The following is a 72,089-nucleotide window of genomic DNA, read 5'->3' as shown; positions in this document are numbered from 1 at the left end:
CGCTAGAAAGGATTACTGCACCTACCCATAATTCTTGACATCCAAAGCTGTAATCTTGGAAAACAATGAATAGGGAACTTGTGGACACTTTGCTGAAAGTGTTTTTCACTACGCAAGGAAACAAGCCATAAACCAAAGGCGATTGTCATGTGCTGGATGACGAGAGCTGTTGTACAAAAAAAATAAAAATCACGACCAAACAGGAAGTCTTCTCATGCCGTAAGTGGCCTGGAATTCTGCGAGCGGTTACCGCAGGTGACCCGAGGAATTAGGACTTCCACAGTTACGCACATCTAGAATTAGACTAAGAAGGGCTTTACAGAAAATGTTCTGAACTACAGTATTTCAAATAATTAGGTCTGACAAGTTTCTCCAGTTCGACTGTTCCAGGCTATCTGCAAAAGTATTTTAACATCTTAAGGTATTGATTCCATTTGAAGTTAGTTTCCACTGCCGTCTCACGTACAGAAAATAGAGTTACTGCATGAACGAATACGGATGGTGCCCGGGTAGAAATGTTTTTCTGTAAAGTGTTTCAACATCTGCAACATAAATAAGGTCCTTTGTTTACTGGTGCCTAGTTTAGGGGAATACATGGTAGACATCGGTCTTGAGTGATTGACGGTGGAACCCACTTCCTGTTTGTACTCTTCCTGGTGTTTAATTGGTCCTTCACCGTCTCCACGCTTAGCTTTTCTACAAAAAGTTTTTTTGCAACATGGAAATATGGTAGTACCCTTCTGCTAGGCAAGAGATGCACTAAAAAAGTACCCAATTTATACCGTATTTTTTAAATACTGTATAAAACTCTCACTTATGGTATTTTAAAACTCTCACTCTGCGAAATCAAACCTATCAGCCCGAGCTAGCGCTGCCTTCTTGGATTCTGGGACTGATGCATGCAAGCAGAAATCTAGGTGCACCAACCCAAGTATTTCAGTGTAAAGTTACTGGAGAAGACCTCTCACTGACCCTCACCGGTTTTGCATGCGTAGATTTAGGGGCCCATTTATCATTCAATATTTGCGGTTAAATCCTCAAAAAACCTGTTTTAGCCGCAAATATTAAATATCACCCATAATATTAAGTATCCCCGATCCCTGCTGTGATCCCTTCTGCACTTCCGCCGGCTAACTCCCCCATAGGTTTCTATGGGGGATCAGAAGCTGCCTTAAGTATCAACATCAGGCAGCTTTGGATCCCCCATAGAAACCTATGAGGGATCCACGGGCTACCGGCATTCTGAGATGGTAATGGCCCATTGTAGCCTACACACCACACTGCTGCTGGGGCAGTGCGGTCAGCGGTGGTCAGCAGGGGGGGGGGTCAGCGCTAACCGTCCCTGTCCCTGCAAACAGGGGATGATGCATTCCGCCATTAGGATCTCATTTTACAATGCAATCCTGGGCGGTAATATTCCAAAAGTTCGACATGGCTTAGGTTGACACAGCCATGGTCGACAGGGTTGGAGAGTCGACACACGCATTCGGTCGACAATGGCAAGGTCATTAGGTCCCAGTCAAAAGGTTGACATGAGTTCTTCACATTTTTTTCCCGAATGTCGACATAGTCATCACGGACACTGTTGCATTTGCCATGCTTTACGCATGATGCCTCGCTGCCCTCAGCACACTATTCTATTCGCCCTCCGCACCCTAGTGGATGGTAGGGCATGAAATACCGCCTGTCGGCACATGTCGGCTCAAACAAACCTGTGAAAAACTCATGTCGAATTTTTGACTCGACCTTGCCATTGTTGACCTAATGCTTCTGCCGACCTTCATGTAGAAACCATACATGGGTAAGCATTACATACATGTAGTCTGCTATGGCTCCTCCTATTATTCTTGCCAACGGTCACGGCTCTGTCTGTTTTTACCGTTAAAATCTCGTGCGCTCTCTTGGCATTTGTCCTCCTCATATGGTTTCTTTTTTTCTGCAACCCAAATAGAAATAAATAAAAAAAGGCTTAGGAAGTGGATACTGCGAACACTAGCCACATTAGATACCAATAGGAACTGTTCTCAGTGCTGCTCCACCCCCCTGCTAGGTGAAACGGCAACCCACGGGACACTAACCACTCCCCCTACACTTGCTACATGGACCTTCCGCTCTGGTTCCCCGGAATTAGAAATAAACACGAGAACGGTTTCTTACATGTCATGGTTGATAATAGCTGATCCGTTTGCAGTGTATGGAACGCCTTTGTAATATCTGTCCATGCAGCACTTATGAAGTACGGGGTCGGAGCGGTGTCATGGCATTTCTTATAATCTCCCTTAAATTCACTGTAAAATAAACAGAACGGGATCTGTAAAAATCTAATTCCTACCAGCAGGAACATATCTCAGAACAGTGGAAATTATTTCAGTCTCGTCCTTTTTTCCCCCCCTTCAATTAAATGTCAGTGCTCTTGGTAATAATTATTTCAAAAATTAAAACCATGACGATGGAATAAACATGAGCTTTATAGAAATCTGCTCTGTTTTAAATCAAACATAACAGTTACGCAGGCATACCGTACTGCAACAGATGATCACACCGTAAGGGAAGCGGGGCGGGGGCATGTATTGCCTGATAATAGGAGGATACCATGTAACACCAATAACAGGTTATGGAGAGTTGAAGCACTGTATAAGCATTGACCTGGAATGTTACCCTCTATATTCCCTACCATTTGGACATACACACACACCACAGTTACAATTATTTTTTTTAAACCACAATTTTTCTAGAGCGTGGGAGAATACTTATGAACAGTTAATTATATAGCGCACACATATTCCGCAGCACTGTACAGAGTATATTTGAACGTTCACATCCGTCCCTGCCCCAGTGGAGGGTACACTATATATTCCCTACCACATGTACACGCACATACATTCTATGATTTATTTTTGTTCAGAGCCCTTTAATCTACCAGTATATTTTTGGATTGTGGGAGGAAACCAGAATACCCGGAGAAAACCCACGCAAGTACGGGGAGAATATACAAACTCCACACTATTAGACCAAGTACAGAATACCACTGGCACTGAAGGATAATAATTATAGACTACCGCTGGCACTGAAGGCCAAGTACAGACTACCACTGGTACTGAAGACTAATAAAAAAAAATGATTTAAAAAGTAGATAAAATGCTAATTCAAATTGAATTAAGGAATCAATTTTTGACCGCCGGGATTCAGACCGCAGGCATACTGACTGCATCCCATACAGACTACCACTGAAGGCCAAGTACAGACTACCACTGGTACTGAAAGATAAGTACAGACTACCACTGGTACTGATGACCAAGTACAGACTACCACTGGTACTGAAGCCCAAGTACAGACTACCACTGTTACTGATGATCAAGTACAGACTACAAAAGAAAAAGCAAATGTGAACAGTGCACATGTGATGAAAATCGATGAAATAAAAATGTATTAAACAATGAGAAGTCTACATATAAGATCAATGTACCTACATGAGAATTAAAAACATTTAGGGCTAAAAATGAATTTAGCATGAATGATTGGCATAGAAAACAATGTGGGGTTCCCCCGATGGGATGGAAAAGTTACTGGAGAGTCCGTTCCTATGTTACCCCTAGACGAATGTATGATATTTACCACCCTTCGTAGGGTATAGATGTCCTCCTAGATGTCCATGGTGTCCACGGGTCGGCCCAAAGTTGGCTCAAATCACCGACGGTTTGTGGTTTTTATAATGCTCGGGTATGCCCAAAAGGGTAAATTGTAGATGGTGGATTACCAAAGGGCTGTTCTTGAGACGGAGGTACATAGAAGTAATGTCCTTGATGGAAAGGGCAGGTTTGTAACTCCAGGGGTTGGTTCGGACTTCAATCCAGATGTGTGTGATCAATCAAGAGGGGGTCCCCAATAGCTCCCTGACGCGTTTCGCCACTCCTGGTGGCTTTATCAAGCCACTCTTGACAAGCGCCCCCAAGTTTCGACCCTTAGGGGAAGGTCCTATTACCATTTTTTCTTTGTCCAAGTACAGACTACGACTGGTACTGATAACCAAGTACAGACTACCACTGGTACTGAAGGCCAAGTACAGACTACCACTGGTACTGGTACTGAAGATGAAGTACAGACTACCAATGGCACTGAAGGATAAGTACAGACTACCACTGGTACTGAAGGCCAAGTACAGACTACCACTGGTACAGAATGCCAAGTACAGACTACCACTGGTACTGAAGACAAAGTACAGACTAACACTAGTACTGGAGGCCAAGTACAGACTACCTCTGGTACTGATGACCAAGTACAGACTACCACTGGTACTGAAGACCAAGTACAGACTAACACTAAAACTGGAGGCCAAGTACAGACTACCAATGGCACTGAAGGCTAAGTACAAACTACCACTGATAATGAAGGCTAAGTACAGACTACCACTGGTGCTGGAGGCCACGTACAGACTACCACTGGTGCTGGAGGTCATTACAGACTACCACTGGTGCTGGAGGCCATGTACAGACTACCACTGGTACTGAAGGATAAGTACAGACTACCACTGGTACTGAAGGCCAAGTACAGACTACCACTGGTACTGGTACTGAAGACGAAGTACAGACTACCAATGGCACTGAAGGATAAGTACAGATTACCACTGGTACTGAAGGCCAAGTACAGACTACCAATGGTACTGAAGGCCAAGTACAGACTACCACTGGTACTGAAGACGAAGTACAGACTACCACTAGTACTGGAGGCCAAGTACAGACTACCTCTGGTACTGATGACCAAGTACAGACTACCACTGGTACTGAAGGCCAAGTACAGACTACCACTGGTACGGAAGGCCAAGTACAGACTAACACTAGTACTGGAGGGCAAGTACAGACTACCAATGGCACTGAAGGCTAAGTACAGACTACCACTGGTGCTGGAGGCCATTACAGACTACCACTGGTGCTGGAGGCCATGTACAGACTACCACTGGTACTGAAGGATAAGTACAGACTACCACTGGTACTGAAGGCCATAAACAGACTTCATGCATGTGCCAGGGAAGATTGGTTGGCAGAATGGTTGGAGTATTCTTACCAGTGCCAACCAGTATCTCTGGAGATCTAGCACCATTCAGGTGCCCAGGAAAACTTTTATTGGTAAATAGCAATAGAGCAGCCATATGCATATTACAAGCCATGAGCTGATTTACAGGGATAACGTTGCCTACTCTCAGGTTCCATATGGCACGAGAGAAAGGAGATAAACACATCATGGGCCAGATGCACTAAGCTTCAAAAGTGATAAAATGGAGAGTGGTAAACAGCCAGCCAATTAGTCTGAGACATGGCAGGTAGGAGCTGATTGGCTGGTTGTTTATCACTCTCCATTTTATCACTTTTGAAGCTTAGTGCATCTGGCCCCATGTCTGTTATGAGGCTTTCTCCGTGAGCCTGGCGGATTTATTTGGATCTGTGAGTTACTTATTTCCTTTCTGTACCATCCGCAAAGCTGAAAGAAATTCCACGCCATCGTTCCTACAGGACATGAAACATGAGATAGGCCATGTCAAAGTCATCCACACTGTAGTTCGTCATTTGTCAAAGCAATCAGCCTCTCTCGGGAAACACAAAGCATCCACGAGTCGATACCTCTTATCGGCATTCAGTTACAATTTATTTAGCTGGCACCTTGCCACCCACTTGTGTGCAAACCACTGCGGGCTGATTACAATACAGCAATGCTTTGAAGAGTCAGCGTACAAGAGCGCTGCAATCATTTGGCCAGGACAGATTCGCCCTGCCCTGGGCCGCAGGTGGGGAACATGCTAAATTTATGCACCAGATTACGAATGGAACGAAGTACCATGAAATATGTATCAACATAACACTCCTTGATGTTCCAGAGGCTGCGTGCTCAGCCGGCCACCCAGGTTCTCTTGTCAGGTGTAAGACTTGTACAAAAAAAAATTGAATTTAATTGATGGTCGTTAATGATTCTTTGAAAAATAATCTCTGTTTGCTGGGGCCTTAGTTGCCAATAAATGTATAGTTTTCCTGCACGTGTTTTTCCTGGCATAAGGCTTTGGCCAAATTTGTTTCTGTTGAAAGACGGCTTTACATCCCACTGCGATTAATGCTTCTCGGGACGCACAAGTAAGAGAAGGTTCTGTATTATTATTGGAGGGCGACTGAAAGGTATGGCAAAGAATATACGTTTACAGTGAAGGTGACGGGTCCATGGGAGAAATATCTGTGCACTTAGAAAGAATATAAAATGAGATCTAAATTATGTAACTATCTGTACCAAAAAAAAAAAAAAATGATAATAATAATAATAATAGTATAACAATTTTTTTTTAAATTAATTGACCTGCATGTGGCTAACAATTCTCCGGTGTTGCTACACGCGAATATGGAGAGTGGCGCATTTCCTCTCTACGTCACCTTGGTGCAGTCCAGCGGTGGCCATCGGTTACTGATGATGCGTAACCATTGGCGGTTTCAGCGCCACCCTCACCCGCACCATTCGCACTGTGTTTTTGTGACATTTGGTGATGTCACTTCTGTTATGTGCTCAAGTAGAAACTTCTGAGTCAGTGGCTTTGCTCATTTGAGCAAGATACATAGCTCCATTTATATCCATTGAATATTGAACTTTTGATGTTCTTCTCTAGTGTAACAGTTAATATAGGGTAATATGCCTGGATTAGAGGTAGGGCATGTATTCAGTAATGAGGTCAATCATTAACATGCGTTATGTGCGATTCTCTCTTCTCCCCTTCTGTGTTATACAAAAGACGCTAAAGACGTTGGGCGACTCAGAATCAGCTCCTAAGGCCACACTTACGGACACCGCTTTCCAGGCGGTTGAAGGTGAAACTTTGAAGTGGCACTGACATTAAGGGGCCCATTTATCATTTATAATTTGCGATGAAATGCCGCAACTATTAAGTATCACCAGAATGTAAAGTATGTAGGAGGGACAGCAGCAGGAATCTCCAATTCCCGCTGCGATCCCTCCTGTACTGCTGCCGGCCACATCCCCCATAGGTTACATCCGGCTCAGCGCATCACAGGGACGAGCTCCTTTCGGAGCCCTGTCCCTGCGTGTGCAGGATCATACATCCCTGCGATAGGATTGCAATGGGCCAAGATCGCATTGTAAATGCGATCCTTAATAAATGGGCCCCTAAGACTGAAGTACACCACGTTAAGTGTTCAGCTCAAACCCGCTGAGGTGAGGCTGTTTCTGTTGTTGCATCATTATCATTTCAGAAATATTGTTCTGTGTGTGCACATCTCATTTATTGCATATTACAAAGTTTTGCACTGGATCAGAATCTGAACTGCTGGCATCCCATTCATAAGTATGCGGTACAGGTTAGGGGCAAGTCGGGGGAAGGGGGTTTGGTTAGGCACCAGCAAGGGATGTAGGGTTAGGTTGCAGAGAGGGAGGGTTAGGCATGCGATACCATTAATCCTTAATCATCATATTAATATATATATAATATTTTTTGATCAATGGCTTTGCAGCCAAGTGGTAGCTTGGGGGAGCCGGCGTTATGGGGGAACATGTTCTCTGCAGATTTCAATGGGTCTGGCTGTTCATATGGAGTCTACTGAAAATATCCCTCCAAAAATGTCCACCGCCTTGGAGGAGACAGTTGCTAGTGGTCCTACTGGACAAATGGCTACTAGCATATAACCCCTGTCCATAGAAAAATCCATAGAAACAAGCATGTAACCCCTGGCAGCTAGCATGAAACCCTTGGCAACGAGCATGTAACTCCTGTCAATAAGCTTTCCAATGAGCATTTAGGAAAAAATATTATATATATATATTAATATGATGATTAAGGATTAATGGTATTGCATGCCTCCCTCGCATGCGATGCCCCTCCAATTGGCCACCGGGAGACACAGACTCCCAATCAGTAGAATTGCATGCAATGTATCATATGTGGTCCTTTTGCATGCGACATATCGTATGCGTTCCCAGCAAGGCTGCGGGATCCAACAAATCCTACAGGCAGCCATTGCCATCTCCAATTCCTAGCCAATGTGCCTGGGACCACGCAATCAAAATCGGAGGTCACTGCATGTTTGCCCATATCAGCAAATAACCTGAAAGTATTATAAAGTCATAGGACAGATAATCTGTACAATATGATTAAACTCCAGCGATAGTCATACATCCCATGATCCCTTCCTCTCGTATGCTCTGACTATCCGAGGAATTCATTGGCTTGGAAGAGGATCTGAGTTATGCCTTAAAACAAATAACACTAATAGTAGCACTCATCGTTAATCTGACAAAACAATGCATGTCCCCGTGTACATTCCACAGAGTGCAAACAAGCAGGAAAATGCTGAGGCCGGGCGAAAAGATGGAAATATGTTTTACTCAGATATCACGCAAAAATCTTCCGCTCTTCATTCTTGGCCAAAAATAATCAGCGTTTAGGACAGGCTGTATTTTCCTTTCCATCGCCGCATACCGTAGGCTTCTAAAGACAAAAAAGTGAGCGTAGCCTTGTCGCGGCGTACACATTACTCAGCTCCTGACAGGGAATGTGTTTATAGTTGGGGCTCTCGGCATCTCTGCGTTCACTTGAGTTATGAGTCCCAAAAAATGTCAGGGCCATTGCGTAACTTACTGTACGTGACACAACTTAGTCACTTCGCATTTTTTTTTTTTTGTGGGCTGGGAGGGGGGAAGCCCACACTGTGCAGCATATGTTTTAAGTCTGATAAAGTAGTGATAATGTGGAAGGTGATAACGCACCAGCTAATCAACTTCTATCTGTCATTTTTCAAACACAGCTGATTGGCTTGTGTGTTATCTCCTTCCACTTTATCACTGCTTTATCACTTCACCAGGTTTAATACATCTGCCCACTGTCTCTCTACAGCCCCAGACCACACAGTGTCTCTTTCCAGCACCAGACCACACAGTTTCTCTACAACCCCAAAAAAGGAAATGGTCTTATGATGGACCATGGAGCAATGGAAGAAGGTGGCCTGGTCTGATGATGGACCATGGAGCAATGGCAGAAGGAAGCCTGGTCTGATGATGGACCTTGGAGCAATTGAAGAGAATGGCCTGGTTTGATGATGGTCCGTGGATCAATGGAAGAAAATGGCCTGGTCTGATGACGGACCATGGAGCAATGAAAGGAGTTGGTCTGGTCTGATGATAAACCATGGAGCAATGGCAGAAGGTGGACTGGCTTGATGATGGATTATGGAGCAATGGAAGAATGTGGCCTGGCCTGATGATGGACCATGGAGCAATGGAGGAAGGTGGCTTGGTCTGATGATGGACCATGGAAAGAGGGCTGATTATTCAATTTTTGTTTTACATCGTGTTGAGTAACGGGTGTATGTGCGTCGTTGACCTGGGTAAGAGATGACACCAGGATGCACTATGTGAAGTGACAATGTTCTATTGGGAAAAGTTGGGTCCTGGCGGCATTCACGGGGATGATACTTTGCACATACCAGCTCCCTATACATTGTTTCAGGTGCTGTTAGTGCACAGAGACGCAAGGCTGAACATTCGTTCCTAAGCCAAGTTACACCAAAATCTTTCCTTAGGCCAGTTTGGCCTGCTGAGGGAGGATCATCTTCTGTTCATGGTACCAAGAGATCCCCCATGCTCCATACAATACTTTCCGTGTTCCTGACAGCCTGTTCCTCCTGCTTGGCTAAGAACTGTCCCATTCCCTTAGCAGTAGCAGCACGCATATGCTGGGGACCAGGAAAACCTTACACAGTTTTTTATAGATTCTAAAAAAAAGATATATATATTTATATATACAGATGAAGCCCCTCTCATTCACTGTGCCAGCGCTCGCCATAGTGTCCCCGCTGGCGGCTGGGCGGTGGGACCCTGCAGAGATGGGCAGGGTTAGGTGGGGGGGGGGTGCAGCAGCGACCAACGGGGACCGGCAGCGAGGACCAACGGGGAGCACAAGTAATGCTTCCATGGCTATAAGTTTTTCATTTGTGAACACATTTGAACACTTTTTTTGTACATGATAACTCAGTTTATCCTCTATTCCCTTTTCAACATAGTCCCCATCCCTTTCCATGCATGTACTCCAACGCTTGACGAGTCGGGCAAACCTGTTGGAGAAGAAAGCTGGTGGTTATTGTTGACACCAGGACCGAACGGCAGCTTTCACCTCATCGTCAGAGTTGAAGTGTTGACCCTTATTAATGCTCTTTCATCTTTTTCATTTTACATTTCAATCCAGCCTCGAATAAGCATTTATAACACTCATCCCTCAAAGCACCTTAACAGTCCATATTTTACGTATATCAGTGCTTAAGCACAGGTGCAGTGGTGTCACAAGGGGGGTGCAAGTCGCACCCAGGTGTCTCTTTGGAAGAGACAAGGTGCTGCAGTGTGACAGTGACATGCCCTCTCCGAGGTCCCGGCAGTACTTTAAGAGTCTCCAGGAGCGGCCCAAACACCCTGCAAAACCACTCCCTCTTTTGTGATTTCACAAGGGCTCCATGATGTCATTACAGGAAGCCTCGCCCCTTTCAAGAAGTGGGTTTCTTGGCCGCACCATATGTTATATAATGCTCTCTTACAAATCTAAGAAAACATTTGTGACTTTGGATGTGAAAGAAGTGCTTTACCTGCATTGTGGAGGTTCGGTGCTGGAAATGTGGACAGACAGGTCCAGCGTCCACTAACATCATTAGCGCCGATGACGGCGGAAAGTCGAGTTTACAGAGAAGTATTTTTGTGTTTCTTATTTAAATCATTTGTTATTTTAAACACAGCTAAGAAGCTTCACGAAGAATGTGACGGGGTTGCCAATAAGGCTTTTTTTTTTATAACTGCAGCTGTGGTCGCTGTGGTTTTTGTATGGGTGGATCAGAAATAAAATTTAGTCTTCCTTCCTGAGGGACAGCAGAAAATAAGGGCCCAGATGAGTGTCATGTCTAGCCGCCTTTTTTTTTTTTTAGTGTCAGACCTGGCCTTAAGTCAGTCAAGTTCCATACTCGTATGGAAAATGCACAGCTTCTCTACCCTATCTCGTGTTCTGGGAGCGGGCATGTAAGAATCACACTGTAAATTCACGCTGCCTCATAGTCCGCCGATGTCACCACACCCAAATGTTTTTCTTGTTTTATTGTCTGAATCACTTTACGCCGCGTGCAGTACAGAAAAACGCTCCAGATGAGTCATTCGAGTGCATTGGATTAAAGGTGGGTCAACGCGTAGAGGCCGCAGGAGAAAGAAATGTCCGGAACATACATTTGTTAGAGGATAAGTGTAGCTTACAGACAGATACATTTTTTTTTTTTTGGGGGGGGGGGGGGTGAGAAGAATCATATCTATGTAATTGAGGCAGGCTGGCATCTGCAAGGGCTGCTCCCTCCCTCTGTATGGCTCCCTTTGATGGTATGGCAGCTGAAAAGAGAACCTGCCTGGCGTAGCAACAGTCACATCAGACCCTGGAGGCGCTGGGTGGCTTGTGGATGCTGTAGTTACTGTTTGGACAGCTGTCACAGGCCGCTACACTGCTGTCAGTGCAGTAGAGAGGAGGCTTTGTGAGAGAGATGTCCCTCCCAAAATGGCCGCTGCCTCAGAGGAGACAGTTATTAAGGGGCCCATTTATCATAGTATAGTGGTGGCTATATCCCGGAAAACACCCATTTTAAATATCCCCCATATGTATGACAGATGGACTGGTGCAGGTATCTCGGATCCCTCTGATCTCTCCATTCCCGCCCCCCTCCCCCCAAAGCTAAGCTTGAAAATGGAGGTAGCCCCTGGTAAACCACGGGCTACACACTACATTGCCGGGCAGAGGGTTCCCCCAGAAATCTCCCTGGAAGTGGTCGCTGTGCAGTATGGTCATTGCTGACCGCCCATACACAGATCCCCGGTGCCGATTCATGCATCCCGCCAATGGGATCGCATATCGCAATGGGATCCTGGGTGGTAAGATCCCGCCCATATGGCATTAAATATACTATCCATAATAATTGGGCCCCTAAGGACGATAGAGGAAGTGCCGGCCATTTTGGGAAGGACATTTTCAATAGTATGGAGGGTGCAGGCATAAGCAGTGCACCCCATCAGGACTACAGACCTCCGGCGGTGGTCAATCCCCTGACAACGTGGAGTTACTTCAAGGTAGCTTCAGAGGGGCGCAAAAGTTTTAGTTACGCCACGTACGTAAGATGGGTCCAAAATTGTGAGTGTATATATATCATACATTCTTACAACGGTTTGGGAGGCTACAGAATCTCAGGCGGCTATCACACTTCTTATGAACACACAGAAGAGTGGAAAAGTCTCCCACAGGCCACATTCCAACTGCCCTCTTCTTAACTTATGTTGGTGATCCGTCCTGCGCTCTCTAATGCTAGGAGGAGGGGCCTGTCCTCTGCAGTCCATTGTCTGATGCTAGGAGGAAAGGCCTGTCCTGCACAGACCATCTCTCTGATGCTGGGAGGAGGGGCCTGTCCTGTGCAGTCCATTGTCTGATGCTAGGAGGAAAGGCCTGTCCTGCACAGACCATCTCTCTGATGCTGGGAGGAGAGGCCCGTCCTGCACAGTCCGCATCACTGATGCTGGGGGGAGGAGCCAGTTCTGTGCAGTCCATCTCTCTGATGCTGGGAGGAGGGGCCCATCCTGCACAGTCTGCATCACTGATGCTGGGGGGAGGAGCCTGTCCTGTGCAGTCCATCTCTCTGATGCTGGGAGGAGGGGCCCATCCTGCACGGTCCATCTCTGATGCTGGGAGGAGGGGCCTGTCCTGCACAGTCCGTCTCTCTAATGCTGGGAAGAGAGGGCCCATCCTGCACAGTCCATCTCTCTGATGCTGGGAGGAGGGGGCCTGTCATGCGCAGTCTGTCTCTCTGATGCTGGGAGGATAGGGCCCATCCTGTGCAGGCTCTGATACTAGGAAGAGGGGGTGTTACGTACATTTCACCTGGAATTACTCAATGTACAGATGTATAATTGTGTCAGCCTGGGGGCCCCTTGGTGTAAAAATAAGAAAATAATATTACATACTAAATAATTTTACAATGCATACCTCCCAACATTGAACTGATATGAAGATGGAAACGTTGCAACATTTTGGCGTAGCCTATTCCCGTGATGCCCTGCCCCTGTTTTCGCCACTGTGGGGGTAATGGCTACTGGCTCTGTGAGCTGCTGGCTATGTCCCCAGCCCGTCAGGCTGCAGGCCACTTGCGCACAAAGTCTATTTATGGGTGACAGGAAGGGACTCCCAACTGCTCCCCGCGTAGGTTTACCACCCGTCCGGTCTTACTCCGGACAGTCCAGTAATTAAGCTGCGTGTCTGGAGTCCAGACGGGTGGCGTTCCCGGACTATACAATGTCAGGAACCACAGTGCCAATAGGGGAAGGTGAGGTTATGCACCGGTACTGGAGTCAGGACACGGGAGGCAACAAGCATTAATTAAACTCCCCCTTGGCAAAAAAGCATGTATTAAATTCTCCCTTAACGAGTCTTGATTACACTCCCCCTTGGCAGGTCATGGCATCAAGCATGAAGGCCCTGGCATCAAGCAAGAAACCACTATCAATGAAGGTAAGCAGCACTTATATGGCATAATATTAAATATGCATTAGGGTGTGTGGTATATGTAATGGGCATTACATTGAGTGGCATAATGTGCATTACTGTGTTTGGTATAACGTGTACTTGGCATTACAGTGTGTAGCATAATGTTTAATGGGCCTTATGATGTTTGTGATAACGTGTATTGGGCATTACAGTGTTTGGTATAACGTGAAATGGCATTACAGTGTGTGGCATAACGTGTAATGGGCATTACAGTGGGTGGCATAATGTGTAATGGGCATTATGGCATGTGGTATAATATGTACTGGGTGTGTGACGTGTAATAGGCATTATGGTGTAAATTTTTGCTGTGCCTTTGGTGCACACTGTATCTATTGTCCCTATTTGGAAACAAAAATGTAGAGCTCTGGCATAAGATGTAATGTGCATTATGGCATGTAGTATAATGGGTTTGCAATGTGGCATTACTGTGTAAATTTTGGAGCGCACCTTCGGTGTGCACTGTCCATGTTATCCCTTTAAAAAAAAAATTGTACAGTGCTGTCATAACGTGTAATGGGCATCACGTTGTGTGGCATAATGTGTAATGGGCATCATGGTGTGTGGCATAATGCATAATGGGCATTGCAGCGTGTGGCATAACATATGGAGGGTTATTATGATTGATTCACTGGGATGCAAATTTGCATCCTTGCGAGTCAACCAGACCCGGCCTTGCAAATTGTGGTACACCGGCCGACCATTCACATGGCAAGTATGTTTGCTCGGCATGTGAATGGATGTTTTACATAAACATCCATTCACAGCCTGTGGGGGAACACCCACATCATTCCATTGCCTCCGACCATCCATGGGTGTAGGGGAACACCCACATCATTCAATGGCCTCCACCATGATGTGGAACGTGTACGCATATCTAAGGTTGCTCAGTGCACATTCTGAGGGGAGTGGGTGACCAGCTGACATCCGATAAGGTCAGCTGCTCACCCCCCTGCACGCGCGTCATCGGCCCATTAGCATGAGAACGCCAATGAAATGCTGGGCATTCCCATATGCTAATGCATCAAACACACACACACACACACCCCCGCCCTCTGCTTGCAAGGATGGATGTGTGCACCTAGTGAAAAGTTTGTTCACTGTGGGTGCACGCATCGTGCGTCTGCACATGCACATAAATGACCCTGCACAAGCAAAACATTGGACCCCTTGCGAACAAAGAGGTCCATATGAACGGACCTGAATAAGGTCCGTAATGGGCATTGCGGTGTGTGGCGTAACATGTAATGGGCATTACAGTGTGTGGCATAACATAGCATAAAGTGGCATAAAGTGGCATTACGGTGTGCAAAATCAAGAATACAATTGAGGCTAAGGTTAAAAAACCATAAGAAGACGGGTCAAGGGGCGGAGTCGGGGACGGGTCAGTGGGTGGACTGTGGGTGTGTCAAGGGGCAGGCCACTGTCCGGGAATCCCTACTCCCTCTGCAAGACACTGACAGCCCCATACGGGACGCGGGAATGTCCCCCCCAAAAAACGGACGTTCCCGCAAAAAGCTGGACATAAATCGTGTCCCTTTTACCTCCACTGCTGCCTTAACCCCCGACATGCCTTCCCTTATTTAGAAGATGATTTGTCACTGGATATAAATGCACAATGCACCTGTTATTACAGGAATTGCCCCTGAGTGACAATACACAGGAATATGAGGCTGTTCCCCAGAGATCCACACAGCAGTGAGTGGCCCATTGTGAGCAGACTAATAAGGAAGCATCCTATATTTCAGCAATATTTTCTCTTTAAAGTTGACCTAGCCCTCATTTGGCAAGTAGCATAATTTTCGATCCTATTAGGCAACCACGCTACCATAACACTGCAGTGGGTGGCCCTCAGCTGACACTAAACTATGCCTTATGTAATCATCAAAAGCCCTGAAGATTGTGTTTAACTACTGATTTATTGTCCATGTGGTTGGTTGCCCAGGAAACGATTCAAAATACTTTAATTACGAAGAGTACTAACAACTGTCACTTTCAGTACTTTGGAAAGCTATTACATTAAACATGGTTTTGTGTCTCATCAGTTGCTGCAGACCACTGTCGCTGTAAACAGAACGCCTGTATTCAGCTACGACTCGGAACTACCCTCCTCTAACAGCTACTCCATTCCCAGGATTCTTGGGGGGTACAAGAGAAGTTGTTTAATAGTGTTCAGTAACTTGTGGAGTCTCTCTGAGCGTTTCCAGAAAACGTTTTGCGGTCTCCTAACATATTCACGGTTACACACAATTTAGGCAGAGACTTCTGTTCCTGCACAGATTTATGTGGCTTCATTATTTGCAATGCATACACATTTTATTTAAATAACCATTTAGTAAATATCCGACGGCGGACGTTTCACTTTGTAGCCAGACTGTCATTGTATTACCCTGAGGAAAGCGCAATCAGTCTGACTAAATGTTTATTCTCAGTCCAAACCTTGTCCTAGTGACTTTTATTCCACCATTATATTTTACCCTTGTTTCGCTCTGTTCATTTCTTTTTATTTTGCTTTATATTTGTTAATTATCTGGGTGCTACTTGATAAGGCAGAAGAGCTGGTTGCGGTGTAGCAAAATTTTTGCGGGCACATCATAGAGAGGGGCCCGGTGAGCGTGGCGGCCTTGCTCTGTATCGGCGCTACCCGGCACCTTAGCGCCGGTAGTTGCCGTTTTGCAAAACTGCAACTGCATCTGAATACATCCCATAATTGCGCTTTTGCAATCCAACCTGAATTAGCCCAATTGTCCTCTGTGCCCACATTTCTGACCACAAATTCAGTCTCCATAGGTTACCATGAGGGCTGCAGGCTGCCGAACTAAAGCAGGCCATACATTTGTGTAATTTTGCCACTTTTCACCCAATTTCGATGGATTGGATTGAGAAATCAGGGGGAAAAGTGTCCAAATCGCAGGTGTTTGACATCCGATCCAAACCCGTATGCATCAGACTGGAGTTGGAGGTCGGACCTGCTACACGAAGGATCTGTCAGATTGGACAGCCTTCGGCAGCAGTTAAAGTGTTTGGATGCGATATATCACATGCAAACGGACTGAATGCGATATATCGCCAGGCGATATATAGCATGCAATCCTGCCTTCCTTTAAAGCTCCCGGGAGGTTCAAGGGAAATCTTATGCAACTTCTCCCATCAAGAAGTCGCATAAGTGTATATTGGCCTTCATAAAGCTTTGACCTGATAGCGAACATCTGTCTGTATTGGCCTAAGGGCTGTCATATTGAGGAATTGATTGGAGAGGAATCCCTCTCTATGTGGCAGATGTATTAAGCCTGGTGAAAAGATAAAGTGGAGTTAATGTGCAAAGAGATAATGGACCAGCTAATCAACTCCCAACTGTCATTTTTCAAACACAGTTGATTGGCCGGTGCGTTATGTCCTTCCACTTTACCTCTCCACCAGGCTTAATACATTTGGCTCAATGTCTCTTCACTAATGCATGTGGAGATTTTTTTGTAATAACTTTGTGAATTTAGTCATTATTATCCTAATCGCACCACTTTTAAAATGGTCGTATGATAAGTCGTCCCCATAGACAGTAGCAACGTCCTTACATTGTATCATCCTACTATGATTGCTCATCCACAGGCCCTCCTGGTCTACACAAACACTCTGCATTCTAGCTGCACACCGACCATGCATGCCCCAGAGGTTCTGGAGGGAGGCATTGTGCAAGAAGTTTGCTCCGGGCATAATGGCTCCTGTGTTATTCACCCTTACCAGTGGTTATGGAAGTAGCACCTATAGAATAATAAGCAATCAGAAGGCATCTCAGCTCCCTGTGCCTCATAAGGCCCTACGCTACAGACCCCACTTCCTTTATGACTGGGTTTTAAACAGAACACAGAATAAGATGTCTAGCCAGTAGAAAACTAGATTAGATGCTGTCCATTTTGAGTTTGGGTTCCTCATTGCCACGCCATATTTTCTCACCATCCAGTCTCTCCATGACCATTTGGTGAATAATGGACCTGATCTTGGCGATGCCTAAGGACATTTTACTCCAGCTCCCTGATCTTTGACCTCTGCGTCTTTCGGCACAGTTGCCTATCCTCTCCTCCTTTGCACCTGTCACTCCAATGACCTTTGTGACATCTCTTTCAAGGTTCTGTCTCTTCCAATGGTGTCTACTCCCTTCCTTTCTGTCGGGATCCTCAATGCTCTATTCTTGCCACAATGTTTCTCTTTTTATCTCTCTAATCCAATCCTTTGGCTACCAAATCCCACCTAAGTGGGTGGCACTATAATATACTGTCCGATGACCTCTCCTCTACCATATGCCTGACTACCTCTTTACCTCCATGTCCCCTCCTACTACCTCGCTTATTCCTGATGACATTGCCTCTCACCAGTTCCCGCGCTCGCTGACTGGGGAATCTGCCCTAAATTCACTCCCCACATCCACGGACTATCACCAAAACCAACATCCAAGCTCGTATCCCCGTTCACCTTGATTATTGCAGTCTGCTGCTCCATCCACTGGCTGTCCATTTCCCTAGAACACATTTCATGCTGCTTACCCTGACCTATGAAGCTCTATTTAATGGATTTTGGACCTTGTTAATCATCACCACTCTGTTCTATGATGAAACCATAACCACTCCTATAACGTAACGACCTCAGGCCCCCAACCTTGTTTTTAATTTTTTAAACCCCCCCCCCCCCATTTTGTTCTGTCAATGACCCCAGGATTTAAAATGATCCTGGAGAGGTGGGGGAACTCATTTCGCCCTGCCTCCTAATTATCTCCCTCCCCTCCCTCCATTAGGCAAAGCCAGGGCCAGTGGTTGGGTTTTTGGTGCTAACTATAATGCTTTTCTGTTAGAATTACTGGTACTTATGTAGTATCTGGGCGTCCGATTTAGAAATCGGATCGGATCGCATCGCATCGTATCGCATCGCATGCGACCAAATCGTATGCGATGCGATGGTCAAGATTTTTCCATAGGATTCAATGTTAAAATGGTCTGAGTCCATTTTAACATAGAATTCAATGGGAAAAAGGGGTCCTGTTCCTTGCCCCACTATCCAAGTGGGCATGGAGTTGGATATAAACCTGTGGCGAGCGTAGCGAGCCACCGAGCCCGAAGCGTGGCGAGCGTAGCGAGCCCCGCGAGGGGACACAGAATACTTTTTAAGAAATATGCGTTCGCTCGCCACGCTTCGGGCTCGGTGGCTCGCTGCGCTCGCCACGCTATATAAAATCAACTCTATGCCCACTTGGATAGTGGGGAAATGAACAGGACCTTCTTAACATTGAATCCTATGCAAAATCGCATCGAATCGCATCGAATCGCATCGCATCGCATCTGATTGTATGCCTTAAGGTAAGGCATACAATCACAAAATCGGCAGCCCAGATACTACATAAGTACCGAATTACTATATAGAGACCAGGTTAAGTGGAAATAGCTCCACCTCAACATAACAGGGGTGGAGCTCAGTTCCACCCCGTTCTCCCTCCTTGGCCACATCTATCACCACCTCATACTCCTACCTTCAGGACATTACCCATATCACTCCCAACCTATGGAACTAACTGCCCTGTTCGTCCATACACTCTTCCAACTTTCAAATGCTCCTTCACTGTGGAATAACTGGGTCTGGAGGAAGTGGTTTCCCTGGTGGCAACTCAGGTCAGCAATGGAAAAACAGGCGTGTCTCGTAACCGAATTGAATTGGTTTCCTTTGTTCTAGTACTTCTTCCCTACTGTGGTTAGTTCATTAGTCTTTTATTCACTGATATGTACTTCTGTTTATATTGTGCTGATTGTACAGCAATGCAGAATGTATGGAGCCATATAGTGTAACTAAACAATGACAATTATGCTAAAACCAGCATATTACAATTGAGGTCACTATTTGCACAAGGTATTTATTAGACAGGAGACAGGTATTTATCTAATTTAGAGATGCGTCTGCTCACATTCAATTAAAAGTAGAAAAAATGGTGCAAAGTCCCCTTTGGGTTGGCATAGTGATGGATAATTTACCGTCTGAGACACATAATAAATTTGTTTTAATGGCTGTATTTACCACTGATCATATGTAAAAGGATGGAAACATTTATTCTCTTTAGGATGTAAGCTGTCACGAGCAGGGCTCTCTCCTCGTGCTTTTTTTTAGAATATATTTATCTCTGCCACCCTGATAATAGTTTCAGTGGGCAGTATTCAATGAAAAAAATTTGCGGTGCATGGCGAGAGATTTTTTCTCTCGCCATGCACTCGCCCTGTTCCGGAGGGCTCGCTGCCTCTCCTGCTCGCTCTATTCAATGTGGTTAAGACTCGCCGCCACTCCCGGCGAGTCTTAACCCCTGCAGCGGATGAGCGTCTGCGGCAGGGAGCTGACAGGGAGCCGTGGGACGGTGGCATCCAGGGAGATTAAAGTCTCCCTGGATGCCCCAGAACATATGTGGAGGGGAGGGGGCTCCCCAGGACCCAGGCAGCACAAGCTGCCCCCCCCCCTATAGCCAGCGGGGGACCCAGTATTCACTGCACCCGATCGTGCATATGTAATGATCGGATGCAGTGAATATATGAATATCTAATGAGCGGCTCGAGCGCTCCGGCCCCCTGCTGGCTGCTTTTTTTTTATTTTTATTAAATATATATTCATGTGCTATAAGCACATGAATAAAAATAACATGCCCCTTCACAGGAAAAAAAACCTGAATTTTTTACACCAAAATTAAAAAAAACCTTTTAGTTTAAAAGTTCACATTCCAGCTCTCCATGAAAAGATGGAGAATTGCTACACGGCGAGAGACGGTGAAAATCACTTAGAAAGACGGCAAATATTTCACATTGAATAGGCTTGCTCGCTTTTGGAGAGCAAAATGCTCCGTCCAAGGCGAAAAAAGCACAAATTTGCCATAAAACAGGGCAAATTTTTCTCATTGAATACTGCCCAGTGTCCTGTACCTTTATTTACCATGTACTTGTCCTAATTTGCCTTGTACTGTAAATCATTATTTTCTTGTTCTTGCTCATCTATGTATTGTCAGGCGCTGCGGCGATATATAAATAAACGATGATAATAATAATGTTACAGAAGGTATTACTGTCTTAGAACTCAAGAAGTCACATAGGGCCTTCTTCTAGTTCACTCTTTCTGACAAAATCCTTTTAGATGGACAAAACCATGTGCACTGCAGGGGGGCAGATGTAAAATATGCAGAGAAAATTAGATTTGGGTGAGTTATTTTGTTTCTGTGCAGGGAAAATACTGGCTTTTTACACTGCAATATAGATCTCACTTTGAAGTAAAACCCCACCCAAATCTAATTCTCTCTGCACAAGTAACATCTGCCCCACCTGCAGTGCACATGGTTTTGCCCATCTAAGAAGGAATTTGTCAGAAAGAGTGAACCAAAATAACCCCCATAGAGAGGGTGTGGTATAGCTCAAGGACAATAGAGTTTATTTACTAAGATAGGAGTTCTTTTGAAGATGGCGGGTGACATTAAGTGGCATGCGATCTTTAGTCAATTTCCAAAATCGCACATTATTGCATTTTTTTCAAATCGCATTTTTTTTCCAGAATCTGATTATTTTTAATGGGATGCAAATTTGTGACCAAAAAGTGCAACAAAGTGCGAAGAGATGCAATGTGATGCGATATTTAGACCCAGAAAAGTGTGATTTCCAGCACATGTCATGTACGATTTTTTGACCAACCGGATAGCGAATTACTGCACTGCCTTTGCATAGCAAACAACCCCCTATCCTATTGGCCCACCTAAGTCCCCTACAATATGCATCACACCCCCTATATAAAGGGGCACAGGCACCATTTTGACTTTTGAAAGGTAGTGAGGAGAGGAGAGGAGCGAGGAGAGGAGGAATGTCAGGGAGCGGAGGTATGTCTGGGAGTGCAGGTGGCAAAGACAGCAGGGGCCAGTCAAAGCCAGCACTAGCAGAGGTGCCAGGGGGAGAGACAGCAGAGGCACACCAACACCCAGCAGTGTAAGAGGGAGAGGCAGCACTGTGCCGGGCAGCATGGCCACAGAAAGGCCTGGGCCAGGGAGGAGCAGGCACAGCAGGAGGAGGTGGAGGACCCTCTTGCCTCCCCATCTTATCCCCTTACACAGGAGGACCTGTTCACCACACAGTCGGAGGAAGAGATGCAGGAGCGGCCACATCTGAGAGGTAGACTGGCCTGTGGAGGGAGATGGAGCTGAGGAGGAGGAGGAGGGTGATCCTGCACAGAAGGAGGAGGGAGACATGGGCGCTCAGGAGGGTGAGGATGACCCTGAAAGTGGCCGCACCCAAAGTGGCCGCAAGGTGTGTTTTTCCTATAAAGAAAATGCGGCCCGTGTTCGTGCCATAGTGCCCGTATTTGACAGAGTGCTGGGCAAACACAATAACAGGACCACTGTGCAGTGGAAGAGGGCCAAGTGGGACTCCATCACTGGCGCAGTCAATGCTGTTAGCAGCCACAAAAGAAGAGTCAGAAATGTAAAAAAAAAAAAAAAAAACATTTTAATGACCTTAAAAGATTAATCAAAGCCAAGATGGCAACAGAAATAAAAGAGGCCAGATGCACTGGGGGAGGTACCAGCAATGTTTACATAACAATAGTGCTGCTGTGGCACTACACATCCCAGCAAGGTCAACACATGTAAATGTACTGTTCACAAAGGTCAATTGTTGGCTATGCTGGGTCATGTAGTTCCACAACTGCTACCATTGTTCAAATGGCTAGCAAATTAGGTTACATGCACATATTGCTGAGGGACAAAACATTTTTTATATACACTAGAAGCATTAACGGCTCCATTGTGGATTTCTACAGTCAATCATAGGCTTCTATAGGGTATCGCCACCCAAAGGTAGCAATACCCTTCAGTGCGGTATCATTTTTAAAACATTGGAAAATGCGGTAAAACCGGGGTTTTACCGCATTTTCCATTTGATACATCTCGCCCTATGAAAGAGATGAGTTTGAAAAAACTCAGGAGCCCGAGGTGTGCTCCCTACCACCAGTGCTGTGCCTAAACACGTGCAAAAGTGGCCGTGCGATCGAGTGGGCTTATCTCCCGAAGGAGACGGGCCCCGTTTTTCCCCTAACCCCTCTCAACCATAAGGCCGAAGAGGGGAAAATAGGGAACGGTGGGTCCTCTTCGCCGAAGCTTAGAGAGACCCTCATTCCTCAACCCCCGGAAGGGTTAGGACGGTGGGTCCTCCGCACCCGAAGCTTTGGAGAGACCCTCAGTGGACTTCCCTCCGCCTTGCGGCTCGGGGTCGTCCTCGCGGGGACCGCAGCTCTCCCCAAAAGGCGAGAGCTTTGGCACGTTGGGGAAATGGAAGGCCCGTAAGGGACGACCACACAACCCAAAAAAACGTGACACACTCGCCCTATGTAAGAGATATTTGATTGAAAAAGCAGGTCTTTATTGTACATAAAGAATGCAAAAAACAGACGATAACAAATATCACACATATACCGTGTCGCAGCACAGCCAAAACACAGTACACATGCATACAGTATAGTACATATTATAAAATACAGTACAAGATAAACTCACACTATAGACTATACTATGCACTATGCATTCTAACGGTAACATTTACACAACAGTATACAAGACTATGGGTGTGGAGGGTAGGGGGTGAGGGAGGAGGAATCACATGCCCGAAGCTTTATTGACCAGACAGACACATATAAGGGGAGGGCAATAAATAGAAATACATCAACAAAACAACAGACATTGTGAAGTGAGGGGGAAGGGGCCACGGTCCCAAAGTCTTATAAAGCAGTCCAAACAAGGGGAAAGGACCAGAAGAAAAGGGGTTTAGTCCTCTTCTTCCTCAGGGCTATCCCGAATGGAATAGTCTCTGAGCAGGCTGTGAACCAGCCTGCGGCAGTCCTGAACGGACATTCTCTCCCTCCGCAATATGAGACTATTTCTGGCAAACCACAAAGCGTCCTGTGGAAGTCGAGTTGCACACACGCCATTTTAGGATAGTATGGCCGCCATTTTGGTTCGCAGAGTTGCGCTAATAAAGTTTCCATACCCGATTCTGTGTGACAAAGTGGACCAGAAGAGTAGCCATACTATCACACATAAATTCATAAATACATACTGACACTAAGTAAAATGTAGTTAAAGGTTTAGAAAGCCACACATAGCTTAGTTAGCCCTGCATACATCTGTCTGTATCATGTTTAGTACCGTTCCGTTCCGTTTCTTATGCGTAGTATTCCGGTCATTGCGAATATTTCGCAATAGACACGGCCCGATAGTTATGGACATAATTCCATATTCTCAAGACAGTTTCGGTTGAAAGTATATAACAAAGGAATCTAGATGTAACCGGTTTCTACAGCTGTTTACAATCCCTGCCGACGATACTAACGAACAAAGGACTCCTAAAGTTCACTCCCCTGCACCTAGTCAAACCAGGTGTATCATCTTACCCCCCAATCACAGCGGACCTGACATACGATCTCTGACCAATAGGAATGGCCTTTGACCTCCCCTTTCTGACCCTATAAGATAGGAGACCCAGGGCTGCCTTGGTCACTTCGGCACATCTTTCTTTCCCTGACCATTGACCGGACTATGTTCAAACCTGAACATAGTGAGCTCCGACCGGACTGCGCTTGCTATTTCCCCTGAAGGTAAACATTCGTATTCCCCTTTTATGTAATGTGGCTGATTATGATTGTGTCTTGTATCTGTTTCCTTTCCCCTAGCAGAGCCTGATTATAGTATTTTATTGTTAGTCTATTGCATTACCTGTTAAACCTGTATTTTCTATTCCTGTAACCCCCTTTTGTCCATTAGGGACTTAAATACAACCTTTTTGAGGAGTTCTTATCTCCTTACATTTATACTGTGGTTTGTGTCTGTTATTCGCATTTAGCGATAAAGGTATATTACGGACACTGTCCTTAAAGGTATATTCGCAGATTAGAGACAAAGTACTGCGAAGGGATCTCTTATTAAGGTATTGGTTCTTGGTGTATAATATACAATAAAGGTACGCTACGCTGCGCTACGTTTTGTTCGCACGTAGTTAGGTATAAAGGGTACGCAGGTTACGGACACAATACGTAACCTGCGCTTTTCACTTATTGTTTCTTTGGTCATATTTAATCGCCATTAACAATTGAGGGCTCGTCCGTCCGCGTCACATTCCAGAACTCAGTACCAGGCGTGCGACCCGACCTATACCAGCAAAAGGGTGGAAGTATTTATTATCCATTGCTGGATAGGCCAGGTCCGCGGCGGTGCGGGGTTTGGGAAGTGCTAGCGTTGAACTCGAAGCACAATAAGTGAAAGCCAAGTGTTTTAAAGCATATCATATCTAAGTGTTTAGTAAACTGTACTTCTGCCTGCCACAAGTAGTTTAACGGGGTATAGTGTCTTGAGTTGCTTGTTTATTACAGTATATGTGCCATGTGCGATAAGGTTCGCACACGTGGAGTCTGTGTTTATTATAGTACATAGAGGATCCCCTCTGTGCAAAACTATAACTTTTATTGTTAGTTACTGAAAAAAAAAAACAGGGACTCCGCCACGTGGCGACAAGTCCTGGGCCTTTTGCAGTAACGTAAAGCGTCTATTGTGTATTACGCAAGGTGCGCGCGCACGTGCCCATATCGGGAAATTTTCGCATCTTTGTACGTGATTTACGGATTAAGTGCAGGATTTATTTCGCATCTTGATACGTAACTTTCGGACGGAGTTAAGGGATTTATTCCACATTTAGGCGCAATTACTGCGTATAGCGAAACCCGAGCGCAACCTTGCAAATACCCTATAGAACACGTGGGTGGCCGATTCATCGGCGGCCTGTGAACAACGCACGTACACACGTGGCTGTTCATTGGTACTGCACATGCAGCACACATAGGAACCCAAAGGTGAACAGTATTAAACTACTAGCTTTATTTAAACAGTATAGTAATATACTGCAAATGAGGCGGTGATTAATAAAAGAAAATAAGTTTTTTTCTTTTTTTGTTCATTTTTTTTTTTTTTAAACAAGCAACTCAAGCATTATTTTAATAGATTCCTATAGCGTATTATAAGGGATTTATACCTGCATAAGTATCTAGTGAAAAGCTACCAGCCTGGGAAGATTTTCTGTACAGAAATATTTCAAATATAAGCATAAGACCAAGGTGTAACTAGCGCCCAGTGTGAAAAATAACTGAGGCGAACGGGTGTGTGACGGCACGACTCAAGCGCAGTGTAGTCCAGTGTAGGACAGTCCAGGTAGGACAGGGTTCACGTGACGACGTGCCCATAGGAACTGCCCCTTCCGTGGAACTACCTATTTTGATCCACTGGGAGGGTACAAGAGATACATCGGAACCCAGTGATCCGATTAGCTACTTTAGAAATACCAGTTTTTGGGGGTACAGGAAAAACAAGTTTTGCTGTGCCCTGGAAAAACTGCCGCACCTTGCAAGTTGGCTAGCAGTTCGCTACTAGTTGAAAGACTTGGTGATTGAGTACATTACCTCGCATAGTGGGCTTCACGCTTGATTGCGGAATAGTGCCATTTTGTGGAGGAGGAGTGATTTGGGAGTGACTCACTGATAAACGGCCCTCCGGTTTCTGCTAGCTGTGAACGTTTATTCCTGTAATTATGGGTAATAACGGGTCACACAGGGATACCGAGTCAGTTAGGGAGGAATCTAGTCGACCCAAAGGGTCGGCGGCTTTCATAATGTGCTGTAAGCACGGTGAACGCGCAGTTGTTTACCAAAATAAATGGAGAAGAATGACACAAGGCAGCAAGTTAGAATTTCCCAGCGTTGGTAGCTTTGATCCAGAAATCTTATCAGCAGTAAAAGATGAAATATGTCTACTCTCCAGTCGTAAGGAGAGAGAGAAGCACATAGAAATTTTTAAATTGTGGCAGAAGGAAAGTACAATCAAAAGGGAACATAATTATCTGTCAGATGCAGGTGTAATCAGCCACAGGAATACGAATGTTTCCATTCACCAATATGTAAAAAAAAGGGAACAATTCAAGTCCGAAGTGAAACCAAAAATAACCCGAAAATGAATAACTTGTGTACTGTTTTTACCCCCTATAAGCAAGATACAGATTCACAAGGGGGATTCCTGACATCAGCCATCCCTTGCGAAGCTAGCGGAAAGGAGAGAGAGGCTGAGACAGCCCAAGCTGCTGCTGCCATTCTGGTCGAGGAGATGGCTGATGCCAGGAACACGATTGGCGACACAGGTAAGTACACACAACACAGCACAGAGATAGTTGTTCCTGGGATGTTGTCCAATGGTGCAGGGGGGATACAGATCCACCCTCTGCACACAGTGGAACCTCCTTGTGGACGAGGAGACGGGGATGAGGTAATGCCTGTAAAGGATAGTGACATGCACAATACATGGACACGATTGGAACGTCATTCAATCATCAAAAATTTCCCTGATCCCAGCAAAGATCTGGCAAAGTGTCAGAAATTTGTAAGGGAGCGAGGAAATTCAGATGAGCCCACCAATAAAGATTGGCGATACATGTTGAGAGCTTGCCTCCCTTCACACATAGATGTCCAGAAGTTCATTCGAGACAGTGGTGTGGAGGGCGATAAGATTTTAACTGAACAGGGCAACCAGGAAAATATACGCCTAATAAATATACAATTGGGTGTATATTTCCCAGCGACGGTTGAAAATACCCTACGGTTCACCATCACACAGAAAGATGGTGAGTCCACCAGCGGATATTTCAACCGTGCTTTACAGGTGTTGCCAAAACACTCTGGTATCCCCAGCCCCAGGGACAACATACACCTTAAGGGAGGGATTGTCTCTGTGCTGATACAAGGTCTTAGGGAAAATCTGAGAACCAACATAGAAACCATTCACCCCAACTGCAGACAGATGTCAATACACACTTTAAAGAAATCTGCTGTTGATCTGGACAAACGATTTATGACAGAAAGACAAAACCAAATGGTATGTTTCAAATGTGGAAACAAAGGACACATAGCCAGACATTGCAGGGTAAGTAACCATAGGAAACATAACACATATGTAAGTAACTGGGAGACACAATGGGAGAAGACAGGTGGCAAAGACAGCAGGGGCCATTCAAAGCCAGCACTAGCAGAGGTGCCAGGGGGAGAGACAGCAGAGGCACACCAACACCCAGCAGTGTAAGAGGGAGAGGCAGCACTGTGCCGGGCAGCATGGCCACAGAAAGGCCTGGGCCAGGGAGGAGCAGGCACAGCAGGAGGAGGTGGAGGACCCTCTTGCCTCCCCATCTTATCCCCTTACACAGGAGGACCTGTTCACCACACAGTCGGAGGAAGAGATGCAGGAGCGGCCACATCTGAGAGGTAGACTGGCCTGTGGAGGGAGATGGAGCTGAGGAGGAGGAGGAGGGTGATCCTGCACAGAAGGAGGAGGGAGACATGGGCGCTCAGGAGGGTGAGGATGACCCTGAAAGTGTCCGCACCCAAAGTGGCCGCAAGGTGTGTTTTTCCTATAAAGAAAATGCGGCCCGTGTTCGTGCCATAGTGCCCGTATTTGACAGAGTGCTGGGCAAACACAATAACAGGACCACTGTGCAGTGGAAGAGGGCCAAGTGGGACTCCATCACTGGCGCAGTCAATGCTGTTAGCAGCCACAAAAGAAGAGTCAGAAATGTAAAAAAAAAAAAAAAAAACATCTTAATGACCTTAAAAGATTAATCAAAGCCAAGATGGCAACAGAAATAAAAGAGGCCAGATGCACTGGGGGAGGTACCAGCAATGTTTACATAACAATAGTGCTGCTGTGGCACTACACATCCCAGCAAGGTCAACACATGTAAATGTACTGTTCACAAAGGTCAATTGTTGGCTATGCTGGGTCATGTAGTTCCACAACTGCTACCATTGTTCAAATGGCTAGCAAATTAGGTTACATGCACATATTGCTGAGGGACAAAACATTTTTTATATACACTAGAAGCATTAACGGCTCCATTGTGGATTTCTACAGTCAATCATAGGCTTCTATAGGGTATCGCCACCCAAAGGTAGCAATACCCTTCAGTGCGGTATCATTTTTAAAACATTGGAAAATGCGGTAAAACCGGGGTTTTACCGCATTTTCCATTTGATACATCTCGCCCTATGAAAGAGATGAGTTTGAAAAAACTCAGGAGCCCGAGGTGTGCTCCCTACCACCAGTGCTGTGCCTAAACACGTGCAAAAGTGGCCGTGCGATCGAGTGGGCTTATCTCCCGAAGGAGACGGGCCCCGTTTTTCCCCTAACCCCTCTCAACCATAAGGCCGAAGAGGGGAAAATAGGGAACGGTGGGTCCTCTTCGCCGAAGCTTAGAGAGACCCTCATTCCTCAACCCCCGGAAGGGTTAGGACGGTGGGTCCTCCGCACCCGAAGCTTTGGAGAGACCCTCAGTGGACTTCCCTCCGCCTTGCGGCTCGGGGTCGTCCTCGCGGGGACCGCAGCTCTCCCCAAAAGGCGAGAGCTTTGGCACGTTGGGGAAATGGAAGGCCCGTAAGGGACGACCACACAACCCAAAAAAACGTGACACACTCGCCCTATGTAAGAGATATTTGATTGAAAAAGCAGGTCTTTATTGTACATAAAGAATGCAAAAAACAGACGATAACAAATATCACACATATACCGTGTCGCAGCACAGCCAAAACACAGTACACATGCATACAGTATAGTACATATTATAAAATACAGTACAAGATAAACTCACACTATAGACTATACTATGCACTATGCATTCTAACGGTAACATTTACACAACAGTATACAAGACTATGGGTGTGGAGGGTAGGGGGTGAGGGAGGAGGAATCACATGCCCGAAGCTTTATTGACCAGACAGACACATATAAGGGGAGGGCAATAAATAGAAATACATCAACAAAACAACAGACATTGTGAAGTGAGGGGGAAGGGGCCACGGTCCCAAAGTCTTATAAAGCAGTCCAAACAAGGGGAAAGGACCAGAAGAAAAGGGGTTTAGTCCTCTTCTTCCTCAGGGCTATCCCGAATGGAATAGTCTCTGAGCAGGCTGTGAACCAGCCTGCGGCAGTCCTGAACGGACATTCTCTCCCTCCGCAATATGAGACTATTTCTGGCAAACCACAAAGCGTCCTGTGGAAGTCGAGTTGCACACACGCCATTTTAGGATAGTATGGCCGCCATTTTGGTTCGCAGAGTTGCGCTAATAAAGTTTCCATACCCGATTCTGTGTGACAAAGTGGACCAGAAGAGTAGCCATACTATCACACATAAATTCATAAATACATACTGACACTAAGTAAAATGTAGTTAAAGGTTTAGAAAGCCACACATAGCTTAGTTAGCCCTGCATACATCTGTCTGTATCATGTTTAGTACCGTTCCGTTCCGTTTCTTATGCGTAGTATTCCGGTCATTGCGAATATTTCGCAATAGACACGGCCCGATAGTTATGGACATAATTCCATATTCTCAAGACAGTTTCGGTTGAAAGTATATAACAAAGGAATCTAGATGTAACCGGTTTCTACAGCTGTTTACAATCCCTGCCGACGATACTAACGAACAAAGGACTCCTAAAGTTCACTCCCCTGCACCTAGTCAAACCAGGTGTATCATCTTACCCCCCAATCACAGCGGACCTGACATACGATCTCTGACCAATAGGAATGGCCTTTGACCTCCCCTTTCTGACCCTATAAGATAGGAGACCCAGGGCTGCCTTGGTCACTTCGGCACATCTTTCTTTCCCTGACCATTGACCGGACTATGTTCAAACCTGAACATAGTGAGCTCCGACCGGACTGCGCTTGCTATTTCCCCTGAAGGTAAACATTCGTATTCCCCTTTTATGTAATGTGGCTGATTATGATTGTGTCTTGTATCTGTTTCCTTTCCCCTAGCAGAGCCTGATTATAGTATTTTATTGTTAGTCTATTGCATTACCTGTTAAACCTGTATTTTCTATTCATGTAACCCCCTTTTGTCCATTAGGGACTTAAATACAACCTTTTTGAGGAGTTCTTATCTCCTTACATTTATACTGTGGTTTGTGTCTGTTATTCGCATTTAGCGATAAAGGTATATTACGGACACTGTCCTTAAAGGTATATTCGCAGATTAGAGACAAAGTACTGCGAAGGGATCTCTTATTAAGGTATTGGTTCTTGGTGTATAATATACAATAAAGGTACGCTACGCTGCGCTACGTTTTGTTCGCACGTAGTTAGGTATAAAGGGTACGCAGGTTACGGACACAATACGTAACCTGCGCTTTTCACTTATTGTTTCTTTGGTCATATTTAATCGCCATTAACAATTGAGGGCTCGTCCGTCCGCGTCACATTCCAGAACTCAGTACCAGGCGTGCGACCCGACCTATACCAGCAAAAGGGTGGAAGTATTTATTATCCATTGCTGGATAGGCCAGGTCCGCGGCGGTGCGGGGTTTGGGAAGTGCTAGCGTTGAACTCGAAGCACAATAAGTGAAAGCCAAGTGTTTTAAAGCATATCATATCTAAGTGTTTAGTAAACTGTACTTCTGCCTGCCACAAGTAGTTTAACGGGGTATAGTGTCTTGAGTTGCTTGTTTATTACAGTATATGTGCCATGTGCGATAAGGTTCGCACACGTGGAGTCTGTGTTTATTATAGTACATAGAGGATCCCCTCTGTGCAAAACTATAACTTTTATTGTTAGTTACTGAAAAAAAAAAACAGGGACTCCGCCACGTGGCGACAAGTCCTGGGCCTTTTGCAGTAACGTAAAGCGTCTATTGTGTATTACGCAAGGTGCGCGCGCACGTGCCCATATCGGGAAATTTTCGCATCTTTGTACGTGATTTACGGATTAAGTGCAGGATTTATTTCGCATCTTGATACGTAACTTTCGGACGGAGTTAAGGGATTTATTCCACATTTAGGCGCAATTACTGCGTATAGCGAAACCCGAGCGCAACCTTGCAAATACCCTATAGAACACGTGGGTGGCCGATTCATCGGCGGCCTGTGAACAACGCACGTACACACGTGGCTGTTCATTGGTACTGCACATGCAGCACACATAGGAACCCAAAGGTGAACAGTATTAAACTACTAGCTTTATTTAAACAGTATAGTAATATACTGCGAATGAGGCGGTGATTAATAAAAGAAAATAAGTTTTTTTCTTTTTTTGTTCATTTTTTTTTTTTTTAAACAAGCAACTCAAGCATTATTTTAATAGATTCCTATAGCGTATTATAAGGGATTTATACCTGCATAAGTATCTAGTGAAAAGCTACCAGCCTGGGAAGATTTTCTGTACAGAAATATTTCAAATATAAGCATAAGACCAAGGTGTAACTAGCGCCCAGTGTGAAAAATAACTGAGGCGAACGGGTGTGTGACGGCACGACTCAAGTGCAGTGTAGTCCAGTGTAGGACAGTCCAGGTAGGACAGGGTTCACGTGACGACGTGCCCATAGGAACTGCCCCTTCCGTGGAACTACCTATTTTGATCCACTGGGAGGGTACAAGAGATACATCGGAACCCAGTGATCCGATTAGCTACTTTAGAAATACCAGTTTTTGGGGGTACAGGAAAAACAAGTTTTGCTGTGCCCTGGAAAAACTGCCGCACCTTGCAAGTTGGCTAGCAGTTCGCTACTAGTTGAAAGACTTGGTGATTGAGTACATTACCTCGCATAGTGGGCTTCACGCTTGATTGCGGAATAGTGCCATTTTGTGGAGAAGGAGTGATTTGGGAGTGACTCACTGATAAACGGCCCTCCGGTTTCTGCTAGCTGTGAACGTTTATTCCTGTAATTATGGGTAATAACGGGTCACACAGGGATACCGAGTCAGTTAGGGAGGAATCTAGTCGACCCAAAGGGTCGGCGGCTTTCATAATGTGCTGTAAGCACGGTGAACGCGCAGTTGTTTACCAAAATAAATGGAGAAGAATGACACAAGGCAGCAAGTTAGAATTTCCCAGCGTTGGTAGCTTTGATCCAGAAATCTTATCAGCAGTAAAAGATGAAATATGTCTACTCTCCAGTCGTAAGGAGAGAGAGAAGCACATAGAAATTTTTAAATTGTGGCAGAAGGAAAGTACAATCAAAAGGGAACATAATTATCTGTCAGATGCAGGTGTAATCAGCCACAGGAATACGAATGTTTCCATTCACCAATATGTAAAAAAAAGGGAACAATTCAAGTCCGAAGTGAAACCAAAAATAACCCGAAAATGAATAACTTGTGTACTGTTTTTACCCCCTATAAGCAAGATACAGATTCACAAGGGGGATTCCTGACATCAGCCATCCCTTGCGAAGCTAGCGGAAAGGAGAGAGAGGCTGAGACAGCCCAAGCTGCTGCTGCCATTCTGGTCGAGGAGATGGCTGATGCCAGGAACACGATTGGAGACACAGGTAAGTACACACAACACAGCACAGAGATAGTTGTTCCTGGGATGTTGTCCAATGGTGCAGGGGGGATACAGATCCACCCTCTGCACACAGTGGAACCTCCTTGTGGACGGGGAGACGGGGATGAGGTAATGCCTGTAAAGGATAGTGACATGCACAATACATGGACACGATTGGAACGTCATTCAATCATCAAAAATTTCCCTGATCCCAGCAAAGATCTGGCAAAGTGTCAGAAATTTGTAAGGGAGCGAGGAAATTCAGATGAGCCCACCAATAAAGATTGGCGATACATGTTGAGAGCTTGCCTCCCTTCACACATAGATGTCCAGAAGTTCATTCGAGACAGTGGTGTGGAGGGCGATAAGATTTTAACTGAACAGGGCAACCAGGAAAATATACGCCTAATAAATATACAATTGGGTGTATATTTCCCAGCGACGGTTGAAAATACCCTAGGGTTCACCATCACACAGAAAGATGGTGAGTCCACCAGCGGATATTTCAACCGTGCTTTACAGGTGTTGCCAAAACACTCTGGTATCCCCAGCCCCAGGGACAACATACACCTTAAGGGAGGGATTGTCTCTGTGCTGATACAAGGTCTTAGGGAAAATCTGAGAACCAACATAGAAACCATTCACCCCAACTGCAGACAGATGTCAATACACACTTTAAAGAAATCTGCTGTTGATCTGGACAAACGATTTATGACAGAAAGACAAAACCAAATGGTATGTTTCAAATGTGGAAACAAAGGACACATAGCCAGACATTGCAGGGTAAGTAACCATAGGAAACATAACACATATGTAAGTAACTGGGAGACACAATGGGAGAAGACAGGTAGGTCTCAACACATAGACATAGCCCCACCTAGTAGCCAACGCCGCCCTAAGCATGACACATATATGCAAACAGGGAGTAGGACACACATACACCCCACATCCAGGTAACATAAGACAATATCTGAGGGAGGAGCCTCAGATATGGGTAAGTGGAATAGTTTAAATATAAAGTTTTTTTTGTATCAAACCCGTTAACAACATTCCCTCCTGGTCTAGGTTGTGCCAAGCAATTAGTAGCAGCAATTGGGGTAACAGGAAAAATACAGCATTATCCACTGACGAAACCAGCAGATGTTACAAGCGGGCCTCTGCATACCAAACACTCTTTTCTGTTGGCTGCAGCGGCCCCGACTAACCTCCTGGGTAGAGATTTACTATGTAAAATGGGATGTGTCATCTATTGCACCCCTGATGGGGTATTTCTGGACACTCCTAGAAATCTTACACAAGAAGTGCAAGATATGCTGGACAGTCCTCAGAGGCTAATGTTGTATTCCACTGTTATAGAGTCAAATCCATCTAAGGTAGCTAAAAACTACAGCACAAATACCGAGTTCCCTTTGAACTAAAGATGGGAAGGACACAGGATCAATGGCAACCATAGCTTCAATAGAAACCCTGTTAAAAACAGAAAGTATAGCGCCCCAAAGTACAGCTTCACCATTTGAAATCTGAGGTTGAGCTGGAAAAATACCCAGTGAAATAACAAGGTTCCCAAAAGAGAACTTTTAGCTAAATACCCCTAGACACAGCCCATAGTCACAACCACACTGGGAAACAGAAAGAAAGGGAGGGCTTACAAATCAGAACAGGAGTTGAAAAGGGTAAGAACCAAATAGTTGAGAGCCAATTCCCCCATAGTGCTAAATCCTGGTGTCATAAAAATAAAAGAAAAATTTCCTGTTGAAAATAAATGTACACATTACTGTCATAAATATTTTCTACTTTTTTTTTTAGTTTTTCTCTCTTTCCCCTACTCTTCTGTTCCAGAAACCTCAGAGAGCCACCAAGCCCCTCCCCCGGGTCTTGCAAGATCGCACACTGTCCTTACGGCCCACAAATGGGTAAATACCAATACAATGGGTTAATGATCTACTGTTATGTCCTTTCCTCATCCACAGCACCAGCAGTTGGCGATAGACAACTTCTGGTGTATCCTCCTGAGGCAGGACATAAGGTATCTCAGGACGGATTGCGGTTGCGCCTGAACAAGAAGGGGGGGGGGGGAGGGGGGGAAATCTGGGACACATTAGTAACCATAAACCCACAAATCATAGAAAAATAGTTTGAAAGATCTGTCGCACTCCCAGCAGAGAAATACCCATTGTGAATATGCGGTACCCCATAAAGCGAGTAGTCAATATATATATTTTTCAGTAAATCTTGAACAAAGTCCCAGTAACTTTAAGCATTGCTCCTAATGTTACCCAGGGCAACCACAGCCACCATCTTGTGAAAAGCAGTCCAAGTAATGCACAAAGCATTCCCCTTCTACAAAGAATGAAAAGGGTTGTAAAACGCATTTACATATAAATAGGTACAATCGCAAAACCCATGTCTTCACAGACAAATGTGGATAGTAAAGAAGAAGAAACAGGCCTGATTTCAGCCTTTTGCCATGGGTAAAACTGACACAAGAGACCATGTGATTTAGAATATTAGACCTGCTGAGGGGGCGACAGATATAGTGACGTAAGAAACCTGGTGATGCCAGCCTGACCAACGTCGTACTGCAGTGTGCAATTAAACCCTATTACTTAAACACTTCATACTTGTCTACACAGTGTAGTTGCCATAGCACTACTGGTAAACAAAACTGAGAATGTGGTGTTGGGGTGTGTTTTAAGTGTTTATGCTCCTCATATAGTCTGGACACTCCTAAAATTCTGCCTAAACATGTGAAAAATATTCATCAGCCAAGTTCACTAAATGGGAACTTGCATTGATGTTACCAGTAATATGGGTAATATTGTAAACCCAGCAACACTCTTACCAGGTGTGCCCGCCAAGGCACAAAGGGTGGATTGATGCTGAGGTTGCTGGAATGGTGGAATTTAGTGGGAGCCGAGACTAATATGATTGCATGACATGTTTGAATCAGACCTTTGCAGCATGCCCCCAAAGGGTGGTAACAACCCAATGGAAGAGGTAATTCATTTTTTTTTTTTCCTCTCTCTCCCTCGTTCTTTCCACAACACCGAGAGGGGAAAATTGTACACTGGCTATACCGTAATAGATGGAAAAGGCATAGTAGAGGCTGAACCCATTGGACGTCTCACTCAGCAACAGCAGTCTCATTAGTAGTACTGCGGGCTGAGAGAAAAACAGCCAATATTCATGCCGACTCCAAGTATGTTTGTTGGGGTAATACAGAAGATCTTAGGCCCTATGGCGCCTCAGATGTTTTGTTTCAGTAGCTGGCACTCCAGTGGCGCAAGCGTTGTAAGTTTAAAAGATTCCTGACAGTCACACAGCTGCCGGACAGAGTGGCTGTTATCAAGTGTAAAGCCCACACCTTCGATAAGGATTCAGTGTCACTTGATAATGAACACGCTGGCAAGGCAGCTGGGTGAGCCATGCGCTCTGCGGATAATGTTTGTGTTCCCCCTGTAAATGTCAGTGTATTCACATAGAAATACAAGATTTGTGTCCCCTGCAGGAGAAGCAGTCTGGAAGCCGAAGGGATGTGGACAGGAATAGAAAGATGGACAAGGAAAACCAGTGACTCTGAGAACATGCCAAACTGTCAGGACAGAGATAGCCCATGGCCTGACGTGTCTTGACAGGGAAGGTATGGGGAAAATTAGTCCGAAATTACTGGTGTGCCCACAGACAGGTAAGACGACAGGATCATGCCTTACTTGTCTGGGGGAAAGAAACTGCAACGGCTGTTCCCACAGAGCCATCTCCACATCCCTCCTCCAGCAGGATCCTCTGCAGGTAATACAAAATTGGCTTTGTACAGTCCACTCTAGAAGCATTCTAGTTATTTATTTATTTATTTTTTTATATATATATATATATATATATATATATATATGTGTGTTGACGTTTGTGTGTATAGATATGGCAGCCCAGAAGCACCCTTGAGTATGCAAGTATATATATATGAAAGGTTTAAGTCATGTGTGAACCTTTAGGGACTGATGGTACACCCCATAATCTCTTTTTATAGTAGTAGAATCACTCTCAGAACTCCACCTCATTTGTCCCCATCGAAACATTGCTTGGCGGGCAGCCACAGGTTATGGTAATCCCACAAGGAGATCCTAGACCACAAATGCAAGTGATGTATCCACACCTGGAAAACTGCAGCAAAAGGACTTTGTTGACACCTGTTGTGAACTGTCATAACCATGAACCAGGAGATGTTGTTGTTTCCCCTGCTTTGCCATATACAGGTTGCTTGATAGACCTTTGGAAAGAACCACCCCAAATCTTGTTGACCAGCACTACCTCAATAACAAAGTCGCAGAGAGAGAGATTCGGGTACGTTCGTCCTACTGCCAAAGGAACAGAAAGCCAGAAGGTCCTTACACTCGAGGGCGAAAGAAATAAATCGCTAAGAGGCACCATTTCGGGAGGACTGGAGAGCAGCTAAGGTCAAGCAACCTGTACAAGCTACAAAAGGGACTGTAACACACCCCACTGGTAACAGGTTGGAAGGATCACTAACAAAATTTTTTTCCTTTCTCAGTTTTCTCTATTGTTGTGGGTCCTATTCTTGTCTCCCCCCCCACTATCCGTTCTTATCTTCAAAATCAAGCACACCGCCGCCGCACTGCTGCCAGGCATTGGACGGACGATACAGAGTTCTGAGAGTGTGTTACCCGTCCCAGTTTAGGTCAGGGTAGAATCTATAAACTTGACACATTACCCAGGACCGGATGTTTGATAGTGATAATACCATCATACTTAAAAGCATACCACAAAGAGAGACAACAAAGAGTTCAAGGGTCTGTTGTCACAAACAATACCTACCAAAGGATGCCATATCTGAAAAACAATTGTATATAGTGTAACCACCCCTGTTTTTATTTTTATCCCAAAATTGTACATTATCCTTCGTGACCCTGAGTAGATTGTTCGATAAATGCGGCCCATCGTTTATCCATGATCCTGGATCGGCCAAGAGCAGATGGTTTACTCCTCTTATATGTTTATTTCATGGATCCCAATTTCTCTGTTAGGATTATGAATTTCTGTATTGTCGTGTAAAATGTTTTGTACTGTAACAGTTTTATATTTACTGTCAAGGGTGGACTGTGGAAGTCGAGTTGCACACATGCCATTTTAGGATAGTATGGCCGCCATTTTGGTTCGCAGAGTTGCGCTAATAAAGTTTCCATACCCGATTCTGTGTGACAAAGTGGACCAGAAGAGTAGCCATACTATCACACATAAATTCATAAATACATACTGACACTAAGTAAAATGTAGTTAAAGGTTTAGAACGCCACACATAGCTTAGTTAGCCCTGCATACATCTGTCTGTATCATGTTTAGTACCGTTCCGTTCCGTTTCTTATGCGTAGTATTCCGGTCATTGCGAATATTTCGCAATAGACACGGCCCGATAGTTATGGACATAATTCCATATTCCCAAGACAGTTTCGGTTGAAAGTATATAACAAAGGAATCTAGATGTAACCGGTTTCTACAGCTGTTTACAATCCCTGCCGACGATACTAACGAACAAAGGACTCCTAAAGTTCACTCCCCTGCACCTAGTCAAACCAGGTGTATCATCTTACCCCCCAATCACAGCGGACCTGACATACGATCTCTGACCAATAGGAATGGCCTTTGACCTCCCCTTTCTGACCCTATAAGATAGGAGACCCAGGGCTGCCTTGGTCACTTCGGCACATCTTTCTTTCCCTGACCATTGACCGGACTATGTTCAAACCTGAACATAGTGAGCTCCGACCGGACTGCGCTTGCTATTTCCCCTGAAGGTAAACATTCGTATTCCCCTTTTATGTAATGTGGCTGATTATGATTGTGTCTTGTATCTGTTTCCTTTCCCCTAGCAAAGCCTGATTATAGTATTTTATTGTTAGTCTATTGCATTACCTGTTAAACCTGTATTTTCTATTCCTGTAACCCCCTTTTGTCCATTAGGGACTTAAATACAACCTTTTTGAGGAGTTCTTATCTCCTTACTTTTATACTGTGGTTTGTGTCTGTTATTCGCATTTAGCGATAAAGGTATATTACGGACACTGTCCTTAAAGGTATATTCGCAGATTAGAGACAAAGTACTGCGAAGGGATCTCTTATTAAGGTATTGGTTCTTGGTGTATAATATACAATAAAGGTACGCTACGCTGCGCTACGTTTTGTTCGCACGTAGTTAGGTATAAAGGGTACGCAGGTTACGGACACAATACGTAACCTGCGCTTTTCACTTATTGTTTCTTTGGTCATATTTAATCGCCATTAACAGTCCTTAACACAGTTTATAAGGCGCCAGGCTTCCTGGGTCGCCCCATACGTGTGGGTGCCTGGGAATAGTCCATACAATACCGAAAGGTATGAAAGACAGTTCCTGGGCACGGAGTCCTTGAATTCAGTCTCTAGGGCATCCAACAACAACTGTGCGTAGGTGCAGTCCCAGAAGATGTGCATGGAGGTTTCTTCATGCACAAAGCACCAGGGACAATGTCTATACCTACACAAGTTTCGGGAGTGCATGAATGACCGGTAAGGCAAGCCGCCCAGAATGGCCATCCATGACATGTCTTTGTGTCTATTTGTAAGCCTTTTGGAGGCCACATACTCCCAGACAAACTTGGCAGTTGCTGAAGGGAGCCCTGAAATCGGTTCCATGACGTCTTTGGCTCTGATGAGCTTGTGGACCGTTTTAGGTTTCCACAAGTCGGGTTTCAATCCCTCCAGTTGGTGCTCCCTCACAAACTTGGACACATCCAGGTAGAACCATGGAGTAGTCCAGTTGTAAGGGATGGAGCTGTCCCACTTGTCCCATTTAAGGGTCCTCCACAATAATGTATTTGTCCGGCTCAGAATTTGGATAGACCTCAGATGTTTTGTTTCAGTAGCTGGCACTCCAGTGGCGCAAGCGTTGTAAGTTTAAAAGATTCCTGACAGTCACACAGCTGCCGGACAGAGTGGCTGTTATCAAGTGTAAAGCCCACACCTTCGATAAGGATTCAGTGTCACTTGATAATGAACACGCTGGCAAGGCAGCTGGGTGAGCCATGCGCTCTGCGGATAATGTTTGTGTTCCCCCTGTAAATGTCAGTGTATTCACATAGAAATACAAGATTTGTGTCCCCTGCAGGAGAAGCAGTCTGGAAGCCGAAGGGATGTGGACAGGAATAGAAAGATGGACAAGGAAAACCAGTGACTCTGAGAACATGCCAAACTGTCAGGACAGAGATAGCCCATGGCCTGACGTGTCTTGACAGGGAAGGTATGGGGAAAATTAGTCCGAAATTACTGGTGTGCCCACAGACAGGTAAGACGACAGGATCATGCCTTACTTGTCTGGGGGAAAGAAACTGCAACGGCTGTTCCCACAGAGCCATCTCCACATCCCTCCTCCAGCAGGATCCTCTGCAGGTAATACAAAATTGGCTTTGTACAGTCCACTCTAGAAGCATTCTAGTTATTTATTTATTTATTTTTTTATATATATATATATATATATATATATATGTGTTGACGTTTGTGTGTATAGATATGGCAGCCCAGAAGCACCCTTGAGTATGCAAGTATATATATATGAAAGGTTTAAGTCATGTGTGAACCTTTAGGGACTGATGGTACACCCCATAATCTCTTTTTATAGTAGTAGAATCACTCTCAGAACTCCACCTCATTTGTCCCCATCGAAACATTGCTTGGCGGGCAGCCACAGGTTATGGTAATCCCACAAGGAGATCCTAGACCACAAATGCAAGTGATGTATCCACACCTGGAAAACTGCAGCAAAAGGACTTTGTTGACACCTGTTGTGAACTGTCATAACCATGAACCAGGAGATGTTGTTGTTTCCCCTGCTTTGCCATATACAGGTTGCTTGATAGACCTTTGGAAAGAACCACCCCAAATCTTGTTGACCAGCACTACCTCAATAACAAAGTCGCAGAGAGAGATTCGGGTACGTTCGTCCTACTGCCAAAGGAACAGAAAGCCAGAAGGTCCTTACACTCGAGGGCGAAAGAAATAAATCGCTAAGAGGCACCATTTCGGGAGGACTGGAGAGCAGCTAAGGTCAAGCAACCTGTACAAGCTACAAAAGGGACTGTAACACACCCCACTGGTAACAGGTTGGAAGGATCACTAACAAAATTTTTTTCCTTTCTCAGTTTTCTCTATTGTTGTGGGTCCTATTCTTGTCTCCCCCCCCACTATCCGTTCTTATCTTCAAAATCAAGCACACCGCCGCCGCACTGCTGCCAGGCATTGGACGGACGATACAGAGTTCTGAGAGTGTGTTACCCGTCCCAGTTTAGGTCAGGGTAGAATCTATAAACTTGACACATTACCCAGGACCGGATGTTTGATAGTGATAATACCATCATACTTAAAAGCATACCACAAAGAGAGACAACAAAGAGTTCAAGGGTCTGTTGTCACAAACAATACCTACCAAAGGATGCCATATCTGAAAAACAATTGTATATAGTGTAACCACCCCTGTTTTTATTTTTATCCCAAAATTGTACATTATCCTTTGTGACCCTGAGTAGATTGTTCGATAAATGCGGCCCATCGTTTATCCATGATCCTGGATCGGCCAAGAGCAGATGGTTTACTCCTCTTATATGTTTATTTCATGGATCACAATTTCTCTGTTAGGATTATGAATTTCTGTATTGTCGTGTAAAATGTTTTGTACTGTAACAGTTTTATATTTACTGTCAAGGGTGGACTGTGGAAGTCGAGTTGCACACATGCCATTTTAGGATAGTATGGCCGCCATTTTGGTTCGCAGAGTTGCGCTAATAAAGTTTCCATACCCGATTCTGTGTGACAAAGTGGACCAGAAGAGTAGCCATACTATCACACATAAATTCATAAATACATACTGACACTAAGTAAAATGTAGTTAAAGGTTTAGAACGCCACACATAGCTTAGTTAGCCCTGCATACATCTGTCTGTATCATGTTTAGTACCGTTCCGTTCCGTTTCTTATGCGTAGTATTCCGGTCATTGCGAATATTTCGCAATAGACACGGCCCGATAGTTATGGACATAATTCCATATTCCCAAGACAGTTTCGGTTGAAAGTATATAACAAAGGAATCTAGATGTAACCGGTTTCTACAGCTGTTTACAATCCCTGCCGACGATACTAACGAACAAAGGACTCCTAAAGTTCACTCCCCTGCACCTAGTCAAACCAGGTGTATCATCTTACCCCCCAATCACAGCGGACCTGACATACGATCTCTGACCAATAGGAATGGCCTTTGACCTCCCCTTTCTGACCCTATAAGATAGGAGACCCAGGGCTGCCTTGGTCACTTCGGCACATCTTTCTTTCCCTGACCATTGACCGGACTATGTTCAAACCTGAACATAGTGAGCTCCGACCGGACTGCGCTTGCTATTTCCCCTGAAGGTAAACATTCGTATTCCCCTTTTATGTAATGTGGCTGATTATGATTGTGTCTTGTATCTGTTTCCTTTCCCCTAGCAAAGCCTGATTATAGTATTTTATTGTTAGTCTATTGCATTACCTGTTAAACCTGTATTTTCTATTCCTGTAACCCCCTTTTGTCCATTAGGGACTTAAATACAACCTTTTTGAGGAGTTCTTATCTCCTTACTTTTATACTGTGGTTTGTGTCTGTTATTCGCATTTAGCGATAAAGGTATATTACGGACACTGTCCTTAAAGGTATATTCGCAGATTAGAGACAAAGTACTGCGAAGGGATCTCTTATTAAGGTATTGGTTCTTGGTGTATAATATACAATAAAGGTACGCTACGCTGCGCTACGTTTTGTTCGCACGTAGTTAGGTATAAAGGGTACGCAGGTTACGGACACAATACGTAACCTGCGCTTTTCACTTATTGTTTCTTTGGTCATATTTAATCGCCATTAACAGTCCTTAACACAGTTTATAAGGCGCCAGGCTTCCTGGGTCGCCCCATACGTGTGGGTGCCTGGGAATAGTCCATACAATACCGAAAGGTATGAAAGACAGTTCCTGGGCACGGAGTCCTTGAATTCAGTCTCTAGGGCATCCAACAACAACTGTGCGTAGGTGCAGTCCCAGAAGATGTGCATGGAGGTTTCTTCATGCACAAAGCACCAGGGACAATGTCTATACCTACACAAGTTTCGGGAGTGCATGAATGACCGGTAAGGCAAGCCGCCCAGAATGGCCATCCATGACATGTCTTTGTGTCTATTTGTAAGCCTTTTGGAGGCCACATACTCCCAGACAAACTTGGCAGTTGCTGAAGGGAGCCCTGAAATCGGTTCCATGACGTCTTTGGCTCTGATGAGCTTGTGGACCGTTTTAGGTTTCCACAAGTCGGGTTTCAATCCCTCCAGTTGGTGCTCCCTCACAAACTTGGACACATCCAGGTAGAACCATGGAGTAGTCCAGTTGTAAGGGATGGAGCTGTCCCACTTGTCCCATTTAAGGGTCCTCCACAATAATGTATTTGTCCGGCTCAGAATTTGGATAGACCGTCTCAGTCAATAATATGAGTCGGACAAATACATTATTGTCCCTTATGTATTGTCCCATTTAACGGACTCTGATTGAAACATAAATTTAAACACTACCACTTGGCAACAAATATTGCAAAGCTATATTATTAGATTGGGATCCCAGTTCAGCAGTCAAATTGAATATTATTCTTTTAATAGATGTAATTATATGTATTGTATATATTTTTGTATGTAATTAAATGTTATATGTTTTAAATGTACTATTTTTCATATAAATTTACCAAACAAACAGTGTGTCCGTCATTCAATTTATCACAGCCAATGTAATATATATATATATATATATATATATATATATATATATATATATATATATATATATATATATATATATACATATATATACATAGAAATCCGCACTCCAGATAATAGTTCATCCAGGTAGTGCTCACTCCAAGGCACTGGACCATCACATAGAATATTTGTAAGGAGGGCACTCACCAATTCGCAGTTAAAACTTCATATTTATTCAAACCTTTAAAATATTGAACATCAGGTTGTTGTCAACGTTTCGGTCCGCATTTCAGACCTTCTTCAAGACAGACACATGCAGCAAGAGATCTTACTCCAATAGAGACCTAATTGTTACTGGTTCCATGGTGAACTTATATACCCACCCACTCAGGAAATGCCTTATTGTGACCAATGGGCAGTCATTTGACCTAATTAGGCTGAAATCTTTAGAAACAAACTTGCTCAAAACATATCCCCAATAGATATCTAGTAGCTACATCTCCGAAAATCACATCACTTTATCTTAGCCTGTTTAATGACAAACTAGCGTTGCTACATCGAATAGAATATTCTGGCGTGCGTTCCAAATTGGTGGAACGCACCGCCATTTTGTTTCCCTTATTCACCAAAGTCACGTATGTGTGTATTAATAACTCCACTTTACCCACAGCCAAATAACAAGCTCTCCACTCAAGCCACTTACTACATCTTTAGTCAGCACAAACACGGGTATAGCGGTATGTCCCCGCAACTATAATCCGATGATCGCGTCACATGGAAATGACGCGAGTCTGTTCAGAGCCGGAAGCCGCTTGTACTTTGTGTACAGCGGTCTCCCAGCAACATACTGAGTCCCCGCATGTAGAATCAGACGATCGCGTCACACAGGGATGACGCGAGTCTACTCGAAACCGGAAGCCGTCTGTACTTTGTGTACAGCGGTCTCTCAGCAACATATTGGGCCTACACTTTCTACCCCCAATGTATACATCGGTAACTAAGCAACGGGCTAACCCAGCCCTGTTGTATTCCATCGTCAAGGGGTGACACCAGTGAACAGCCACGCTAAAACAAAGCGTTGCCTAGCAACAATCAATACGCGATTATGGAAGGCACTGAATCGATAATGCTACTAGCATTATCGATTCAGTGCCTTCCATAATCGCGTATTGATTGTTGCTAGGCAACGCTTTGTTTTAGCGTGGCTGTTCACTGGTGTCACCCCTTGACGATGGAATACAACAGGGCTGGGTTAGCCCGTTGCTTAGTTACCGATGTATACATTGGGGGTAGAAAGTGTAGGCCCAATATGTTGCTGAGAGACCGCTGTACACAAAGTACAGGCGGCTTCCGGTTTCGAGTAGACTCGCGTCATCCCTGTGTGACGCGATCGTCTGATTCTACATGCGGGGACTCAGTATGTTGCTGGGAGACCGCTGTACACAAAGTACAAGCGGCTTCCGGCTCTGAACAGACTCGCGTCATTTCCATGTGACGCGATCATCGGATTATAGTTGCGGGGACATACCGCTATACCTGTGTTTGTGCTGACTAAAGATGTAGTAAGTGGCTTGAGTGGAGAGCTTGTTATTTGGCTGTGGGTAAAGTGGAGTTATTAATACACACATACGTGACTTTGGTGAATAAGGGAAACAAAATGGCGGTGCGTTCCACCAATTTGGAACGCACGCCAGAATATTCTATTCGATGTAGCAACGCTAGTTTGTCATTAAACAGGCTAAGATAAAGTGATGTGATTTTCGGAGATGTAGCTACTAGATATCTATTGGGGATATGTTTTGAGCAAGTTTGTTTCTAAAGATTTCAGCCTAATTAGGTCAAATGACTGCCCATTGGTCACAATAAGGCATTTCCTGAGTGGGTGGGTATATAAGTTCACCATGGAACCAGTAACAATTAGGTCTCTATTGGAGTAAGATCTCTTGCTGCATGTGTCTGTCTTGAAGAAGGTCTGAAATGCGGACCGAAACGTTGACAACAACCTGATGTTCAATATTTTAAAGGTTTGAATAAATATGAAGTTTTAACTGCGAATTGGTGAGTGCCCTCCTTACAAATATTCTATATATATATATATATATATATATATATATATATATATATATATATATATATATATATATATATATATATATATTTTTTTTTTTACTCTTAAATTGTTGTAATTTAATATACTCAGCAGCGCAACACACCTTTGTTTCCCCTATCTATCTATACTCTATGTATATATGATTTATTTTAAAGTGTATTTTAATAAATGTAATTTTTTATCTTCACCTGTTGCATGTCAATAGATAAAAGTGCGGTTTCACACCCCCTTCTTTCTCATCACTGTACTATAGAACAATGTAGAGAAACCCCCATCCCCCACCACCTGTAACCAAATATACCTTTTTTAAGAACTAAAATGTCAGATCAACATGTAAAACCATCTAAACACATGCACAGTAAATATATGGAATACAGGGTATTGGGTGGCCAAATGGCACATTGCAGTATTAAACAATATGCTGCTGATCTTCTTTAACTGTACACTCCCCATTATTATGTGCCATACCAAAACAAAGCCCTTAAATGCACAATCACACGTACTCCACACTTATGTTGGCATACTTAGCCATATTTTTCACAGGGACATCACAACAACTGGCGCAAACGATGGAAGAAGACACAGAAATCATTCTTGTCCCAGTAGAATCATTAACACCTGAGGAGGAAAACACACAGCCAACCGTGACTCAAAGGCCATCAAATGTGGAGACACCCCAAAAACCACCACCCAACCAACCACTCCCTGCACCATCAATATCCGAAAGACACAGCACGCTCTTTACATTCCTTTAAAGAAAAACAAATTATGTTCATGGAGACACAAAGCCATCCCATGGGCAACATGCAAGGTTACCTAAAAAAAAACATCTTTCAGCAACTTAAAAAAGTGGCCAGCAGTGCCCGTGTAAGTGTGGGCACACAAGTTGGCTGCCACTCTGGACAAGCGTCTGTGTGAAATCAGCCAGGGCCTAAGGGTACAAAATAATCATATAGCCATCCTAACTGAAAGTGTATATGGGCAAACACAAGCTGTAACAGCACAAACTAGTGCTTTGGTCTACCTCAGGGTTGCCGACCCTCCCGGAATTTCCGGGAGTCTCCCGAAAATCGGGTACCCCCTCCCGGCCCCCCGGAAGGGTGGGCAACCCTCCCGGATTCAGAGGGGACCCCCGCCGACCCCTGGATCGCGGCATTAAAATGCCGCAATCCTCGGGTCTCAGAGGAGGGGGCGGAGCTAAAACGGCACAATCGCGTCATTTTACCCCCGCCCCCTCCACGGAGATATGTGAATTTGATGCTTTAACATCATGGGGGCGGGGCTTAGTGATGTCACTCGTAAGCCCCGCCCCCTGAGCGGCTTCTGAAACTCTCCTCTCCGGGCTTCTCCCGGAGAGGAGAATCTTAAAGTCGGCAACCCTGGTCTACCTTCAGAGCCAATGAAATGCCCATGAGCAAAATGTATTAGGGGCAGCCACTTCCACAATTAGCAGTGTCATGTGTCAAGTACACCAATGAGTAGCTCCCCCACTTCACCTCCACGGGTGGCCTTGGGACAGGGGCAAAGGGGGGCAGTGCATGGGCACAGATGAAAAAAAAAGAGTCAAGATAAAGTTTTGGCACACAATTTTTTCTGTGCATACCTTAGTAAACACGTTCATTTATAGTAACATGTGCCTGTGTGGTTTTTCTTTACATCTTTTTACATCTTAATTAAGGGTAATATTGGGTGGTTATACCTACAATGGTTTGTGTTTGTATTCTTTTATAACATTATTTTACAACATATAGAGGTTGTTATTTCATTTCTTGTGATGATGTATTATATACACTTACTTATCAGCATGTTGACACCAAAGGACACCTTGGGTTTCCCAGCATTCCTCAGTGGAGCCCGTAGCCAAGAAGTAGAGGGCACATATTTATTTCTGCAGCCCAGACACTGCATAGTGGGCACCACCTCCATGGTCAAAATCATCTCTCACTTGCTCATATAAGTCCGAAAGGTTATTGCGGTTCAGTCGAAACATCCCCACAACCTTTTGTTCAGAGAGGGAGTCCAGGTACAGCCTAGCACGATACATACGTGCAGCATGCAGTAATCGGGGTACCTGGATCTGGTGCGCAGCTTGCTCCTTCCTCCTGCGCAGCTTCTCAAAACGACCCAAGTCACAAACAGCCAACTCCACACCACTCTGCACAATGTCCATCTCTCAAACCCTCACAGGTGACCTTAATGATGTTTGAGTACATGTAGGGTAGTTTATGTTTATAGTTGTGGACACCTGTCCCCAACTGTAAACTGTTATTCATTTGAGCATTTTGGAAAAGTTGTTCTTGGGCCAATTCGCCCATCAGGACCTGGCCTGCATGTGTGGCGATTATTAGTCATTTTTCAGATGCGATTTCCAAATTTGCATCTCATTAAATAAGCGATTTGTATACTTTTGAATGGGAAAACATCTGGATGCGATAAAAATGCGAATTGAAACCGGAAAAACGGCACTTTTCGCACCCTATTAAGTATGCGATTTTGCCAAAAAAATTCGAAAATCGACATTTTCTTGCCTAAACATCGCAAAAAAAGCACAACTCTCATCCCAATAAATGTAACCCGGGATGTTGCTATTGGCAACCAATCAAAAGCTACTTCTTATTTATTTAGCACCTTCTAGAAGATAATAGATAGGATGTTACTATGGGAAACCAATCAGATTGCATCTTGAATAGAACTCCCATCTTCGTAAATAAACACCAGTGTCTGGTCATTACATTTACACCTGAGCCTATGGACCCTCAATTACTGTCCTGCTTCGCTTGCCAAGGTTTGGGTCATGTGCATCGCTCCGCTACCTCTGCGCCCCGCACAGTTTACCGTTCCCATCCGGAAACCACAAGGATGGTGACATATGAAAAAATCCCAACGTTTTTTTTTAAAATGCGAAAACCTCATTGACCTTTTCAGGTGTTAACCATTGCCATGTCAACCTATGGTTTGTATCAACATTTTGACAGTGTCCTCCATATGGTGTTGACCAGTGGTGGCTCCTGAGGTGGGGCTACAGCACAGTCCAACATTAAAATAGAGTAGCACCAACTGCCAGTGAGTCGGAATGGCAGTTGGCGGCAGTTGCCGTGCCTCCCCAATTTGAATTTTGAACTGCGCTGCAGCCCCTCTCCTACCCCCCACTGGAGCCTAGTGTTAACCCAATTGACACTCGGGCCAATTCTGGATCACCCGCAGTGATCCAAATTCAGCCCCTGCCACAATGGTCGGGGTTTGCACATGGGCCGATGGCTGCCGGCGTGGGCGGCTGACGTCGCAGGACCTCGCCCGCCCAGTCTTCGTCCAGGCGCATGCAAATAAAAGTCACTGACATCTATTTGCGAAGGCAGGAGAAATCATTTGATGGTCGGGGACCCGTCGCATGGTACCGAGGGGAATCAGCGGCAGAGGGGGGTGGGTAATTCGGCAGGGCGGCATCTCAGGTGCTTGGTAAGCTGCGATGTTCGCAGCTTACTGAGCAAACCTGAATCAGGCCCTTTGTCTATCAGCCACTCAGATGACTCCCAGAGAATACTTGTATTTCAGTAATGTCTTTGTACAAAACGGGTAATAATGTAAATATAATTACTATAACCCCTGAGAACGTGCTCAATTCCTTCCCAAATACGCCACCGCTCTTACAACCTGGAATAGTAAAAAAAAAAAAATGCCCGCGTGTTTCACCTTCTGCGACGACAAATACAAAAAAAAAACAGTCGTTCCAAAGAAGGTCTTTGTTTAGTTGCAGAGATCGCTCTGCAACTGTTTTACATTCCCTCAGAGGATGTATGTGTATTTCAAAATGGCATCAAAGGAACAGAAGATAAACACTATTAATGCATTCAACACAAAGTTTCAAACTAAATTCAACGTTACGTCATGGCGGCTCTTTATATAAATAGGAGATAAAACAAACCGTAACACACACAGCACTTAAAGCAGAATCGCACAGACACAAATGGAGGATCCTATTTCCATCTGCAATTACACGGCCTACAGAGAAGTCGCTGAACGGGGCAGAATGTTTAAAGCAACAATGCTTTGCGCTGTTTTTGTTTAGGATAAAAAAAACTACGTTTGGCAGCTCAGTTACTTTTGTTCCCTACAGTTTATTTGAGTCACATAGCCCCACAGAAAGGACCCGGAAGCTGCCTGCGGTGAAGTCATCATTTAAAAATTGAATTGAGCAAAATAAAAAATAAAAATGATCAGAATGGTAAAAATTGTGTAAATTATTTTAAATGCAGGATGAGGAATGCATGGACGTGAGAAATAAATGGCGGCAGCTGAAGATGTGGGTTTGGTTTGCAGTCACTATGAATATAATGAAGTGGAATTCAGATGTGTCCACATAAATCTATCCTCCATTACAAGTCGCGTTACGCTTAACACTTGAGCGCCATGTGATTCATTAGCACCGAATGTCTTTGTGTGTGAATACACAGGGCAGACATGGGACCACCCTAACCTGTGGCATAAAATGCCATATAACAATGGGAGCCCAATTAAATCCGAATGGAATAGAATAACCTGCAGCAGCCGTAGTCCCTTGAATCCCCCAACACCTTATTATTAATAATATTCCCACATCTACAGTATACCTGATAAATGTCCTGCACCTGCAGCTACAGATGTGACAAGGTTTTAATCCACATTCATTATTCCATCTCTCATCCACACGCATTACTCACTCCCACTCATCATTGCAGGACTTTCTTCGGGTGGCACACACTGTGGAAACCCCTCCCACGCACAAGAAGACTTTCCTCTAGTCTCCAAACTTTCAAGCATTCATGAAATCTCCCCTCTTTAGGCAGCCTATCATATTCCGGAACAACCCACTTAATCTTCATAAACCTTTCCTGTCCAATCACATGCCCTCTGTACAGTTTACGTATATCCTTTCTTACTTTCTCTTTCTTTACTTTCCCATCCTTCTGACCAGAACTCTGGAAGGCAATGGAGTCATCAGCTGCCAGGCTCCTGCTCCCAAGGGGCACCTCTCTTCCCCTGCAGGTTTGAATCAGTTTATTGAAAGCCATCAATATCGCTTCTAGCAGGACCATAGACGTCACAGTCTCTATATTTTAAACATAATATACATAACATACATACATACATACATACACACATGAACACATATTCATAAAAGGTGATATGCGTGTGTGGGTGTGGGTGTGTGTGTGTGTGTGTGTGTGGGGGGGGGTCACTGTAATGTTCCTGACCCTCAGCCTTCATTAGGTCAAAGTCCAGCAAGAGCCTCTGCAATCTGGTGCAGGGTTGCTTACCTTTGGGCAGCCAGTTGTTTTGAGGCAGGGGACTGGGACAGCTGATTGGGTAGTAGAGAGGCGGAATGGGGGAGGTGCTAGAAAGGGATGATGTGTTTGGGGGAGTGGCTAGCGTGATTGCGTCCTTGTAGCCACGGCCTCCACTGTGCAGTGCCGGTATTTCAGGCATTGCACAGCTTAGGGTGGGGCTACAATGAGGCGCTATGCATCATCTGGCCAACGGAGATGGGGGGGGATTCGTGGAGGACGAGCACAATTCTGGGAGGCTTGTCTACCCTTCCGGGGGGATGTGAGGTGGACCCGATTTCCGGGACCCTCCCAGCTATTCCGGGAGGATAGGCAACATGATCTGGTGATCATTACGTATTAGATAACACCTGTCCTTGTGTAGCACTGCCTATTTCCATATAGAGTGTAAGCTTGCGAGCAGGGTCCTCCGACCTCTATGCCTGTCTGTCATTACCTAGTTTTGTTCTGTCAATTTTGTTGCCTATTGTAAAGTGGAATTTGCTGCGCGATATAAGAAACGGATAATAGAAATAGAAATAACAATTCCTCCTGAAGCATGGACTGTGCTGGGAGAAGGCCATTCGGGCATTCCTCTGCCTCTGTGGCTAGTGCTGGGATCACAGTATCTCCACCTGCTGCGTGCTGGCTGCGTCACGGTGTGACAAAGCTCCTGAGCACCTCAGTATGGATATGGCGGCTGTCTGTGGATAATCCTGGACCAAGTCTTTGTTAATCTCATTTATTCTAATCGGTAAAACATTCTGACAATACTTTTGTTTAGTTGAAATGAACTGGATTTACTGCAGTAACAATGTAACCTCATACTGTAATGGTACATGCTGAATGTGGCTCCCTCGCTCACGTCAGACCACAGATATGGGATAATGTGTCCGAGGGCTCTTATCACACCCCACGGGGTATTACTGAGGCGGCATCCAGTCATTAGGGTGACAGCGTCTAGGTCAACAGTCATAGGTAGTCTACTAACCTTCTGTCGCCAGACAGGTCGACACATGAAAAAGGTAGACATGTGTTAGATCAATATGGTCAAAATGTTGACACAATCAAAATGTCGACATGAGAAAGATCGACATGGGTTTTTCATCCCCCCCCCCCCCCCCCCCAAAAAAAAAAATTAAATGACTTGTTCATACTTTAATACTTTACCAGCCCAGTCAAAGCGTAGCGAGCCCTGGGCGGGGATGCAGTACACCAAGACTTATGTCGGCATAGACACAAAAACACATGAAAAAGAATGCCGACATTACTACATGTTGACCTTTTGATTGTGTCAACTTTCTGTCTTTTGACCATTAGTGGTCGATCTAGTAGCCTGGGAGCTACCTGTGCAGATCGCACTTGTGACCTGGTATGGCAGGGACCCAGACACATTGGCAAAAGTTGTGAATTGGCGTGTATCTCTTCGTTGCAATGGTGATAATTACACATGCTTACCTACTCTCCAACAAGTGCTGGGAGACCAGGGATTTTTTGGGTAGTCCCCAGCACTCACTGAGATCTGAATGGCCAGCTCGCCAGCACCCTAGGTGTTAGAGGCAAAATGGGGAGAGTAACAATGGAATCCCAGCACCATATGGATTGGGTGGGGCCAAATGGCACAAATTCAAATCATAATACTCCACCCCCTCCCTGCGGACTGCAAATGACTGCCAGTGACCAACAGCCCCGCCCCGCGAATTGGCATGCTGCATCTCCTCACAGGCTCCTCCCAGAAAGGAGACTTTCAAGAAAGCAGATCTACAAGACCAGCTCTGCAGGACCTGGAAAGTGAACGCTGGGTCTCTACACTCTCTCACAGAATGTCATATGATGGCACAGAGTAAAAAAAAAAAGAGGGGAGATTTGTACAGCACATTATACAGAGCAGATGAAAGTCTCAGGGGCGGTTCCATAGCCTCTTTGCATGATGTGCCATGTGACAGTGGTTGCCATGGTAATTCAGAATCACGAATAATAAATACTAGCTTGAAGAAGTAACAGCATTTGTATAATTACAGTATGGAAAGCACAATGGGATCAGATTTTTGCCTACCTTTAATATAGAATAAATAACGGGAACTTTCTTCTATTTGTCCTCATATTCTTAACACAAAAGTGTAATGAAACAAGTTTAATTGAAATATTTTAACTTAGGGTGAACTCTAAATGAACCCTTTCTTTGTTTTTGCCCTCTTCCCCCTCAAAAAAATAGTTAATGCTTAGAAATTCTTGTAAAACACAATAAAAGCCCCCGAGGAGTTATTACAGTTCTTTTACTGTCCCCGGCAGGATTTACCTGTAATGCAATGCTTTCATTATAATTTCAGAGCACTTTACATGTGCAATAATATATATAATTTAGGTGTTTTTTTGGACATCGGTAACAATAGGAACTGCGCACACTGGTTCTGTAGGTAGTATTTTCTGAATTTTTCCCCGACCGGTATTGCTGATGACCAACAATCACTTGGAATTTAGTTTGTTTTAGTAGAAAAAGGTTTAAAAGCCTCCGAGGTCCTGTTGAATTCTGGGATTGTTTTATGTGACACTAATTAAATCCCTGTAACATGTTGGTGTTTCCAAGGTCAGGCCACCATAACTTCTACTAAAACCTACAGATGGTCCCATCAGATATTCAGGTACACGAAAGCGTATAAAACATGGATTAAATAGGGTTTTTAGTACATAGCATGCATTTCATTTTAGCGTTTACTTACATGCATATTGTTTTTTTGAGAATAAATTGATGACCACCAAAATATTGCAAGCTGTATCATGGCCTATAAAAAAATGTTTTATTTCAAATAAAAAATATAAAAAATAAAATTTTATGGACGGGGCCTTAAGGGGCTGCCCTGCAACTTTTTGCTAATGCAGTTACAATCTGTCCCCCGATATGCAGCCATGTGTTTCACTGTGTAATGAATGAAACGGCCACCTTAGACCCTGAATTAATATATGGCAAATCTTTGCACCAGCCATGTGCTACAGTAGAGGCAGATCCTTCATCAGAGAATGGCCTGTGCCTCTGAGGTTGCCACCCCCTACAGCGATTCGCCCATGACAGTCCCCTACTATGCACATACTGTATTTTGGCCCTAAAGGTGCGCCACTTCGCACAGCAGGGTTATGATAAACGTGTACTACCCACACCCACCACTGGGAGAGAAATAAAGTACCAGTCAACCAGCTGCTACTGTTACAGTAGGGACTAGACACTGTGCACATATACACAGGGTCTATTTGGGTAGTCAGAGGGGGCATGGCCAGCAGCTCTCACAGGGCTGGCTATGCCCACACAGTCGTGAAATGGGTGGTGGCCTCGTGATGGTAGGTATCCCAATGAGGTCACGCCCATTTCTCTGAGTCTACGCCCCCTTTTGGGAGTGCACGGCAGGGCTGCGCATAGGACTCCAAGAGTTGGGAGGTAGTTATTATTTATTAACAGTTTCTTATATAGCGCAGCATATTCGGTTGCGCTTTGCAAAGTGATACAACACACTGGGTATTTACAAACATTCAAAGGTACAGTAATGAGGGCCCTGCTCGCAAGCTTACAATCTATAGGCAAGCTTACAATCTATAGAATGCTAATGTCTAAATCAGGTGCACAGTCTGAAACCTGATCCCTAAAGGAAGAGGTGGGGCTGCAGGTAGTGTGGCCCACCGGGGTTTTTTAACTGTTCTTTTGTGGGCTAGTACAGTCCTGCCCAGAATGACCAAGCCCAGACAGAGCTCTGGCCTACTCGGGCCAAACAGGGTGCGGGCCGAACCGGCCCAGACAGGGCACGGGCCTAATTGGCCCAGACAGGGCACAGGCCTATACAGAGCACATGCCTAACCAGCCCATACAGAGCACAGACCTAACCAGCCCATACAGAGCACAGACCTAACCAGCCCATACAGAGCACAGACCTAACCAGCCCATACAGAGCAGCTCCTGTTGCATCACTTCCTGCCCTTGTATGTTAATCACTCCAGACGGGCTCATCTCTCTGCTGCTGAGAGCTAATTAAAACATCTCTTTTACAAACATGACAGGTCTCATTCCTTTCTGGTGTAATTAGGAACTTAAGAGGAAAAGCACTCGGTTATTGCCATGACTGAGATCAGACACAATGGAAGGAATGCCAAGACAGGACAGAGAACAAACAAAGCGGACATTATAAATGGAATGTCTAAACATCATTGAAACTGTCATCCAGCTATTGAGGAGAATCCCCTGATAGACGGAGAATTACAACCTGAAAATGACCATAAATCACTGAGGAGATTAGAGCGTGTGAACCGCAAGATTCCAGGTCCCAGGACTTATTCTGTGCGCCCTGAGCCGGCTGACAAGGTGCTCGGAGCATTTAACCCCTCGGAACACTTGGATTTTACGCCACTTGATCACAGCTCTTGTGATCTTTTGCCACGCAAAAAGATCGACCTAACAATGATCGATGAACGTGGGTTTCTCTGGGGGACTTTTTTGTACTTTACCGTCGACGTGGACTCCGACTGGTACCCTTGCCCAAAGCATGAAAGACTCCTATTGACCCATTTCCATGTCAACATTTTGCTTGTGTCAAAATTTTGTCTATGTTGATCTTGTGCATATTGACTTGCAGCCACATTTGAGTCTCTGCTATGCAGTCCATCCCCCCCACAAGTGGCTGATGACTGGTGCAACCAAACTATATTATTTGCGCAGTGAACGTTACCAGGAATAAATATTGTTCATAAAAGACTAAAACGGGCAGGAAGTCACGTCCTGTCCGATCTGATAACGATAATGGCAACCTCTGGCCCAGTCGGAGGAACAATGGGTGCGTGTCATATTTTTTGCGGCGTCAAAGTTAAAGCAAGACAGTCGGCTGAAGCGATAAGGGCGCCATTCACTAGGATCAACTGAGGAAACAACCAAAGCGTCTTGATGTGCGAGAGATTAGGCGTAATTGGAGGGCGTTATCAGACTTGTTATCACAATTTCCTTTTCACAAACCGCCACACAGGGCTAAACTAACCAATAAAAGAATCATTTGTAGCTGGTTAGATCTTTGGACTGATCGCTTTTAAACAAACAGACAGCAGTGGTTCTGTATAGTCTCTGTGATATTTTATGAGGTACGCAGAGGAATTGTTTCCTTTAGCCCTTCTGTGACGTTTACCATGATGTAGCATCCTTTGTCTCCAGCAGAAATATACTGTAAAATGAGGGAAATTGGGGTACAACCGGACCCTTATAGAGTTTTTGCAGTGGAACACGACAGATGTGTCTTGACAGTACACAGACTGCATTCTGCATCACTATTATAAGCATACTTGCAGGCTCTGCCTAAAAATCAGGGAGACTCCCACAAAAAGTGTTGAGCTCCCTCATTCCTTGAAGAGACAAGAAATCTCCCTGAGGTCAAGGTGGGCGTGTTCCACACAGTGATGATGTCATCGGTCTCTGCCCACTTTGGAAATACACTGGAGAGAAGAAAAAGGGGGATGTGTGCTACAAGAAAATGGCCACCGCTCTCCTCTGTAGCTTTGCTGGTTTTATTACAGAGTCTCGCTAACCACATTCCAAAGTGGCGGCTAATAGCTAAACATTTTACCTCACGGCAAATTGAGATGTAATGCTGGTGGTGTATTTAGCCAGGTTTAACTTCAAGATAAATTGTCAGAAACTGCCATTGGGGGTACTCAGGACTGGAGTAGAGAAACCCTGATTTAGTACACTACAGCACAACAGAACAGATCATAAAATATAGCAATAGTGCTATTAGTACATAGCGTCATATAATAAACTAGACAGAACTTGGTATCATTAACTTAAATTTACGCAAAAATATAAACCATGGCATACGCTCCGGTGACACACAAGCCACAAATGGCCTAATTCAGACCTGATCACAGGAAAAATTGTTCTAAAAATGGGCAAAACCCATGCTGCACTACAGGTGGGGTAGATGTAACATGTGCAGAGAGAGTTAGATTTGAGTGAGGTTTTTTTTCTTCTGTGCAGGGTAAATACTTTGGGGGAAATTTACTAAAGGAAATTTGTAAAAGAAATAGGTGTATTTGTATTAAGAAATACACTTATTTTTGACAATTACTATCCTGAAAATACATCAATTCGTATTCGTATTGGTGTGCTATCAATACGAATATGAATTGCCGTATTTTCGGGAGAGTAAATGTCAAAAATAAGTGTATTTCTAAATACAAATACACCTATTTTTTACAAATTTCCTTTAGTAAATTTCCCCCTTTATGTTTACACTGCAATTTAGATTTCAGTTTGAACACACCCCACCCATATCTAACTCTCTGCACATTACATCTGCCCCACCTGCAGTGCAGGTGGGGCATTGGTAATCTCTATACCTCTCGGCAGAATGCACATTACTGTAACTTTAAAGACTTGCTTGGGGTCCTGCGGGAGAGAGACGTATGTGAGAGCTGTGTGCAGACGTTATCACTTGCTTCAAAAATTGAAACTGAGCTCTGGGTGGTTGGGGGGAGACGGGGGATTCACTTTCCTGGAAAAAGGATCACTGTCTTCTAACTCAGACTGACTAAAATAAGCTTTGTGACCTCAGTAGACTCTTTCTTGTGAAAGCCTTGAATTCTAATTTCACAGCAAACAGATTAGAACACAACGCCGGGGATCCCTGGGGTACACAGGCAGAATGGAAGACGTAAGGATGATACATAGCCAGTATGCTCTCTGTATTTTTATCGGGAACATGCCGCGGGGGCTATTTAGCCACCTGTCCGCCATGGGACGTAGCAAGCTCCCTGGCAGGTATGCATGTTCCCATGTCCATAGGAGATGACTGAGCTGAGAGTTTTGTTCCCAGCCGTGTAACTTTTGCAAACATCGGGAACCGCGAGGAGCTTTGACAAGGCATCTGCCAACCGGAGGAGATACAGAACATTCTAATTAAGAAATGTGAACCAGAATGCCGCAGTCAGAGAATGGTCTGGCAGGAAAGCTTATAACAATACTTGCAGATCTTCTGCTAATGACTTCCATCTTAAGAACGCACACAAACAGCACAGTGCCCAACCCCTCGGAGAGAGTATGCGGAACAGCTGGATATTGTCTGGAAAAGCGATCCGGCCCACTGCAGGGATACATGTTGTGATCATATAAGCAGGCCGTAGACAAATCTCTTGGAACGTGGACAAAATTACAATGCTGCTTTGCATCTCTGCAGTGCACTGTAGGCTGATGAGGAGTGCAGCACCCTAGCAGGCCGAGGAGGACAGCAGTGCACTGTAGGAGGAGTGCAGCACCCTAACAGGCAGGGGAGGAGTGCAGCACACTGTAGCAGGCAGAGAAGGAGCGCAGCTCACACTGTTACAGGCAGAGGAGGAGCGCAGCGCACTGTTACAGGCAGAGGAGGTGTGCAGCGCACTGCTGCAGGCAGAGGAGGTGTGCAGCGCACTGCTGCAGGCAGAGGAGGAGTGCAGCGTACTGCTGCAGGCAGAGGAGGAGTGCAGCGCACTGCTGCAGGCAGAGGAGGAGTGCAGCGCACTGCTACAGGCAGAGGAGGAGTGCAGCGCACTGTAGCAGGCAGAGGAGGAGTGCAGCGCACTGTATCAGGCAGAGGAGGAGTGCAGCGCACTGTATCAGGCAGAGGAGGAGTGCAGCGCACTGTAGCAGGCAGAGGAGGAGTGCAGTGCACTGTAGCAGGCACGGGAGTGCAGCGCACTGCAACAGACACAGGAGGAGTGCAGCGCACTGTAACAGGCAGAGGAGGAGTACAGCGCACTGTAACAGGCAGAGGAGGAGTGCAGCACACTGTAACAGGCAGAGGAGGAGTGCAGCGCACTGTAACAGGCACAGGAGGAGTGCAGCACATGTAACAGGCAGAGGAGGAGTGCAGCACACTGTAGGCAGAGGAGTGCATGTTGCTGGTAGAGCTGGAAATAGTAGGATGACTGGAAGGAGGGGGGCGGATAAGATTCAAGAAAGGAACTTACGGATCCCATTCTTATATACAGTATGTGTTAGAGATTAGTCCTCACACCCACTCAGGTATCCAGTAACCTCTCACACTCTCCCTTGCTGTGTCACCCTCCTCACTGACACGCTGAGTGATAATACAACTGTGCAAACAGGGAAAACTGATGCCTGAAGTTTTTTTTTCCCCATCATTAAATGATTTATTTATTGGCTTGTACATGATGATCCGTAACTAACTAACACATTGCTCTGTCTGTCTGACCCCATTCTGTCCTTTTCAGCCATTTCTCTGTATCACCAGTGAGAGCAGCGCACTCCCTGTTGTCCTAGGATGTGACAGCATTAGGTGTAAAGCCCCCATACATTAGGCCAACTTGTCGGACCTAATCATCCTGGAAGCTCCCCGGGGGGGTCACACACGATTTGGCACTTGATATGCCAAGTTTTGCATGTGATAAATCGCATGTGATTTATCACATGCAGTTCCCAGGGAGCTGCAGGCGGAGGGAGCCATGAGCCAAGGAGGGGGGGGCGCAGGCTACACGCACAGAGCTGGGTATGTGAAGCCGGGCGGTGGGCGCACTGAGAAAGTGTAGGGAGACGGAAGTCGGGAAGTGTAGTGGAACTGAAGCCGGGCAGCGTTGGGTTCCGGTCCCTCTGCCTTCTCCGTGTGCCCGCCGCCCAGCTTCACATACCCTGCTCTCTGGTCCCCTCGCTGCGTTCACCGCCCACTGCCCCTGCCCGCCTCCAGGCTGCACATAAGATTATATTATTAGGTAGGTAGCCTTGCGCTCAACCTCTATATGTGACACTGATGCATGTGGTTGGATATAATGAGAGAAGTGGCACGTGATGTGATGTTACTTTTAAAGGCTTTATTGTGCTTAACAAACTTTAAACTAAAATGCAATGTGAGTCCGTTTGCACACACCCAGTGCTGCAAGGTGGTATCGATGCACAGTGGTGGGTACGGGCTGTATTATTGCGGTATTAATACATCCTTGAAAAAGGCCGAAGGCGGCCGAAACGCGTTGGACATAGCTCCACTACATTCCAGACATTCATCTCCAAGTCTCCTCCACACACAGGAGTAGAGCGCACACAGCTCCGGCAGAACCTGAACTCCAGGCGCACGCCCACCAGCTGAACCCGGAAGTGACGGGAGACGCCGTAGAGCAGTGTGGAACAGCTGCCGGCTGCAAGTGCACGCACCGGTGAAGACTGACAGACCGCGGCGAGGGACCCGGAGCCTCAGAAGATCAGGTATCGGGTAAGAGTTGAGTGTATCACCGGGAGGTTAGGGACGCCAGCCCCCGGTGACATTTACACTCTCACCTTGACCTCATTGCACAGACTGTCATTAACTATACCCACCGGAACATTCACTCTGTGAGAATATTATCACAGAGTCATCCCCATACCCCTATCCACCACCACCACCGCAATAATACAGCCCGTACCCACCACTGTGCATCGATACCACCTTGCAGCACTGGTTGTGTGCAAACGGACTCACATTGCATTTTAGTTTAAAGTTTGTTAAGCACAATAAATCCTTTAAAAGTAACATTACGTGCCACTTCTCTCATTATATCCAACCACATACATCAGTGTCACATATAGAGGTTGAGCGCAAGGCTGCCTACCTAATAATATATTACCGTTTAGGAGCCTGGACCACTCCAGCCTGGCAGCCCCCTCGCAACACTTGGTATCTAGTGCTAGCACTGCCTATTGGTTAAACTGCACATAAGATTAAGCAAATCTTATGTGTAGCCCATCCAACCTCCCGACTCCAACTAGATGTGCATGGGACTGCGCCTCGGCTCGGAAGGGATGTCTACATGCGATTTAACATTGTGTCCAGACAGCGGCTCTGCACTATACCCAGCACCAATGAACTCAACACACCAATAAACTGACAGTATGCAGAAATGTCTAGGTCAGCCATCACCTAAAAGGCGTCATAACAGCCATAACATTTGGACATGACAGATCTTGCTCCCAATGTGGGCACTTATTACCCCATGCCAGGGCTTGTCTGATGGTCCCAGGCCAGCTGCGGATGGGGACAGTGGCACGACTAGTACTTTTCATAGTCTTTTTTTTTGTGTTAGTTTATGAAGAGCAGGTGTCCCCACGCCCACTAGATTTGGCCACGCCCACCCAGTATCACCCGTGCCGGCCCTACTGACGTAATTCTATAAACATGGAGTCATTAAATATGAATTTGATGGACCAGTTACAGTTATACAGTTTTACACCACCTTGTTTTCTTTTCAAGTATTTCACTACAGTTCAAAAACATTAAATTTATGCTTTGACGGGTTTTTTGTGCCGTCTAAAGAATATCGAGGCATCTACAGTGGGGGAGTCCGGTATTCAATTCCAAATTGTTACCATAATCCAGACTATTAAAGCGATTACGTTTTAAGCCTAAAAAAAAGTATATATGGAGTTCTGACAATTCTTCACAGGTCAACATCTGCTTGAATAGGACTCGATATCTGGAGAACCTGGGACGTTCCAACTGGTAAATCCATACCGTCTGGAAGACAAAAACCCCACTGAAAACGGCTGTGAGATAATCTAGAATGTTCTGCGATCACGGTTTCAGGGAAACGTACGTTAGCGCTATCCCAGATATGGCATGGGTGAGCGACAGTTTGACATTTTATTTCATTTCTTGCCGTTCCGCATGGTAACCTATAAATAATGTCTCTGTACCGACGTATATTATAGAAACAAATGGCAAATAGAATTTAAATATAGAAACAGATTGTGCTTCTCTGCTCCCTCAGTGCCTGTAAAATAGCTGTCAGTTATACGCTACGCTCACAGCCTCCGCTATATTGTACACCAGATCTAACGTTCAGCTGTGGGGAGTAGGGGGGGGGGGTGGTCCTAATATCAGTTTTCAAATCTCCTGCTTGCAGGAAAGATTATCTCAGACAAAACAGTCTGTGAGTAAGCTGTGTGGGCGAGAGGATAGGTGGGTGTTCTGCTTCCAGTATGTTACAAAAGAATACACAACTGGGATATCATTTCACAAACTTCCATATGCCGCGCCTGCTCTAGCCTCCGAGTTTTTCACGGTTTTTTTTCTATGGTTACTGACTTGCGAGTGTATCTGCTACACTAAGGGGGTTATTCTGGTTGCTTCGCTTGCCCGCAGACTTTGGTACATGCACCCGGCATATGCACATACGCCCCACCATCAATGCCCTTGCAAAGATTCTAGTCCGCAAGTCCACAGGTGTCAACCGTAAAAACACTCATGTCAGTCTTTTCATGTTTCTACCTTTTTCCTGTCGAACTTTTGCTTGTTTTCACCCTTTGTCAATGTCGACCTTTCACATGTTGACTTTTTCCCCATGTCCTGGGGTCTGTCGACCTTAGCATTGACTCAAAGACCCTAATTATGTAATTTTCTAGGCAGCTGCTATGTCTACTTTAGGAGATACCTGCAGTGTCGGCATAATTGCCAACATTTTTATGAAGGTCCCAGCGGGAAGGAGCAGATTGTGGGCCAGATTCTCTAAACTTCAAAAGTGATAATATGGGGAGTGATAAAGAGCCAGCCAATCAGCTCCTGCCTGACATTTTTTAAACTCAGTCTGTGACATGGCAGGTAGGAGCTGATTGGCTGGTGGTTTATCACTCTCCACTTTAATCACTTTTTGAAGTTTAGAGAATCTGGCCCTGAGTCTCTACAAATCACATCCCAGTATGTCCGCTGCTCAGCGCCACATTTGGAGACATTGGGAATCGAGGGCGCTCCCTGGTGACGCTAATTAATATGAAACGCGGCATGCTCCCGGAAGAGCTCTCCTCACTGGGTGAGATTTGGAAGGCTGGTCTACTTTCCTGGGAGTCCATGAGAGCTCCCCAAAATTTGGGAGCCTCCTGGACATTCAGATCGATTACGTGGTATGAAATAAAATTATTAATATACTAACGACAAGTCAGCCCAGCATTGACACCGTGGGTCGTTTCAGACCTGATCGATGAGCTGCAACTGTTCGGAGCCCAGCAATCAGGTAAATGCCACCCTGCCCTAGTTGTGTGTTGTTGTCCCCCCCCCCGCGCACGGCTGTGAATACGCCTGGAGCTGTGCACGCAGGGGAGAAACCTTTTGCAACCACTCACCAATGAATGGTTCTCACACACAGCACACACACAGCACCTTATATAAATATATATGTATGCATGTGTGTAAGTATGTTATGTATGTTATGTTTAAAATAAAGAGAGTGTGATGTCTATGGTCCTACTAGGAGGGGAAGTCAGCCACAGAAGAAGAAACATTTAAATTTGCAGGGGAGGATAGGTGCCCACTTGGGAGCAGGAGCCTGGCGGCAGATGACTCCATTGCCTCCCAGAGTTACGCCTCTGAGTCTAGACTTTGCTCTGCAATCACCGTATGAAGATGGAGGCCACTGTGGACATCAGCGGCACTCCCTCCCCAGCGGCTCATCTGCGTTTTTAGGCGGCACTCCCAGAAAACGCCGGGGTGCCACCTACAAATGCCCCCCCCCCCCCACTAACGGTCAAACACCTTGCAAACTGCCAGCAATGGCTAACCATCGCTGGCTTTGCTTGTACAGACAGCTCGCGCATGCGCACTTCAGACCGTGCACATGTACGGTTTTTCAATAAATGCTGCCAATTTGCAGCCAAGCAAAAGGTTTGAACTAGCCCCAGTTCTTGCCCATCGTAGAGATCTGCAGGTTCCTCTCAGCCTAAAAAGAGATGCAGGAGTTAATTCCCCTTCTATTATTCAACGTAATATTTCCTCACTGTTTTCATTCAGTCTCCCGGTCGCCTCTGTTTTCCTTAGCGCTCGCTGCACTTGTTATGCTACACCGTGATTCTAGGAAGAACGCATTGTAAGAAAATACTGCGATGCTGAACAGCTGGGGAACCAGTGCGACTAAGCCGATTACATCTGGTCCCGAGCAGAGCTTGGTTTCGTTGCCATTGTATTTATTATTTTAACCTTAACAATGCACACTGGGCGCACCTTCATAATGTCGACTCTGAAGTTTAAATTGTTCCACATGTTGTCAAGGTAGATTGTCATCTACATGACTAGTTACAAGAGGAGAGAGCTTCACTAGAGTCCTAATGCTTAATAAAACAATCAGGCGCTGTAGAAATGGACAATACAAAGAGTGTTCTGTTTATCTCTACGCAATACAGAGGGCATTCCAGTGATGTATGCGACTGTTTGTACAACATAAAGAGCACAATACAGAGAACATTCCAGTGATCAACATACAATATAAAGGTGATGGGTTGACTATAACGGTGCTGGATTACTGACATCGATTAGGAATACTGATTTACGGGATGCCGATGTAAGTATGCCAGGGTGGGTTAGGGGGAGGCTTCAGGGACGGAAAGTTAGGCACTTAGAAGGCGGGTTCATAGGCGCCAATTCTGTGGGTGCTCAAGGGCTTGAGCACCCATGGAAATTGATGAGCACCCACGGGGGCCCAAATCGTGCAGCTGGCCCGCAGTTTTACTACTCATACCTGCTATATTATACAGCCCACTTCCATCCTGCACTCCGATAAGCATAGCAACCCGGTCCCCACCACACCCCGTGCACTCTTACATGACCTCACGCACAGCGGCTGGGCGCCAGCGCCAACCTCCCCCCTCCCTCTCCCTCCACTGCGCGATCACACACTGTTGGCGTCCGTCTCAGCCTGGGGCAGCTGCTGCAGCACAGTGCAAGGAGGCAGCTTGCTCACACCAACAAGCGGAGTGGAGTAGGCTGGCAGGAGCGGGACAGGCATCTGACTGTCCTGCCAGCTTCTACTTTCTTCTTGGGGTGCCTGCATGGCCAGGAGCTGACAGTCACTCTGTAAAGCTCATGTGAGTAAGGTCAGTAAATCCAGTGCACGTTGCTCTACTGGACCCAAAATAATAGCTGGCCATTTATAAAACCAGAGCTGTTATTACAGCAGCCAGGGAATAAATGCATTTATGTACCTGCACTGTGGGGGAATTTATGTACCTGGACTGTGGGGGCATTTATGTATTTGGTACTCTGCTGCTGTAATTTGAATATTGGAGACAACTGTGCTGCGTAATAAGATTTGGTATTATTTTGTGGCCACGCCTCTTTCCCATGAAGCCACTCCCCTATATTTTTGGCTTGCGCACCCACCAGCAAAAACATAAATCGGCACCAATGGGCGGGTTGGGATTTGGCTGCGAGGCGGAGGGGGGATAGGCTTAGGCGGTGGTGAGGGAGGGTTAGGGTTAGGCACTTAGAATAGGGAGGTAAGGGTTAGGCTGCAGGGAGGGGGTAGGGTTAGCTGCATAAACTCTCCAGCAGAATAAACAAGGGATCACTGAGTTCTGCATCCATGATCTCTGCACCGGGTGAGTTTTACTATGTGCCAGATAGACCTGTTATACTATACTTACAGCGTCAGGAAGGGCTCCGTCTCCTCCTGTCTACATCTGAAGATCTGAGAAATAAACACAAAAGAAAGATATTTAGTACTATATGAATCAAACGGTTACTACTTGCTGATGTTCACGGGACGGAGTATGTGGGAAACATCTTATACGGTGGATTTATGAACTGGTTAAGCCTATTTCTCATCATGATTAAGGGTGAGTCAGTGCATAAACCCAGGGTCACTGTTTAACATGTGCGCTGTGTGTTTGGGTGTCATTAGAGTGAGAACAGGCCTCTCGACAACCCATTACCTAATGTTCATACTCTGGGTGAGGACACCAAAGTCACTGGGCACCTGGACGGACTCCTATATTAGGCCCAGTGCCTGCGAGGGGGGAAAAGGTCACTCCTTGAAATGAAGAACGAAAATCACGTTACTGCCTCTAATCTAATAACGTATTTGAAGGACGGAGCCAGCGTAAGAGTTTGGTTTTTCTACCGCTTGTGTTTTGCCTGCAAACAGAAAAGTTTAGGCTGATAGAAACGGTCATAGCGAATCAGAGCGCGCCACGTGGTGGTGGTGGGTGGTGGTAATCAATCAATCTACCCCATGCATCAAGCCCTCTGATGGGGAACATGACTGTGATTGGTGGTGAGGAGGCTTTTAGGGAGTCGGGTTTGGTTTGGACTCCCAGGCAGAAGAGAACTCCCCTCTCCACCATTCCCACCAACTTCCTTGATTTCAATCTGGTCACTGGCTCCATCTTCGATGGTGGGGAGGGGGGGTGCATGCGCATAATCGCTCATGTGCAAAAACACCGCAGCGAACGCCTTTCACAAGTCGCTGGGGTCTTCCTAGCGTTTCATGGCCATGCCCACAAAAACAGTGGGCGTGTCCATAGAAACGCTGGGTGGACCCCTGTGAACGCAGTCGTGCCCCGCCTGCTCGGGGCGGGTGGATGACTTTACATGACATCAGCGCCCACACCCAATTCACGGAAGAGCGGCAAGCATAGAACTAAGTCCGGGCTTACCTTTATCTGCAAAGAGACAAAAAATGATACGATGGTCGGTAACCAGCGAAAGATTTTTGCTCTGTGCGGGCGCACACGAGAGGATGTGTAAGCAGACACAGCCGCTTGCAGCGTAGCGCGGGGATTCGGGCAGCGGCGGGGCGTGTGTTCAGCTGCTCGCTAGGCAGCAAATATACGCAGCCTAGCGAACAGGCCTGAATCGGGCCCATGGTATAAAAGCATTTGATGGGCCGGGTGTGGTATTGCAAGTGGACAATGTCTAGGTCAACCCCAAAAGGTCAATATATACAAAGTCGACAATGAAATAAATTGACACATAAAAGTTGACATGAGTTTTTCATTGTTATTTTTGGTGTCAAAGACCACCCCTGAGCACGTGACCCCCTATTCGTGTGCCGTATCCCCTCGCATGGCACTGCACTCGGCACACGTTACCATTCCCAATCGGAGTCCACGTTGATGGTAAATTATGAAAAATTTGAGAAAACGGAAAAGAAATCCCCCCCAAAAAATTGTGTCGACCTTTTCATGTATTGACCATTGCCATGTCGACCTACTGTTTGTGTCAACTTTTTGCCCATATGTTTGTCAACCATATGATGTCAACCTATTGACAGGTGATGACCTCGACATTGCCTGTCAACCATCCGGGACACAGCGGCGCATGTGCAGTTAACCGACAATCGCTCAATTGTGAAAACATCAACGTACAACTATGAATCAGGCCAACAGTCTGTTGCTGCTGCACAGTTCAAAATTCTATTTGAATTTTGAACGGTGCTGCAGACCTCCCTCCCCCCTCTGGAGCTGCCGATGTCCCTGTTACACATATGTGATTTGGGCAGGAACATTTGGAATTATTTCATTACTCTGCACATGTTCCTCATAGATGTATCTCTCCCTCCTCCTAGCTCACCGCCCAGTATTCCCGGCACAGTTATGGCATATTTAATCATTTACTTTGGATGCGAGCACAGGCAGACAGGAGAATACTAATATCATTGAGGTCAGTGCTGCACACTTCCCAGTAGGAGCGACACAAAAACCACGGCCACAAAATCCTACATTTCAATGGTATTTCTGTCTTTGCCACTTGCTGCAAAGGTACATACTGTATTCTCATCTGCTTATATTTAATATATGTCCTCTTACATCTAGCATCCATACTCCATGTATTGCTCCTTGTAACTTGCGCTCTACTATGTCACTTTTTGGCGTTGTAACAAGTCACCTAAAGCATTATGAAGCTGTAACACGACATAGAAGTATAAAAGCCAGAGAGTGTAATAGCACAATCTGTACACCAGATGTCGCTTTTCCTTAACCGCACTGCGCATGCGCCAGTTAAAAAAACAACATTATAATGTTAAATAAACCTGTTATACAATAGTAATAATAACAATTTGTTCCTGAGCAGGAACCGAACCCCAGTTGCTGCACATTTGAAGCATTCGCCGCAGCCGCTAAGACGCCTGTAAGGTTAGTCACACCTGATGTCTACAGCGGCACATCATTGCTATGGAACATGAATAGAATGCACACGTCCGAGAATCTCTCATTGCATAGAGTATGGTTCTGAAATGCTGCGACTGGGAAGCTGCACCAGGGAGATTGAATTCACATAAACAGATGCCTATGACTAATGTAAGTCAGAAATGGGGTAAGTCATAAGAGAGTATTTTGTAAGAGTAAAATAAAAAAAAAATAATTCCATTGAAAGGGGCAGCTATAAAGTTTTGTATTGCAGAACGCCGTCTGGTTCGGCCACCTACGGCCTTGCCTTATCACGGTTGTGTAATCACTTGATGGCCAGCCCTGTGTTTTCTTTCCTGGACGTTCCCCTCTTCAAAGGGAAACAGTTAATTCATTAAACTAATATAATGTTGATGACACATACTTCTCTTGACAGTCCAACTCTAATTGCCAAAAATTGTTCCCAGTGTTAACAGAATGATGATTGAGAAGCCCCAGAGATGCCTCTCGCCTCACCTGCTAAGGAATGGCAGACAATAAATCAATGCAAATTTTCAGACTTTTGGATAATTATTAAACTATTAGCAAGAAAAATTAGTAAAGAGACCTGGGGGAATCTTAGGCTCCCATGCCTTGGCGTAGAACATTAAAAGAAGGAAATTTCAAAAGTTTAGACATTTTTGGAGTTCTATAAGTTGGAAATTTACAAGTGGATGATAAAATACTTCCATCCAAGTGACAGGTGACTTCTAGGTATTGTGATGGTGGTCCTTAGAGGACTTTGGTATCCAGGAACATCAGAAGATGATTGTAGAGATCAGCTCTTGGGTAATCTACAAGACGCCAAGATCTAGATAGAAAAATGCTTTTGCCTCCATAGGTCCAGATACCCCAATAAGGCCTCACCCAGCATGGGACATAGGGACCCACAAACAGGCAACGAGTGGATGTTGGTAGGACAGAAACATGATTGAATTTAGATCTGAATTGGTCTATTGTAAAACTTCCATGACAATAAACGGTACTTATGTAATATCTGGGCTCCCGTTTTTCTTATGAGACCACATCCGCTCGCCACGCTTCAGGTGCGGTGGCTCGCTGCGCTCGCCACACTATATAAAATCTACTCCATGCGTAGTTGGATAGTAGGGGTATAAAAAAATGGGGTGCATTTAACATGGGAGCCCAGATAATACATAAGTACCCAATAAACAATTAGATGAGACTATTTTATGCATGTAGAGTATATCTGACTTTTTAGACTTCAATGTTGATATTTTCACTAATAATCATCATTAATTTGCAACCACTTATGCCCCTTTCAGACCGCACTTTGGAAACGGTATATTGCCGTTTTTTTACTGTTTTAAAACGGTAATCTGTGCGGTCTGAAAGGTGCAGATCCAATTAACCGGTTTGAAAATACTGTTTTTTCAAACCGGTTAAAATGCAGGGTCCTACCCGTTTCAGACCCGGTATTTTGGGATCAAAATCGGGTCTAAAACGGTATTTAGGACCCAGCCAATGAGCTGGGTCCTAAATTCAGCGCAGTGAATATTTAGTGAGCGCTCATTAAATATTCACAGCACTGGAGCCGCCCCGCGCCCCCCCCGCGCGCGTGTCGACCCACCCCCCCATGCGTGTCGACTCACCCCCGTGCAGCCGGTACCTCCGTTGTGGATCCCGGCAGTGCAGTATGGTCGGAAGCACTCGTAAAAAAAAGTGTCTTTCAGAAAATGGCTGCCCCACAGGAAAACCCATTTAAAAAAACTCTTTCGTATGGGGGCAGCCATTTTCCAAAAGTCACTTTTCTTATAAGAAAAATGACTTTCAGAAAATGGCTACCCCATACGAAAGACAGTTTTTTAAAACAGGTTTTCCTATGGGGCAGCCATTTTCTGAAAGACACTTTTTTTCATAAGTGCTTCCGACCATACTGCAGTGCCGGGATCTGCAACCGAACTCAGGTACCGGCTGCACGGAGGGGAGGGGGGAAGGCTGCACGGAGGGGAGGGGGGCGGCGCTGAAGGCTGCACTGGCTTTGATCCTGTATTTGGAAAGTTTCCAAAAACGGGTCTGCCAGTGTCAAAAAATCGGCACTTAAACGGTAATATACCGTTTAAGAGGTGCGGTGTGAAAGGGGTTTTACCTGGCAGACCCGTTTTTGAAAACGTTTTCAAATACAGGGTCAAAGCCAGTTATGCGGTCTGAAAGCAGCATTAATCAAGGTGCAAAAAGAATTGCGTGTCAAAGTCAATGTATTTCAAGACTGTTATAACTGACACAGTGGGGTTTATTTACTAAGATGCAAATTCTATTGAAGATGGGATGTTACCCATATTAACCAACCAGAATCTACTTATTTATTTAGCACATTCTAGAAGATAATAGATAGAATCTGCTTGGTTGCCAATAGCAACATCCCATCTTCAATAGAACTCCCATCTTAAGACTAAACCCCAGTGCGCTTAATGTAGGGTTGCCTCCCCCGGCACGCTCCCCCCCCTGCGAACTGCGCAAACCTCAACAATCGGGGCATGGGACGAATACGGATCACTATGTGTGATCCAGAATCGACCCCTTTGTGCAATGCCTCCTATCATACATCATTTATTCCATGCCATGTCAACTTCCAGAACCACTCATGTCTTCTGTATAAAATATTCTACCCAATTATCTGCTTTTTGTTTCTACACAGTTCACGCAAAACATACATGTGTTCTTTTGCACTCACACCACCTCCTGACCAACGTTTCTGTGGGACTAGATGGTACAGCACACTAAGCAGAGTAGTTTGGAAACTACTGAGGAAGAGAGGGATCTAGGTGTCACTATTTCAGGGGACTTAAAGGCAGGTAGGCAATGTAACAAAGCAATGAAGAAGGCAAGTCAGATGCTTGGTTGCATAGGGAGAGGTATCAGCAGTAGAAAGAAAGCAGTAATAATGCCACTGTATAGGTCATTGGTACGACCTCATCTAGAGTATTGTGTTCAGTTCTGGAGGCCATATCTCCAGAAGCATATAAATACATTAGAGACTGTACAAAGAAGGGCAACTAAAATGGTGCATGGCCTACATCACAAAACGTACCAGGAAAGACTAAAAGATCTTAATATGTATACTTTAGAGCAGAGAACAGAAAGGGGGGACATGATAGAAACTTCCAAATATATCCAAATACTTCCAAATAAGGGCTTTAACAAGGTACAGGTGGGAGACATTCTTCACAGGAAGAGGAGCAACAGAACACGAGGACATGCACTGACACTAGAGGGAGTAAGATTCAGGGGAAATGTGAGGAAGAATTACTTCACAGAAAGAGTAGTATCAGAGGTGGTAGAGGCAAATACAGTAGTACAATTTAAACATGCTTGGGATAGGCATATTGATATCCTTACAAAGCAATAAGGATCAAATAGCTCAACGGCATACTCCAGCGCTATATTAACGTAAGCTTTTGAAGAGAACGCTGTGTTAAACAGGCCCAATCTTGTACAATAGCAGTAAAGATTTGATGTGGCCTAAACTTCACATCACTATCATAACAACCAGACTGTAACGCTGGGCCTCAGTAACCAAGGCAACCCTGTAACAACGAGAACGACAGGTACATCCATCGCTCTCTCCCCAAAGTTCCTTTCAAAGTGCTCTTGACTGAATCATATTTCAGCCTTTGCCAAATTTGCAACACATCTGTTCTGTGTGTTTATTCACGTGCTTTTCATCAGCGCAATAATCCTAACCCTATGGGCATTTCTGAAATAAAAGAATGCAGAGGCCAAGCCTTATCAATTGCCGCTTGGTCTCATCCTCGCTGGAGTTACAACAAGCCTTCCCTGGAAAATTGATACGGGGAGGGAAGAGATTAATCATCGGAACCCATTGATCGCTATGCCTCGCACACAAAAATGTTTTTCCTTTACAACGCGAAGACACTGTGCACTTGCGCCCCTGTCACAGGAAACACCAGAGAAGTGCAAGAAAACAGAGCGAGAGGGAGCCTTGCCAATGTTGGT

Source organism: Crinia signifera, chromosome 12 (genome assembly GCF_055691185.1).
Source record: "Crinia signifera chromosome 12, ASM5569118v1, whole genome shotgun sequence".
Taxonomy (NCBI): Eukaryota; Metazoa; Chordata; class Amphibia; order Anura; family Myobatrachidae; genus Crinia; species Crinia signifera.
This window is presented reverse-complemented; position numbering follows the sequence as displayed.